Source organism: Nelumbo nucifera, chromosome 6, assembly GCF_055504915.1.
Source record: "Nelumbo nucifera cultivar China Antique chromosome 6, China Antique-T2T, whole genome shotgun sequence".
Classification (NCBI taxonomy): Eukaryota; Viridiplantae; Streptophyta; class Magnoliopsida; order Proteales; family Nelumbonaceae; genus Nelumbo; species Nelumbo nucifera.
Window position 1 is genome coordinate 31,912,169 of NC_142654.1, and position 71,599 is coordinate 31,983,767.

At 36.4% G+C, this 71,599-nt stretch overlaps 4 protein-coding genes, 1 long non-coding RNA gene and 3 other non-coding genes across 13 annotated transcripts; 2 read left to right on the top strand and 6 right to left on the bottom strand.

The window, feature by feature from the left end:
* The first annotated feature begins 2,279 nt into the window (after nucleotides 1–2,279).
* LOC148790728 (uncharacterized) lies at nucleotides 2,280–4,475 on the top strand. 4 transcript variants are annotated; one of them, XR_016077560.1, is made up of 5 exons: nucleotides 2,280–3,151; nucleotides 3,324–3,378; nucleotides 3,508–3,563; nucleotides 3,659–3,819; nucleotides 3,922–4,475. It is a non-coding gene; the product is annotated as an uncharacterized LOC148790728 (long non-coding RNA). The 4 variants fall into 4 exon arrangements; XR_016077557.1 differs by lacking the exon at nucleotides 3,508–3,563; XR_016077558.1 differs by lacking the exon at nucleotides 3,508–3,563 and having other exon boundaries at nucleotides 3,930–4,475.
* A 3,718-nt stretch (nucleotides 4,476–8,193) lies between these two features.
* Nucleotides 8,194–9,144, bottom strand: LOC104598394 (uncharacterized). The gene has a single exon (XM_010260430.3). The coding sequence runs from the start codon at nucleotides 8,966–8,968 to the stop codon at nucleotides 8,456–8,458; it is 513 nt and encodes a 170-aa protein (XP_010258732.1). The 5' UTR covers nucleotides 8,969–9,144; the 3' UTR covers nucleotides 8,194–8,455.
* A 7,371-nt stretch (nucleotides 9,145–16,515) lies between these two features.
* LOC148790729 (small nucleolar RNA snoR31/Z110/Z27) lies at nucleotides 16,516–16,618 on the bottom strand. The gene has a single exon (XR_016078192.1). It is a non-coding gene; the product is annotated as a small nucleolar RNA snoR31/Z110/Z27 (small nucleolar RNA).
* Nucleotides 16,619–16,818: 200 nt separating this feature from the next.
* LOC148790730 (small nucleolar RNA R30/Z108) lies at nucleotides 16,819–16,918 on the bottom strand. The gene has a single exon (XR_016078195.1). It is a non-coding gene; the product is annotated as a small nucleolar RNA R30/Z108 (small nucleolar RNA).
* Nucleotides 16,919–17,074: 156 nt separating this feature from the next.
* On the bottom strand, nucleotides 17,075–17,179 carry LOC148790731 (small nucleolar RNA Z107/R87). Its single transcript, XR_016078199.1, has one exon. It is a non-coding gene; the product is annotated as a small nucleolar RNA Z107/R87 (small nucleolar RNA).
* A 3,535-nt stretch (nucleotides 17,180–20,714) lies between these two features.
* LOC104598393 (protein ORANGE, chloroplastic-like) lies at nucleotides 20,715–33,419 on the top strand. Of its 3 annotated transcripts, XM_088890141.1 has the most exons (9): nucleotides 20,715–21,087; nucleotides 21,454–21,568; nucleotides 22,857–22,973; nucleotides 23,120–23,206; nucleotides 24,258–24,334; nucleotides 24,764–24,891; nucleotides 25,531–25,667; nucleotides 32,104–32,231; nucleotides 32,342–32,481. In XM_088890141.1, exons 1-8 carry the CDS (start codon nucleotides 20,885–20,887, stop codon nucleotides 32,179–32,181), a joined length of 942 nt encoding a protein of 313 aa, XP_088746267.1. In that variant the 5' UTR covers nucleotides 20,715–20,884; the 3' UTR covers nucleotides 32,182–32,231; nucleotides 32,342–32,481. The 3 variants fall into 3 exon arrangements, with proteins under 3 accessions (XP_088746267.1, XP_088746269.1, XP_088746268.1); XM_088890143.1 differs by lacking the exons at nucleotides 32,104–32,231; nucleotides 32,342–32,481 and adding an exon at nucleotides 33,270–33,419; XM_088890142.1 differs by lacking the exons at nucleotides 32,104–32,231; nucleotides 32,342–32,481 and adding an exon at nucleotides 33,232–33,413.
* Nucleotides 33,420–36,477: 3,058 nt separating this feature from the next.
* CLPR4 (CLP protease R subunit 4) lies at nucleotides 36,478–45,518 on the bottom strand. Its single transcript, XM_010260428.3, has 7 exons — nucleotides 45,089–45,518; nucleotides 44,026–44,229; nucleotides 43,385–43,440; nucleotides 38,675–38,801; nucleotides 38,423–38,500; nucleotides 36,870–36,983; nucleotides 36,478–36,787 (listed from the first exon to the last, which is right to left on the bottom strand). The coding sequence occupies exons 1-7, from the start codon at nucleotides 45,356–45,358 to the stop codon at nucleotides 36,716–36,718; spliced, it is 921 nt and encodes a 306-aa protein (XP_010258730.1). The 5' UTR covers nucleotides 45,359–45,518; the 3' UTR covers nucleotides 36,478–36,715.
* Nucleotides 45,519–60,674: 15,156 nt separating this feature from the next.
* On the bottom strand, nucleotides 60,675–64,557 carry LOC104598391 (WAT1-related protein At5g64700-like). The gene is made up of 7 exons (XM_010260425.3): nucleotides 64,128–64,557; nucleotides 63,942–64,004; nucleotides 62,573–62,689; nucleotides 61,773–62,019; nucleotides 61,522–61,680; nucleotides 61,265–61,416; nucleotides 60,675–61,148 (listed from the first exon to the last, which is right to left on the bottom strand). Exons 1-7 carry the CDS (start codon nucleotides 64,319–64,321, stop codon nucleotides 60,959–60,961), a joined length of 1,122 nt encoding a protein of 373 aa, XP_010258727.1. The 5' UTR covers nucleotides 64,322–64,557; the 3' UTR covers nucleotides 60,675–60,958.
* Between the last annotated feature and the right edge of the window lie 7,042 nt (nucleotides 64,558–71,599).

Sequence of the window (71,599 nt, forward strand, 5' to 3'; positions counted from 1 at the left end):
AGACATACAACAAAGAGTTGTGGGCACAAAACAAAGCCCAAACAGAAACTATTCACCATTTACAGAATTGCCCAGAACAAAGATTATCTTTGAATTCATTGCTTTGCAAGACCATCAGCCAAACTGTTTGCAGATCTCCTAATCCACCTTATTTGGATCATGTCTTTAGAAATCTGCTTGAATCTCCTGAATTCATTCCTTAACTTCCATATGATTCCTTCCCCCTTTTTCAGCCAGCCCACAACTACTTTTGAATCACCTTCAATAATCAGCTTAGTAATCCCCATTTCTTTAGCTTTCTCTACTCCATAGACTGCTGCAGATAATTTTGATCTCACTCACCACTAGACCTGTTCATGGGCCGGGCTCGGGCTTGGCTTTTGTCAAAATTCTAATGAACCCGGCCCGAAGCCCGAGTCCGAGATGGTGTAAAATCGGGCCCGAAGCCCAGCCCGTGAACAGGTCTGCTCACCACATCTCCACGCCGAATAGGACCTGAGTACAAAGCTAGAATGTTTCCATTTTCTTCCCTAATTACCCCACCAATACTTGATGGTCCAGGATTTCCCATACAACTACCATCAAAGTTTAACCTCTTCCACCCAACACATGGAGGTGACCAGGCCTCATGAACTATTTGTCTTCTGGACGAAGAACCTGCAATTATTCCCACGATCTGAAGAAGTCTTCAACCTTAAAGTCAGCAAAGAGCTTTAAAGTGCTCACCCAATGCGCTACTCATAGAGTAATCACCTCAATCACAACTTCCTTAATTCTTTCCTTGTCTTCAAAGATTCTTAGATTCCTTTCCTCCTAAATTGTCCAGATCAAGGATTGAAATATCGATACGATACGTTCGATATGAGGCGTATCGTATTGGTATCATTAGTGCTCGGCATGGGATACACTACAACTGGAGATGTATCTTGTCAATCGTGTATATCGGGTCGATATGCGTGTGTATCAGTCCGTATCGCACTGTATCGGACGATACATATTGATATGGGCCAATTTAGAACGATACGCTACCCGTGGGACGTGAATGCACATGCACATATTCTTCTACTGAAAAAGAAAGTTGCAAGGATTCAAACTCGAATCAAGAGTTAAGGGAGAGCTTAACGTCCGCACTTGTAAACCAATATGCCACTCCATCTTTTGTGTTTATGAGTAAATGATTATAGCTTTTATTTCTTTATTACTTAAATGCAATTCAAATAAATAATACATATTACAGTTAACTCAAACTAAAAAGAAAAAAAGTAATATTTAAAATCAGTATTTCATAAAATAATAGAAATAAATAATATATCAAAATATTATTTGAATATAAAAAATTTATAAAAATATAATATTAATAAGTGAATAATTATTTTAGTACTTAAGATTTATAAATTTGCACATGATATATAATTTAGATCACATAAAATCATATTTATTATTTAGAAAATAAAAAAATTGTTTACAAAATACTCAAGAATATAATCTTAAATTAAATCTATCAAATCTATTAATCTACATTTATACCAAAAAAGATTTTTAATTAGAAAATTATAGGAATAAAAATATAATAATGGAATAATCATTTTAAAAGTTAAAAATTATGAATTTGCATATGATATGTATCTTAGAAGTTTTAATAGATTTGATATATTTTAAGCTGAGATTATACATTTTATAAATTATTAATGGATACTTTAATTTACATAGAGAATTTAATATTTGGTTGACCTCTTTGTTAATGTCAAAAAGTAAAAATAGTAAAATTGAAAATAATTGATATAATAATTAAAATATAATAGTAAAATATGTTTTGCATTTTGGACTCTTGATTGATACATTATCAATAAAATTGTATGATATCTATGCCTCATATTATATTAATTGTAATATATTTTTTTCCTATACACCATTGAAATATACATTTTCTATGTATTTATACATTATTTATGATTATTTGACCTTAGACTTAATATTATTAATGTATTATGAAATTTTTATGTATTACCCTAGTGTCCATATTTTTCATCCGTATCGATGCGTTTCCAAAGTGTATTTATATCCAAGTTGTCCGTTACGATACTCAATAATGATATTTTAATCCTTGGTCCAGATCACTGCTGCTCTAGTGCATCTCCACATAATTCTGTCTCTTCTTTTAGGGCAGTGGAAAAGGTGAGAGGCTGAGAGCTAAATACACCTTCCAGACAATCAGGGGGAAGCCAATACTGTTGCCTGTTTATTTTAAGGTTCTCTACACCACAGACAATCAGGTTGGAAACATATCATCCCAGTACTGTTCATTGAAACAGATGCTTTAGTGCTGCACATGTTAAAAGGGAAAACAACAGTTCTAATGAATCTGGAGGGTTAATTTTTAAGAGATTAATAAAAGAGTTGGACTGATTGGGGAAATAAAAGCATGTCGACAAAAAAATGGAAGCATGGATTAGAATTTAGAGAAAATGGATTGAAAGAATCAAGAAAGCCTTAAAATAAACAGGCAAGAGAGATAAAAAAGGAAAAAAATTCTATCGTAGGAACAGTTGGACAGATATTAGGAATGTTTAGAGATGAAAATTAATATGACTGATATAGAATTATGAGGGTTCAAAGAGGAAATTTTGGGTAACTTTCATAAACCTTCCCTGTGTTTTCTGACGGATGTTTTAACCTTTCTTTACTATAACTTCCCCAAATATCTCCCTCGGCATTTTGGAAAAAATTAAACAAATAGCAGCCAAGCTAGGGAAGATGGAATTCCCAAGACTGAGTTGCATGGGAGGATAGGAGGTTGGGCAGAGATCCCTTCCGTTAGTTTGATGTTAAGAACATAACTGAAAATGATAATGTCATACTTTTAAACACTTTAAAATTCCCAGTTTTCCCATAGATATTACAATATTTGGAGTGTCTTCAAGCATTTACCAGAAAACACAAGGGAGGTTTAAATAATTTATCCTGAATAATTACTGAACCAACCAATAGTACACAACCACTTTTGGTTTTCTTCTCCCTGGCTTTGCTTGTCATCTCCTCTCCCTGTGACAACCAAACCAGTTATTGAGGACTCTCTGAACTATTGCCGTTTCTTCAATTCATGGTTACTTCACTTCCAGAAGATGGGTTTGGAGCTCAAGTGTGCTCTGTGGTATGATTTCAATTTCTATTTTGTTTTCTTATACATGGGTTTCTTTGAGCAAGTATGCCAACTGCTTAGTAGTTCATGTTTACATATCTAAATATATTAATTTATTGTTTTGCTTGTGTTTGTTTTCTGTTCCTCCTGTTGACATAACCTAAGATACATGTTTCTGTTGCAGCTTAAATTTGCTGAACCGGTTGGTATTAATGCCCTGCAATCAACTTATTCTGCAGGTATCTCCTCTATGCAAAATCTCCTTGTAAACCCAAGTGGGTTTCCGCTAAACGGGTGTTAATTTTCATTTTTGTTTAATTTCAATATTCTGCTCTGGGTAATGGTACTTTTGTGGTCCGCATTTCAAGATCCACAGTGGCTGGTTTGCAATACCCCATTTACAAATTGCCATATGCTGATCAAGGTGGAGTTACAGAGCATTTCGTTGAACTCAGAAAGTTCTGAAACCACGTTTGTTTGAACTTTGCTTACTGAAGAAGTGAATTTCTGGGTTTTCAGGTTTAAGACCAGCTTCTCAATTAGAAAATATAGCAAGCCATTATCCAATATTGGTCCCAGCTATCTGGGATCTTGGAAGAGGTAGATTGGGAATAGCCCTAACCATTGTATGCATTTAGGGGCTAGACTCTCCAATTGGTCATCTCAAGTTGTTCAGCTGGGTACTAAAGCCTTCGCTTTTATTTGGAAACTCTTGTTTAGAAATTAGAACTATTCTGCATCTAAGTTGATTTCTTTATCGTTTTACATCTCAATCTCTGTAGATACGCAGAAAACCTGCCGATGGATGTCTGACTTCAAACACAAAGGGACGAAAATTTGAGGGACCAGCTAAAAACCATCCGAAGGGGAATTCTATGCAATCGTCTAAAGCCTCATTATCACCTAATAATCAATCTCAATGCGTCTCCACATCATTTGGTCAAAGCTGAAAAGTCTTGTGGTTGTTATTGGGAACTTTAGTAGGAAAGATGCATCTTTGACCCACGAAGACGGTGCTGAATTGTTACGGTTCTGTCAGTTGAAAAGCAAGCAACGGAAGGACAAACTCAAGAAATGGATTTGAATCAGGTTTCACCGACAACACCGGAAAGCCCTCTATCCTTTGGCGATGCAAAGGATTCTGATGATGACAATTCTACATGCATGTAAGTTTTCATTGAATCGAAGCTTTTGGGTTGTTGGGATTAATGCTTGCTCAGCATAAAACTCCTATATACCACGGGTGAGTTGGTAATATATGTAGAAATTTAACAATGATTAATGCTTTATGAACTGGTTTATTTTTTTAGGGTAAATTAATTAAACCTCCTCTGTATTTTCTGTCAAATGCTTTAATATCATTGGGCAAACTCCAAACTCCAAGGGAAGGGGTCTGTTTGTACAAGTTAACAGAAATATCAAGAGATATTTTGGGGGGTGAATTGTCATAGCAAAAGGGAGGTTAGGAAGATGAGAACAACTTGAGCACAGCTTTAAATACTTAATCATTTTTAAGTCCTTGGATTGTAGTGATAATCACGTATTTTGTTCACATTCTATGTGCAAATTCGATAACCAATTCAATCATTTGGCTGGGCTTTCGATCCGCCAGCAACCTGGTTTTTGGACTTCGGCTAGTTAATTTTTGAGGGATGACCATCAAGGTTAAAATATCATGACATATTATTGTGTGTTGTTCTTGATATTATATATATATATATATATTGTGGCAATAATGAAAATAAATTTTGAACCTTTTTGTCACAAATTTCATTTTCTTTCAATTTTTTATCAACCAAAATAATAATATCATTAATTATTATACATACAATACTCATTAGTAGATGTATAATGGAAACATGCAAGACCCATACCACACCAATAAAACATAAATCAACATGTGAACCCACATCAATAACATGCTGAAATTTGGCTTGACTCGGTTTTGTTGCACTCCTACATATTCAATATCGGCCTTTTGATTTACAAATATGACTCGAGTTAGCCATTTATGATTGTGATGATTTTAACAAACCAAGAAATCACGGATACATGTTTGATTCTAAGGACATGGCATCTTCCAAAATTAGTAATGCCTCAGTTGCCAAAGGCCATAGTGATACAGGATTAAGGTTTTCGAGGAAACTGTACTAGCAATTATTTATGCCAACTGTGAGGTTTAACTTGAATTGGGATATGCTCCTCAAAAAGTGCACTTCACACCTAACTTACAACTACATCCCATCCTCTATTAGAAATATTTTCCCATAAATAATAAATACAAGTACAGGAGATGTCCCTGATGTGCGGTTAGGACATGCTGTGAGACGCATTTTGTAAAGAGAAGATCTGAACTCGTTCAACTTTTGAGATGCATTTATGACAAAGAATAGATAAAAGTTCCTTGAATTATGGGCTTAAATCCAACCAAGACAAAAAGGTCTCAGTTTTTATGTCTCTTCCAGTCTGATTGGTTGGTATAGCAGTCAACCTGAGCTATTCGGTTCTGTTGACAAAATTATATGCAACTGAATCAAACTGACTGGTGTACAGACCCTACGGCTAGGCAACCTATCAAGGATGAACAAGCCAATATGGAACCCGTAAGTCCATGTGTATGAAACATTGGCATGTTCAGTCTTGCCTAGCCCACTTTATTAACAGCTAGGGGTGGAAACGAATTGAGCTTTTCATGAGTTATTGGAGTCCGGCTCGTGAATAGCTAGAATTATCTTGGTTTAAATCGAGCTTCAAGATGAGTTCGAGCCTGATACATAGAATCATTTTCTAATCGAGCCAAGCTCGAATTTAGTAAAGCTTGGCTCATGAGGCTGATGGGCCTAATCTAGCCCATCTGGACTCGGTCAAGAAAAGTTTCTATGAGAAACCTACTAAGTACTAACTAGGACTAGGGGTAGATTCGAGCCGAGTTTAACCAAATAGTTAGATATTCGAGCTCGACTTACCAAGGCAGTACAAGGCTCAAGCTCGGTTCGAGCTAGAACCTTGAGCTTGAGCTCGGCTCGAGTCAAAAGCTCGTAAGCTCAAGATCAGCTCGACTTGAGAAAAATGTTTTATAAAAAAGAAAAATTATATATAAAAAATATTTTTTATTTAATATTTAAAAAATTAAGAATTATAATAATTAGTTATTATTATATATAAAAATAAAAATACTATATATAATATTTTTATTATGTATTATTTTCTATAATTTTATATTATTATTATTATCATTATTATTATTATTATTATTATTATTATTATTATTATTATTATTATTATTATTATTATTATTATTATTATTATTATTATTATATGTATGTATGTATGTAGCTATTCGAGCTTGGCACACGAGCCTCACGAGCCAAGCTTTATTAGGCTCGAGCTCGGCTCGGAGCTCGTTTGAAACCGAGCTGAGCCGAGCTCGAATAGCTCATAATGAACTCGGCTCGTGGCCACCCCTACCCAGGACTAACTTTTGGATCCTTTGGTCCACGTATTCATGGGTACAACACCTGTTCTTATGAGTTTGTCATTGTATAGGTGGGCTGTGAGGCATACTAGGCTGTTTGCGCACTGATTGTGTGCTTACTTGGGGGGTATTTTACAATGTGAAGGCTTTTACTTTCATTTGTTTCTGAATTTGTCACATCAGCAAGGAAATTAAATTTGTTTTGAGAAAAACAAAAACAAGGTGGTTTTGTTTTAGAAAAGGGATTCAGGTTTTTGAAACTATTAAGATTATGGTTTTAAAAAGGGCAAGTTCTGGAGTACAGATATTATATGCTTTATGAGATGATGAGATATCATTTTGATATCAAATTAACCAAAAAAAGCAAGAATGTGTTTTGGTTAGTTGTGAATAAAAATGCAACATTTTTCATATTTTTGTTTTAAGAAAAAATTTGTTTTCAAGATAGATGATTTTATTTGTTTTTGGAACTCAAAACAAGAGAAACAGTTCACATTGAAGAACACTCCCTTAGTGTGCTTGTCATACCCAGACTCAATTTGAAGCTGCTACTAGAAATTTGTAGTGTGCACCCTTGCATGTGAGACCCATTTTGATTAATTTTATACGCAAGCCACTAGTATTTTATTGATCCTTCGATATGACATTTATCCATCCGTTCCTTAGGTTCAGTTTGGAAGGAGTATACAATATAAATACATACAAAATAATAGGTTTGGAAGGAGTACAAATACAAATATGTACAGTATAAATATATACAAAACAATACAAAATACAGATTTTGCACTCTACATATTTGTATTTATACTCCTTCCAAGCCTTAGTTTGGAAAGAGTACAAATGTAAATATATACAGTGCAAATACAGGTTTAAAAATAGAAAATACAAGACTTTGCATTATATGTATTTCTATTTGTACTTTTCCAAACTGAGCCTTAAGAGTCAAGCAAGCCTTCAAAAGAGAGAAAAGCATAAATGACAAAGCAACTCTGGTACTGTTGCTCAGACCCAAAAACAGGCCCTTAGTGGATTGAGTGCAGGCGAATCAATGGATGATTCAGGGTATGTTTGGATGGACCACGAAACGTGGTTGACGCAATTTTCCAATTTGTCATTACTGCGTCTTTTGAGCATCTGTTTGTTTGGATAAGCTTCGCACAAAGCAGCATCCAAATGGTGGTGGCACCCAATCTGCTAAAATATGCTCTTTCCCCTTTTCCTTTCTTTGGAGCTACAGTCTTAGGTAAATCTTATTTTCCCATATTCCAAAACTACCTGAAGACAGTGATCACTCTGTTAATGAAAATATCACTTTCTGGTCTGGATTCAACAGGATCTCTTATTTTTGTGGGGTCTTCGTTTTCATTGGATCATGGTTTATGAGGTTTTCGGCTTGAAGATGACCAACCCAAATCTAGCTTCTCATTCAAAACGGGTTGTTAGCATTTAGCACAAGTCTTAAATGATAAGCAAAAAAACATTCCAGTTCGGATGCATTCATGTCGAAGTGGACCCATTTGCAAAATGCAAAAACAGAAACAAGGAGAAAGAAAGCTTTTGTGTGAGAGAGAGAGAGAGAGAGAGAGAGGAGGCCTTAGTATTATTCAGTTTCAGGGTTCTCCTGAAAAAAGTAGAAACAAAAGCCTCTATATAGTGGAATTCAAACTTGAAAGAAAAATCATCTCTATATAATACACTTACAGTCTGCAGATGCTATATATATCAATGTTTATAGCATGCATTACAATCTGTTTACTACTCATACGCTTACTATATATATCTGTTATACTAGCTAAGAAGCTGTCATACTACGACTGTCACGCAAGTAACGAACCGGCTCATCAGTTTCCTTGATTGTTTGTAGCCCCAGAAACCGACGGGGAACGACCGTTTTGGCTGCCTAGGCCGCCTGAACCACCGGCACCACCACCTGACGCACCTCGACCACTTCCAGAGCCGTAACCGACGCCACGAGCCCAACCACCACCATCACCACCATAACCAGAACCATACCCAGAGCCAGACCCAGAGCCAGAGCCAGACCCAGTACCATAACCATAGCCAAAGCCCCTCCCATTCCCACTTGGAGACCGGGCAGACCCAGAACCATACCCCCATCCACTTCCAGGACTGGACCCCCAACCCCAACTGTAGTCCCAGTTGCTACCATGACCGGACCCAGAGCCACTACCCCCAGTTGGGGCTCCGGTTCCACCGCCGGGAGTCCCCGGCATCTCCCTAGAGAATGCTTTTCTTCCAAAAGTGCCAGTGTTGTATGCCTCAGAAGGGTAGGCAAGCAAAAAGAGGAAGAGGAGGAGATGGAGGGTGAATGGATTCTTCTTGTTGGGCTTCATCTTCTTCTTCTTGCTTCCTTTTCTCTCTACTAAACTTGACTACAAACTACGAAGTGTCTCGTCTCCGACTCTCCGATAGGAATTCGGAATTAAAATGTTGGTATCACACAATGGGCTTGCTTGGACCCTCCATTTATTAGTATCAGCTAGGTCCTGGGTGATGATATTGGGCTCCTCCTCCCGTGACAACTGACACCAGTCCACTCCTATATAATATTCAATTGGGTAAATGGAATTACAAAACTACCACTAGCAAGTGGTTTTTGGTCATTTACTTGAAGTAGGACTGTAGGAATATTTTAGGAAATCAGGGGAAACATTTCAATTGGGTATTTCATGATTTTTTTTTTTTTTACCTTGTTACAGTGATGATGGAAGGATGAGTGATTGAGTGGGGTCGATATATCACGTTTAGAGGTCGTCACTTTAACCGCCCATGCCACAAAGAGACACGTGTCAAGAAAAGCACGTGTTCGTGGATATTGCTTTTGGTTGGTAATTGATAGCTATAGTTGGGTGGGACCTGAGTATAAAGTTGTGGATGAATTCGATTTCCACATAGCACATACCCTTGGTTCGGACTTCGGAGTTCCTCATGAAATCATTTTCACCTTTCCGACGTGTCCAAATCCAAACTCTTCATCTCCTACTTTGGGCCTGTAGGGCAGGTCCCATATTTACTGCTTGGTGTAAGAGCAAGAGCATACATTCTTATAAGTCATCATATATAGCGTGGAATCTCATGGAACTTCACATGTGATTCCAATAAAATCATCCAAGTTGCTTGAACCAGAGAGAGAGAGAGATTGGAACTGTCCCAACAACAAGGGATCTCGGTGGGTTTTCCAATATCCATTTATGATTTACCTGACAGACAGACAGACTACACAAAAGGATCTGTTCGAAAGTGAATGGTGGCTTGCCAATTTGCCATGGTTCATGAGAGTCTAGTCTAGTCCCATTCTAACGCAGTCGGTGCTCACCAAATATCTAGATTTGGTAAATATCTTTCTTGTGGGGAGCTACAGCCTACAGGAGCAGCAGAATGGCTGTCAGATTCATCACTAAAGAACCACCACAGTGATTCTACCCTTCCAAAATTAAAACCTGTACGTTGTTAGAAGAATAAAAATTTGCTGAGAACAGAAGCAATTGAAGCTGCTTACTTACCCATTTGTTGGTTTGGTTTAAGTCAGCAACATATAGTGATGAGGAGGGAATAAATGGCATAACAGAGCTCCTCGGCCCAAAAGACAATTATATTGCCAAATGGAGGAAGCAGATTCATTAATCAATGAATCAGTGTGGTTTGGACATTGGAGTGTTGCTTTAGCTAACTACATTGTGGAGTAGTGATCAGTTTTACTCAAAGGGGTTTCCATTTACTGAACTAAGAAACCATATTGGCTATTTGTAATTGCAGAAGGGCAAGAAACAATACTAGAATGGTGTGATAAAGGTCTAATTAGGGGCATGTTCCGAGATATTTGGCATTGTCTAATTAATTGATTCCTCTTAACTCTACAAGCAAATTACACATACACGTGCCTAAATTCAAGTTGCCTAGAGAAAAAATCTAGATATTCAGTCTTCATTCTTTAGTTATTGGGGTGAAAGGAACCATATATATCTATGTAGAATTGTAGATTGTGGAACAAGGACACCATAACTCACCCACAAATGAATCATGGGTTTGAGGACCGCCACAATGGAGTAGTAGTAGAGGCCTCTAGTTCAATGACTTTCACTTCACCACCACCAATTGTGGTTCTCTTCCCTCTGGTAGAGCAGAGTACGACGGATGGCATTGGCATGGGCATGGGCATGGGCATGGGCATGGGCATAGGTCAGGTGCTGAGTTAGTTCTATCTGCATCTGCACAATACAAGTTTGTATTCCATCCTTGGCTTGGCCTACAAAACAATGGGCTGGACCTAAGTCTCTTTGAGCAATTCTTCACATGTTCGATCATGTCCTACCTTAATGACAACTTTGTGTTGTGCTCCTTCCATTTCCAGCTAAGTTGTGTCAGCCCAAAGTCCTGCTTGGGCCCAAGTCCTCCTTAAGTTCAAAATCGCACTCCAGCTGATACCAACCCAACCCCATGTGCGGAGGAAGCTTCTCTTGGGAGTTGGGTCCCCTTCCCTTCCCTTCCCTTCAGAACAAAATGAATAACATGGAAATCAAATTAAGAATCATCAATCCCAAAATCCCAAAGTATATATGAGCAAGAGCAACCACGAACAAAGTGATTAATTGAAGAATTCAGCCTCGTTTGTTGCGTAATGCCAGAGTCATCAATCACCACCAAACCACTTGGTCGAGAAGCCTTGAGCGCTCAATCTGGGGACTGGGGTAGGTGCTTCTGGCCTTCTTCTGTTTTTAGGGAGAAAGCAAACCTAGAGGCATTCGTCTCGTTCCATGCATGCTTAATGCTGTTGCGCATTAGCTTGCTAGGTTTATACAGATTACAGTGGACAGAGGGTCCATGACTCCATCTCCAACGGCAAGACAATGAGACCCTTCATTAATTCATTTGTGCACGCGTTAATTGATTTGACACGCATGAATGAATTAATGAATGGCATCCATTTTCATGCTCATGCGACACTTTGAGATAATGCCAGATTGAAGGATTCAAATCTCGTACATATATATAACTGGATATTTTCTATTCCTGGTGGGAGATTCCATCAATTATTCTCCTTCTCTTATTCAAGCTTTGGGTCTTATCATTACTTCTTCATAAAGGCTTTGTCATTTGTCAAAGTTTGAAGCAGGAAAACAGGAAGCACACCCATCCGAGTCCGGCTTGGGTCAGGACAAAGCCCGTTCCAACAAGCTTTACAGTCTTGGGTTATGTTGGGAATGTTTCCTTAATTATGTGATTTATTTCAGAGGAGATATTCCAATGCAAGGTTATAAGGGGTTGCTCGAACGGTGCAAGCACCGAATTGCTTTGACAGAAGCCAAACTCCACCCATCAGATGGAATGCCATATGGTGATATAGAAAATATATGATATCCGAAAAACATCTTATAAATCAACTGGAATCATAAACTTGGTAGCAAATCAAGTATTATTTATCAAAATTCATGGGTGGGTTTTGATTGGTCAAAACTCTTTCCATATAAGAATTCGTTTTTGTTTTTTTTTCCCTGTATACCTTAGTTATTTTAGTTTTTCTGTATTTTTCATCTATTTTGTAATTATTGTCTATGTCTCACACAATTGTATTTTATTGATGTGTATTTAACTTCATTTATTTATGTATTTTATTGATGCTTCTCTTTCCTCCATTACCCCACCCTAATTCTCCCTCTCTCTCTCCCCTCCCCTTTCTACCACTGCTAATCTACCATGTCATCACCCATTCACTCACTCTCAATTCCATAACCATTGTGCTATACATGGAAAAAGTATAATCAGTTGCCTTGATTGAAGTAACGTAGGTGGAAAGGAGTTCTTGGAGATACCCACGCACTTTTTGGTAAGTTACAATTACTTGGGTAAATACATTTACCTAGGAAACACTTATCCAGGTAAGTGCATTTACCCATATTCTTTTATTTTCCGTGCAAGCAAGACAATAACCATTTTAGCCATAAAAATCCATTATTACAAGGGGCATTTTTGTCCCTTTTAAGTGTTGGCAATTTTCCCCCAAGGTGGAAAAGTTATTTATTCACCTAGGATTAGGAGATGGGTGTCACTTACCTGGGTAAGTGATACTTAGGAAAATAAACTTTCTCTTGTCCCCACATAAATCTGGAAAAAGAAAATGAGATTCTTGGACAATAAGAATCAAAATCTTATTGACCAATTTTTCCCCTCCTAAAATCCAGAAAAAGAACCCGTTAAATTTTAAAACTTAACGTAAATGGTAATGAGGTGGTTTATTCAAGTTGTAGATGTAATGAAGGTGGTTTATACTACTAAATTTTCGTATTATATTGCTATCAGGTCGGGTTAGTGAATATTTTGTGTTGACGATGGTTTGCAACTCAGCAACTAGGATCCCATGATTTGGGTCACCCTGGCAGTAGAGGATTGTTTTCAATCATCTTGATCTAGTTCTGGGACGGTTGCACAATTATTGACGGATTAAGAAGATGATAATAGAAGCTCAGATCCAAACAAGATTCGACCCTCACCCATCTAACACCCGATTCCCAAAATGTTTATAATTAATTAATATATAAATTACTAAATAATCGGATTATTATTCATTCAATTTTGGTAGATTAATTAACTAAACATGGATTAGGAATTATTGTTAACATTAAATAATAACCGAATTATTGCAATTAAATTAAAATTACTGTATAAATTTTTATAAATTATTAGTGATTATTAATTACCATTTCAAAAAATTATTATTTTTTAAATTATTATTTATTAATAATCACTACATTAAATATTTGTAATTTTTAAAAACAATTTTGGTAATTATTAAATTAATTAGTTTAATTTGGATAATTAAATTCATTTGTGAAATATTTTTATAATTCCAATAATTACTGATATTATTGAATATTATTCAGTAAATATCAACACTTAGATGATAACTTTCTGTAATTTTGGTAATTGGAAAATTTAATTACTGATAATTACTTGCTGAAACTTATTGATTTTGATAATTTAGTTTCAAATGTTTTGGTAGTTTAATTCCAGAAACTTTTGAAAATTAATTATTGAAATAAATAATTATAAAAATGAAGAATGAATTAAAATATTAATAAATATCAATTTAATAATTAAAAATATATGAGTATTTTTCATTGGAAAATTTATTTAAATAAATATAAATTTTATTTTACATTTTCAATCATTTTGGTCAATTTATTAGTATTTAATGATATTATCAAATAATAATTAAAAATTTTCAATAATTTTTTAGTGGAATATTAATTTCAATAAATATCAATTTATTTTTTACATTTTCTGAAATTTTGATATTTATTATAATTTTTGAGTAGTAATTAGTGATTTTGGTAATTTAATTTCTGACTATTACTAGTTTTGGTAATTTAATTTAGTGAAAGTTAAATCATAAAATTTTCAATTATTAAATATGATGATGCACAATCCGGTCATTCTTAGCTGCTGGTAACCTTGCCTCTGGCGGAGTCGAAGGTGCCTGAAACAAGGAAGAAATTAGAGATTTTCGGGGAGGAACCCGGTAGGAATACTCCGAAGCTCAAGTTAATACTCTGGAGAGGGCAAGGAAAATAAGAGATTTCAAGACCAGAAAGCACAAATATCACATACCTCTTTCTCTAGGGAAGGAAGGTCTTTTATAACCACCTGGTGCACTCACTCCCAAGTTTCCGCCACGTCAGGTATAACCGCCTCTGCGGGGGCAAACACAACCGCCACTGTCCTCTCTGCCAGGGCCGTCTCTGCCATAACTGAGATGGCGGTAGCAGGTGGCCGTTACGGCGTGGTTGCCATCTGTCAGATCCAGACCAGTTTGGCGTGCTGCCTCAGAGTACGGACCTGTCAGGTACTGTTTCACAGTTGCGCGACCTGGAGCCGAGGTGCCGGAGTGGTGTGCGAGGTGAAGTCTTGAGTTCGAATGGGAGTCCTATTGTCCCAAGGTGCCGTCATATAGTCTGGACCGACCCGAGGTGGGTTAGTCCAGGCTTTGCCCCTCACGGGCTTCTTTGTCAACCTCGGGTTTCTTAGGGAGAGCGCGGGTTTCACCTCCCAGGAAATGTGGGTTCCTTTTGGGGAGCTTGGGCCTCTTCTTGGGGAATTTGGGAGCTCGGGCCTCTTATTGGAGAGCTCGGGAAGCTCGGGCCTCTTCTTGGGATGGTCGTGCTATGTCGTCGTGCTGAGCTGACATTCCTGCCAGGTCACCCTGGTTTCTTCCACGTGTCACACAGCCAAGGGGTCGGGTCAAATCTACCTCCATCAAAATACATAATTGGAAAGTTTTAATAATTGTCATAATTATTGGATATTACATTTATAATTATGATGATTATTAGAACTATATTTATGGGTTTGGGGGATGACTCCCCTATAGGAATTGTAACAACTGGGTCTGGGGCGAGAATCATACTCTTCATCCCGATTGCTATCAAGGAAAAATTTTCGGAGAAGTACGAATAGGCCCAATGCAAATTTCTGCTTTCCACTGCAGAGCTATAAACATTCAAAATGTCAAAAAACCCTCATTCTATACACCAATGTCCACCCATAAATTGACATCAATTCCGAGTTGGCACTGTACTTTGGGCCTAAAAATTCTGACCCTGGACTGAATCATCATTCTCCCAAACATTTTAGCCTCCACCCCTGGTTCCCAAAGACAAGTTCCCCATTGGGGATCCAAACCCTTGTTTTTTAATTAAAAATTTGCTTTTAAACGAACATTTATTTAAAATAGAAAAAAAAATAAAATTCAAATAATATTTTAGGTATATTTTGATATAACATAAATAATATTATATACTTAATATAATACACACATATATATAACCTGGTTGGGGAGGCCAGGTACCAGTAATGAACGGGGAAATTTTCCATCCCTACCCGCAGGTTATATAACCCAATAGATCAATAATTTTTAATTTTCATCCCAGGACCGCTAATATTTCACATATATATATTTTAACTTTTTAATTTTTTCTTAACTTTATAAAATGAAGTTAGATAAAATTTGAATTCCATTCAAAATAAATTTTTGTTATAATTATAAAAAGATTTTTCTTAAGACATTAAGTTTTGAACTTTTAAGCAATCCACGAATTGGGAATTTGAGATTACCTAGAATGTATATAATACCCATATATTTTTTAAATTTTATACCCACTGCCACTGGTACTGAAACAAGTAACAGGGAATTGTGTTGGATAGTTTCAAGCTTTTGACAGGGATTCACTTCAATTCCGATCTTTTCGTATTACACGTTACAAACAATTTTACGGGTAAGATACCCCGCCTGTGAGGCTGTGACCCATCTCAGCTATTGGGTCATCGGCTGATTCAGTGCAATTTTGATCGAGATTCACTCTGATTTCAACAAACAAGGTTCTGGCCATCTACATATAGCATACAAACCAAATTGTTTTTGGCTTGGTTTTGTTTGCAGTAAAGAAAATAAAAGCATTCTGATTTACTTTGTTTTGGATTTTAATTTGTTTTGTTCGAACTCGAAGCAAGTCTGAAGCATAAATAAACCAAAATTTGAATTCTTCATTTGCAGTTCCACACACGTATGCAATTCAACCACAGTTTCAGAAATGTGTAGACGCAGGGTCACTTCAACCCAAATTTCTTAATAACAAGACGAAGAAAGAATTTCCACCTCCGAAAACCATTGTTTTTTTTCTTCTGAAATTTCTTAATCTGTCATTTTCGGTCAAACCAAAGATTAGCCTTGGTGAAAAAAATCCATTTTCATTTTGTGTTCTCTTTTCACATACAACTCCTGTAATCACCAGGATGTAGCGAAAATGGATTTTGATTCGAAGTTGTTGGATTAACCTCGTACAATTAACGAAGAGATGATAAGTAAATAAATAAAAAAAAAGTATGGTTCATCATCAGAGTAGAAATGTCTTTCTCATCCACAGCTAGAGCTTTCTAGCTGTGTAGGAAGGTGTCCTAAGATTTATTTCCAGATTTCATCACCTGATGAACGCAAACCCTTATTTTCCCAGGACAAAAAGAATGCAGAAAAGATATTTGTATACATTAAAATTATATAAAAGAAGATGAGGACACTACAAAAAAAAGCTCGGATTGAGCAGGAGATAAACCACTCGGATCCTCATCTACCGTCAAATTAATTCGAAAGAAAAGATGAATGCAAAACGAGGGGGTCTGGGGAAGAAACAGATTACTCAGTGGTGGCTTATGATTAATTGGTTCGATTCTGCCAGCGTTTGACCTCAACTTGATTTCAGAAGAGGGAGCTTGTTATCCTCATCGCAACCTCCTCATTCCCCTCTCCCCCAATTAAAAACAATAAAAATAAACAAAAGAAAAGTCAGAAAAATTGAATGAATCGGATAAAGAGACCCATAAGCGAAAACCCTAAATCTAAGACGTTTCAGTGAAGAGAAAGAGCAAAAATAAAAAAAGAAGGATTAGAAGATCGCTCAGTTCAGCGGGGTAGTCGACACGCAAGCTTCTTCTGAAAGAGAGAAGCCTGCATTCCGGTCTGTTGAGCTTGAAATTTCTGAGTCATCACTGCAATCTTCTTTCAATTAACCCATAAACATCTCACAAATACATGCCACTTCCAAAACCCTAACTACAGTGAAAAAACGTCTGAATTCAGGACTCTGGCAGTTCAGCCCTCCCCAATTCCTCCCATAATACTCAGATTGCTCGAGATTGCTTGAGATAGGTATTAGGTATTGTATTTATAGTGATTGATTTTAGGGTTTGTTTGATGAGTGATTGATTTTAGGGTCGAGGACTTTGGTTCCGGGCTTTTTATTTTAGGGTTTCAAGAGGCGTGGGCGGTGGGCTCACGCGTGACGTTAAAATGTGGAGATTGTGCAGAAAGAAAAGATTCTGATCCAACGGGTTCTTATCGTTCATGTACAATCTTGATTCATGTTGTGGTCGGGTTTAACTTAATATTGTATCTTATCACTAAGACAAGCTCAATTCTGATAGAAGCCAATGCAACATTGCAACTTGAACCAAGTTTGGGTAGACGAGGAGTGAGGACAAACACATCCAACATGGGCTGGGCTGACACTCACTAGAGCCCAATCTATAAGCTATCAACCCCACGCCCAAGGCCCAAACAAACAGCTAACAGTCTTGTCAGTTGTCACATGGCTCATATTATTGCTCGTAGTCCTTTCCAAAATCTATAATATCTATATATTAATATATAAAAGTGTGAATGCATTGTAAAACTTCTTTTGGATTAAAATTACCTTCTATGTTCTTGTTAGAGAAAGGTTATAAAAGTCATTTTATTATAGCATTAATGCTAGTTTTGATATCAATTCAAATGGCCATATTTGTGTATTTAATCCATCTCTAATTGTAAGGGTTGAAAATGTAACTTCAATTATTACTTTCTACTTTATTTAATTTTCTCTCATTAAGTCTTATACTTGAGGTATTAAATCCCATTTTATCTTATTAAATCCGGTGTTTTTAAGTTATTTTTCACTATTAAATGCTATTAATTAGATTTATATCAATATTTTTAACAATATAAACCCATATATTTTAAAATTGACTAAAAAATAAAACCATTCTTTATTCAAGTGGTGGTTAAGCAATTCTACCATCAGAATCAAATTGAAACCTATGAAGTCATAGTTAGATAATAAAAAATTTAAAATATAAATAAATATAGAAAATTAAAAAAAATGTAGAAAATTAGACATATTTATAATATTTTCATTAATCAAATTGAAAAAAAAAATAAGCGTAATGAACAAGAATTATTTTTATTGATAATAAAAATGAAATACATAATTTAGAATTGACTAAAAATGAAATATAAATATTAATAATAAATAGTTCAACTTTTGGGTTAAATGTGTTAACCTTTAATATCATAAATAAATAATAAAAAATTAATAAAATATAAAAACTAAAAATTAAAAAAAAATGCATTGCAAAAAAAGCATTTAGGCACATGAATAATGTCATATATTTATCATATTAAACAAAAAGTAAATGTCACATATCATAATTATTTTTACAAAAAAAGATAGAAAAATTAAACACATATAATTTTATATTTATATAACTATTAAAAATATGAATAAGATTGTGGAATTTTCTTTTGACTATAATTAAGATTTTAAAAACTGACCCAGAAACGGAATCACTTTGGCTTTTAGTTTTCGGGTCAATGGTTCAATTGTTCAGTTTGAGTGGGTCAAATTGATAAGATGTAAAATACAACGTAACTTTTAATTTTGAATGTTATATTAGGATTAGGTTAAAATCCACATTATGAGAGGGGAGTGTTGAGACTTTGAGAATGAGGCAACTTGTTAAAATTGAAAAGTGAGGAAAAAGAAGAAGAAGGGAACTTATGTCAACGGCTATCTCCGTGTTCATCGTCATTGTTGCTACAACATCGTTTTCCCTCTTCTTACATCTCTCTATATCTCTCTTAGATCCCAGATTGTTTGCTTCATTGGTGTATCTCAAAATTTTAATACAAGATCGATGCTTAATTTCTCATCTCTTGAATCGAGTTTTTTGATTTCTTCATAACAGTTGCATTTTTGTTTGATGATACTACTTAAAAAGAATCACAAAAATGAGAAAACTCAAAATCAAAATGGAAAACTAAAACCTTTTTTTTTATGTTACAACTTATAACTTAAAAAGAATCACAAAAATGAGAAAACTCATAATCAAAATAGAAAAACTAAAAAACTTTTTTTTTTTTGCTATTACAACTTAAAAAGAATTGCAAAAATGAGAAAACTCAAAATCAAAATGGAAGAATTAAAAACCCTAATTAATTTTGGCCATTGGGAATAACCAAACAAGACTATGAGATATGAAAGTTTCTTTTTCAATGTTTTTATTTTATCATTTCTATTTTAAAATAAATAAAGAATTTATAATTAGTTTAAAAGCAACCCGAGAATTGTTAAATGGGTCAAAAAATTTTAACAGTTAAAACGTCTAGGTCAGCAACTCTCTAACATTTCGATGGTTTTTTTTTTTTTTTTTGTAAAATAGTGGTTCAAGACCGAAACAAAACTGGTGACCTGACCGATTCCTGGGCCAAACGGTTCAATCATCTAGTCTGATCTAGTTTTTAAAACAGTGACTAAAATACTCATTTTTTATTTAGTCTCCTTATTTGATTATAAGGTTTAAATTGTAAATTGAACTACTACCTTTCACCTCATTCAATTCCGTCTATTTAAATCTAAATATTTGATACTTTATAATTTGATCTGATTAACACATATTTGGATGAGATGTTTATATAATTAAATTTGGATTTTGCAATCTACATTTGATTAATAATAAAAAACAAAAAACATAAAAAATAAAAATTCATAAAATTATAAAAAAATTTAGATATATTATTATTATTATAATTATCATCATCTAGAATTGTCATGTGCAAGCATATACACTTACTAGTGAAAGAAACATTGAAAACCATGGTTTTCAAAACCGGACCTGATCAGAAAAATTGGGAACCGATCAGGTGATCGGTTTTGGTTTTCCCCAAAACTAGAACTTCTTAAAAAACGTTGATTTTGGTTAGCAAACTGTTGACTCGAGTGATTAACCGTTCGAACAGTTTTGGTCATTTTTTTTATTTTTATTGTCAAAACGGGCCAGCCGTTTGAACGATTGAACCATTCAACCCGGTAACCAGACCCCTGACCGGTTCGGTTTTAAAAACCATGTTGAAAACCATCCACAAAGAAAGGAGTGAATCCGCAGTTGCGTGAGATCTGTGGGCCGGGCCACCTACAAAAAACGGGCACGGCCCGGCACGATCCGGTCACTGTAGCAAGTAGGCCGTGCCAGGCCCGGCCTGAACTCCGTGCCCGATGCCATTTCTGGTCAACGTGTCTGTACTTGAAAGAAAAAGATTGCTATTATGGTGCTGGACTGCTGGTGGTATCTCACTTCCCACGACGATAACGTCTTCTGACTCTCCACTCAAAATTCTCTACGGTTTTCTTTTATCCTTTGAAGTTAAAAATTCTGTTGCAGTGACACGTAGCAAATGTCGTCGTCATAGCTGCAAAAACAAACGAGGCCTTAACTAATAATCTTCACCCTTGTGAGTTGTGACATACCATGATGATACTCCTTTAACAGAACAGAGCACCGCAGAGCAGAGTTACACTGCGAGAGAGAGAGAGGGGGGGGGGGGACTCTCTGTCTCTACATTTTTGCTTATTAACGAGCATATATAATTCTAGGGTTTTGAAACAAATATGCTCTGCACGGGGAGAGTTCTGGCGCTTTCGCCTCCTCTCACCCCTTTCGTCATTCCTCACAATTCACCATTTTCTAACTCCAGATTTCATTCTGTAGAGCTTAAATCCGACCTCAAACGGAGATTAATGGCAACTGACCCTCAGTCCTCTTCTTCTGCTACGTCCATCGATGCCAATTCCGCGGACAAAAATGCAGCTGGGTATTATTTCTCATGCCTCTAATTTTATACCTTGATTGGGCAATATGTTACTCGACTGCTCGATTATGCTCTTCTTTCCTCTAATTTCAACTAAACTTCATTATTGGCTCTCTTTATTTTCCCCCTCTATATTTTATTATTCTATCTCCTTTTTGGCATGATATATTTCCTTAGGCACAATATTCCGTGTCTTTTCGATTAACCTGTGATGCGCAATTTTAGGAGTTGCTCATTTATGAAACTTTGGTTCTACTTTGAAATTGAAAAAGAGGGTCAACCTTATTAATATGCAGATGTGATTTTAGATACACTCGAACTTAGATCTCATAGACTAAATTTTCTCATGTTATGTGCTTCTAAATGCAGCTTTTGTATCATAGAAGGACCCGAGACGGTGCAAGACTTCGCTAAATTGCAACTGGAAGAACTTCAGGACAATATTCGAAATCGAAGAAACAAAATTTTCCTGCACATGGAGGAGGTGCTCTTCATTATACACTAATTTGTGTTAGAAGTTTTAGACCATTATTATGAAATCTGTGAAATCACTGAAAACTAAATGAACAGGGAACATGGAATATACTGACTACAAGAGGTCTAAAGGAAAGAGAGGAATAAAGAAGAAATGGTATGCGCAAGGGAATACAGCAAACAACTAGTAGGGGATGAAATTACAACAAGTAAACAAATATCAAATATAGAGAATAATATATGCAATATGGGATAAAACAGCAAATGAGACTACAGAAAAGGGAACCAAAGAAATCTAAACATGTATAGCTAAATAAATACATGGAATGACAGGGAATCAGGTCTAAGGAAGACTGAAGAAAATAGAGGAAATAATAGAAAGCTAGAGGAAAATAAATCAGCATCAATAACATGCTCAATGATTCAGATAATAAGGGCATTAGATCATAAACGATAAGTAATGAACAACTCAGGAAAGAGTAACAGATAAATCTGATTTGGAGAATTGTGTTTCAAAAATGAAGCGGTGGACCAAACATATTAAATAGGATTATAGGAAGATATAATCATTGAATTCAGAATTGAGATAAATGGCCACCAGAAGTTTAAAACTTTAAATTTCTGCTATCTTGAATATCAAAATCATTCAGGTGAAATAGAATATTACTTAGTTAATTATGATATAGATGATAGGGACATCTGATATGCAAGAAGATCCTGAAGTCCCCCCCCCCCACAAATAAAAAAAAAGATCCCTCAATATGCTGATATACAATTTACAGGTCCAAAGCAGTGAGAGGATGAATTCTAACATTTGTATTTCAAATAACAGATGAGTTCTAACTACATGGTTTTGGAGATAGTTCTAATCTTGACTCAGGTCCAACTCTCAAACATATTCTCTATTTTGTTCATGATTAGACAAGTTTGGTTAGAAAATATGTTATAGTCCAAACCAATAAAGGATGTTTATGGCCCAGGGTTAGGTAACTAATAGTAGTAGCAGAACCTCTATCTGTTTGTATTTAGTTGAAATGTTCTGGAATATGGATCCTCTCCTTCATAATTCATATGCCCTTAATCTTATTTTGGTATGTCTTCAAAAATTTATCAGGCATTGTAAACCTAAAGGTCTTAATAGACTTCTCTAGGCTAAAGAATTGATAGATATTCATAACCCTGTGACCAAATTGTTGTCAAATGACCATCAATGCATTCATTGCTTGTGTGACTTTTATTCATTTTCACTTTTCTTGCATCTTATTCTTGATATTCATTTAATTGGTATCTTTTAATAGGTTCGTAGGCTAAGGATACAGCAGAGGATTAAAAGTGCTGAACTAGGAATTCTAAAGGAGGAACAAGAAAATGAGCTTCCTAATTTTCCCTCATTCATCCCATTTTTGCCTCCATTGGTAAGCCTTATAGTAATGAACTAATCTTCTTGTTAGGACTACAATGTATCAATGGAAGGCATCTATTTCATTTGCTGATTTGTATCATGTGAAATCAAAACTTTTCTTTTCTCTAAATAACTCTTAAATCATTATGTTGCATGCAGGGCTCAGCAAACTTAAAACAGTATTATGCTACTTGTTTCTCTCTCATTGGTGGGATAATGATTTTTGGTGGCTTTCTTGCACCTACTGTAAGGTTTCTTACTCCAAATCACTAGTTAATTAAGACACCGGGCAGTTGGAATTTTTTCCTAGCTCTATTTTCTTTCTTTTCTTTGTATTTTTCTTTTTGTTTTAAATATTTTACAGTGTTCTATAAATTGTCTTCTTTGTTTTGAGGCAATTTTATGATGTCTCACTTTCATTTTACTTGCACATGAAGAATTAGTATATTTTTCATTATTTCCATATAAATATGCTTCTGGAGTCATATTTCATAGCAAAATGGCATCTTCATTGTTCCTTTTATATAGAATACATTTCTGGTATAAAGAAAGGAAACCAAAAAAAAGGAAAAATAATGCAAGAATGAATTAGATATTAAGATGATTCTTCATGTTAATACCTAGGCTGTTATTATTAGGTACCTATTTCGTTAATTCATGCTTGATTACATTTTATTGTACAGATATGTAAAAGTCTTCAAATAGATAGAGTCACTATAGATGGTAAAACTAACGAGTCTTATATGTGCTTGTATCTGATCAAGCTTATTTCATAATGTGGTGTATCTCAATTCATTACTACTCTCCCATTTGTACCATGTAGGACACATGCATGGGGAAGGGACTGATAGATGCCAACTGATTAGAGGTGCAAGTTGGGTTGCCTGATTTGAAGAATTGTAACTGCATCGGGCTAAGGTCCATTGAAAACTTGTTAGGTTCTCAACCTAAGGCAATTCAAATTGCACTTGCACCCATATAGCTAGGCTCCTATTTGAATGTTCAATATTTTCACCCGCTTTTCCATTTAATAGTTGGAAGAAGTCAGAATTATCAAAAATAAAATAAAATATTGAAGTCTGTTAGTTTCTTCTCTAGTGGAGTAGTTCTAGAGATCACAAGGAATCATTTTTTTTGGGTAGTCAAGATCACAAGGAATCAAGTTATTAGGTCATCTCGTAAAGATTGAGGAACAAACTGCAAGATTGTGGAATAACTTATTTATTGGATATAGTCCTTTCTTTTTGAGACATGAACATCATCTTATTTTATACTTGTTCTCTGTCCTCAATCTCAGCTAGAGCTTAAATTGGGACTAGGTGGTACATCATATGAAGATTTCATTCGTAGTTTGCATCTGCCCATACAGTTGAGGTATAATGTTATCTTGGTCTATACTTGCTAAATGTCATTCCTTTTGTCATTCTATTAATGATACTCACTAATCCATTTATCTTCTTGTTGCATGAAATATATCTTGGACAGCCAAAAAAATAACATCTTGGATAACAAATGTATTCTTGGAAACAATTCACTGTGAAAATTACAAAACATGATATTTCACTACTCTCCTGCTCTGAAATAAATCTGGAGTCTATGTTCAAAGAAATAATTAATATCATGGAATAACTGCTGAACTAGTCCAGAAGCAACTTCAAGTTGGGTTGCTTATCCCAGAAAAAAAAATGTTTTGCTTTCTCTTTTTGTTTTCCATCATATCAAGCGGTTGATATTGCTGTTAGTTTTTGCCATTTAATTGATATAATATACCATGTTACCGCTTTCTATGTTTCAAATGTGCAGTGAAGTTGATCCTATAGTGGCATCATTCTCAGGAGGAGCAGTTGGAGTCATCTCGGCTCTGATGGTGGTTGAAATAAACAATGTCAAACAACAGGAGCATAAAAGATGCAAATATTGCCTTGGAACTGGTATTATTAGGCATGCAACCCATTTTTGCAGCATGTTTGAAATGCTTTAGTCTATTTGGGAAGAGTGCAAATACAAATATGTATAGTGCAAAACCATGTATTGTATTTCTAAACCTTGTATTTGCACTGTACATATTGTTGTCCCAAACTGAGCCTTAGTTTCAATATCTGTTTATGTTGCATTTGCTTGGGTTTGGTCAGAAGTGGAGGAGACTTTTGGCATGGAGGGGGGGGGGACTTTATTAGGTGGTATTAAGTGCACCACATCAGCTCTGCATGTATAACAAGAAAATATTCACTTTGAGAAAAGAAGGATTTTCCCCCGAGTGGAGATAATCTCAAGGGCATTAAATGCTTTGGTGCCCCAAACTGCATACATCTTCCTGCTTCCAGTCACATGTTTCTCTTGATCCATTATTCTCTAGAACACTTCATTTCATTCTTCAGCATGTCATTGTAATTATAGTTCTGGAAAGTGATGTTAATAAATTGTTGAAACCATAGTGGTCTTGCCTATTTTCAAGTTCTGGACGCAAAAACAAACATAGATGAGCTTAACTGTAGAGTTTTATTTATCAGTTTTAATTAGAGAAGAGCAGACTTTAGTTTTATTTAGAACTGGTTAACTTGTTGATGTAGGCTATCTTGCTTGTGCTCGCTGCTCAAGTACAGGGTCTCTTGTTCTTATTCAGCCAGTTGCAACAGTAAATGGGGGAGATCAGCCTCTACTCCCACCTAGAACTGAACGCTGTTCAAACTGTTCAGGTGCAAGAAAGGTAGGAAACCTGCAAATGCATTTTCTTTTCTTTCCTTTTTATTTCAAATGTCTTATATGAGGAAGTCTTACATCAAAATGGGAAGGTAAATCTTTTTTCTTCCTCTTCCATTCGTATGGTAGACATGTGTTAGGTAGGATGAGACTAATTGATGCAAGATGGTAGGCTGTCTTATATTTCTGTCCCTAATGGGCCATGGAATTCAAGGCACTATTCCCAACAAGTTTTTATATGGTGGATCTTTGGGTCTTCCTATACATGGGCAGTGTGAGGAGATAAATGAAAGAATTTTTTATTTTATTTTTTGTTTCTTCCAAGAAGATCCAGTTAGAGACAATCAATGTCATCATAGTTGGGCTTGTCAATTGGCATCATAGAAAATGCAAGTTTAGAGATTTATCAGTTTATGATATTGTTAGAAACTGGTTCTGTGTCCAAAATTTTGAGAAAGAAAGAGCAATCGAGCTAACTTTTGATGCTTGTTGATGGTGTGCAATCTAAATACTCCTAGTTGGAAGATGATCCGAACTTTGGTTGGGTGGCGAGCTGGACCAATCTGCAGAATAATAGATTAGAGAACCCGGGATAGCTGACTCGGAGAGGTCGCTCCGATGCTTAAGTCAGTACTTATAATATAAATGCGAGCTGAATCTTGAATGCTTGAATGCTAGTGAGTAAAATAATCACGCGTACCTTTGCCTTGAGGTTTCTTGTCCTTTATATAATGGAGTAGTCGTGGGCCTTACGAAAGAGCTCCGGGATCTCCGGGCTATGCAGATAAGGTTTGTTCCATTCTTGAAGGAAAGCAGTATGTTGATAAGGTTTATCGTTTACCTCTGATTCAGGTGGAGCTAGGACGAGTCTCATCGTGATCTTGAGAAATTTAGGGTATGTTGGGGAGGCCTTTGGAGTCGGTTATGTGGCGTTTCGGCTCATTAGCTCCGAACTGGCACTTCGGTTCTTTATTCTCGAACTGTATTGGGTGTCGAGGTGTCTCTACGCCGAGGTGGTTTTTTAGGACAAGGTGGCTGGATACTCGAGCTCCGAATGTTGCGAAATGGGTTTATTTGACTGGGTTGTCACTCCTCGAGCAGATCGCGTCTACGTGTCCCCTTCTTACTAGGTTGTGCCAAATCACCCTTCATCAACTTGGGGGTCGCTGTGTTGAACATGCACTCTGCTACAAAATCGACCAAGACCTGAGCTTTGACTGCTGGCCGAGGCTCATACCGGATATCATATTCACTCAGCTCGATGGACCACTTCGTTAATCTCCTAGACACCTCAGGCTTGAGCAGAATCTGCCTCAGGGGTTTGTTGGTGAGAACGACAATAGTATGGGCCTGGAAGCACGGGCGAAGTTTTCGGGTTGCTATGATTAGTGCACATGCTAGTTTCTCGATCTCCGGATATCTAGTTTCTGCATCCTGCAAAATTTTGCTAACATAGTACAAGGGTCGTTGGACCCGATCTACTTCTTTGATCAGTACCGAACTAACCACTTAGTCGCTCGCAGAGAGGTATAGCTTTAACACGTCCCCTTCTTCGGGTCGAGTTAAAATTGGGGCGGTACCTAAGTATCTTTTCAGCTCGTCAAAAGCGAGCTGACATTCTTCAGTCCATTCGAAGTCCTTACTCTTTTTTATAGCTTTAAAAAAGGGTATGCATCGGTCCGCCGATTTAGACATGAAGCGGCTCAGGGTGGCTATCTGGCTCGTCAGCCTCTGGACCTCTTTTATTTTTCGGGGTGGTCTCATATCTAAAATCACTTTTATTTTGTCCAGGTTGGCCTTTATGCCGCGTCGATTGACTATATAGCCTAGAAATTTACCCGAAGTGACTTCGAAGACGCATTTATTCGGATTCAACTTCATGTTATATCTTCATAAAATTTGAAAAACATCTTTTAAATCATTCAACAAAGAATTTGAAAGCTGGGTCTTCACAACCATGTCATCAACATAACATTCTACTTTGTTGCCGATTAACGGCTCAAAAATCTTATTTACAAGGCATTAGAATGTTGCCCCTGCATTTTTCAATCCGAAGGGCATGACCTTGTAACAATATAACCCGAGCTCAGTTATGAAAGCGGTCTTCTCTTTGTCGGCATGATCCATCCTAATCTGGTTGTAACCGGAATAGGTGTCCAAGAAACTCAGCAATTCATGCCCTGAGGTCGCGTCCACTAGGCGGTCGATCTTGGGTAGCGGGAAACATTCTGCCGTGAGGACTTCCTTGATGATCTTGGGTAGCGACCTCTGTTCAGGTCGGTGTAGTCGACGCACATGCGCCACTTGCCATTGGCTTTTTTCACTAGAACCGAGTTAGCCACCCAGCTCGGGTAGTGGACTTCCTTGATGAAGTCTGCCGTGAGGAACTTCTCAACCTCTTCATCGACTACCCTCCAATGTTCTGGGGCGAGGTTGCGTTTCTTCTGCCTTACTGGCCTAAGTAAAGGGTCTGTATTAAGTTTGTGAGTTATAATTTTTGGATCAATCATGGGCATCTCTGCCGCCGACCAAGCAAAAATATCTAAATTTTCAAGTAAAAAACTTACTAGCTGGGTTTGGAGTGGTTCGCTGATCGAGGCACTGGTTTGAAGGGTCTTGACTGGTTCGACGACAGAGACTGGTATGTGGACTGTCTCTTCTTTCGGGGCAGCTTGTTCGTCAGGATACTCCACTGGTCGCTCGAGCTTGACATCCTCTGCTAGCTTTGCTTTCCCTTTCAAGGCAACCACGTAGCACTTGCGGGATTCGAGCTGGTCACCTCGCACGACTCCCACTTCGTAATCAGTTGGGAATTTCATCACTAAATAGTAAGTGGATACTATCGCACATAAAATATGCGTGATAGAGGGAGGGAGTCGCGACTACCAGGAACGTGTGCTCGAATTGCACGATGTTTGGCCATGTGCCAACTTCCACGGGTACTGTGATTTGACCAAGAGGTCTGACCTCCTCGCCGCTGAACCCTATTAGAAGCATATCTGCTGGTTTTAGGTTGCTCTGTTGTAACCGTAGTTTGTCAAGGGTCTCCTTGAAGAGTATATCTGCTGAGCTGCCTGAGTTCACCAAGATGCGTTTTACCTCGAATTCGTTAATTCTTAACTTCACCACTAGGGAATCATCGTGAGGGTACTGGATCCCGCGCGCATCGTCCTCAGTGAAGTATATCGGTTTTTCAAGCCGAGGTCGCTTTGGCGGTTTTTCCTCTTCGTTCTCCAATTCGTGGACCAAGGTCTTCCCAGCTGCTGATGTATATCTAGCGATGATGGACCTGTCGGTGATCATGTTAATTACCCTGCGGACTGGTATTTCCTCTGGCAACTTTTGCGGTGATTGCTCATTCTACCTGCTGACCTCGGGGCCATTCCTCCTCTGGTACCCTTGTCGATCTACCTGTTGGTCTACTTGTCCCCTCTCTTCTCGCAATATGAAGTTCTTCAGGTACCCGCGGCGGATAAGTTCTTCGATCTTGTCGTGGAGATTCTTGCAATTCTCCGTGTTGTGTCCATGATCTCGGTGGAAATGGCAGTAGACATTCGGGTTTCTTGTTGCCGAGTCTCCCCTTAACCAAGGAGGCCATTTGACAGAGGAATCCTTAATAGCCATTAAGATCTCCCCTCGCTTAGCATTCAAAGGCATACAGCTCATTCTCTCCATAGGTGGGGTCCTAGAACGCCGACCTGACTTGCAGGTGTGCGAGGGGGATCGGCTTCTTGACTTGCTTCTTCCCCTGCTCGAGGACTTGCTTTTCCTTCTTTTCTGCCCACCATTGCTTGTTCCTTCATTCTCTCTCTTCCTCTTTTCCGATGGTAGATTGTCGATCTTTTGGTTGATCTCCTCCTCGGTATCGATGAACTGATATGCCAACCTAAGGAATTCAGTGATATCTTTCGGTTTGTTAGCTATCACGTGCCACTTGAACTTTTTATGGGTGATTCCTTTCTTTGCTGCATTGAGTCGCACCGCTGGATCGAGGTCTGGTATCTGCAAGCAAATATCGTTGAAGCGCTTTATATAGTTTCAAATTGATTCTCCTTCCCTCTAAACCACGTTTAGAAGGCTTTCTTGCGACTTCGGGCACTTCTTACTAGTAATGAAGTGCATAGTAAACATGTCGGAAAATTGGGACTAGCTTTTGATGGAGCCTAGCACAAGGTTCCGATACCAAGTTCGGACTACCCCCCTAAATGTAGTGGAGAAAGCCACACACATGCAGGACTCATCAGCCTCAGCTAGGTGCCTTTGAGATTGGAAAGGATCCATATGGTCATTGGGGTCGAATGACCCGTCATATTTGTCTAACGGGGGCACCTTGAAATCTTTCGGCATTTAGTTGCCAAGAGTTCGGGAGACAGTGGGGATGACCGGCAAAGTAGTGGAGGCACAATCTTCATGGCCACCGAGCTCACTTCTTCCTTTTCTTTAGCTTGCTCTGCTTGTTGTCCTGGCTTCGCTGGCGGGCTGTTCCTGGCCGAGGGGCGGCGTGTCTTGCGACGTCGTCGCTGCTGCTTCTTCACCAGCTTGGCGTTGGTGTTGCTGACTTCAATCTGGTTTGGTATTTCGGCATTATTGCGAGGTGGATCCTGGTTCCTTCTCGCTAAGTTCTCTTGGTTGTGGGGTTCGTACTGTCTATCGCGAGGGACAGGGGGTCCTGCCTCGAGTTCGTGCCCCGAACTCTGAGCTGGTTATTATCTCCTCGCGAACCATCATTTTCTTGCTGGGAGTTCCAAGGTGGATTGGCCTTGTTGAGCTGGCTATCCTTGGACCTGCTCCTAAAATTTCCCTGCGAGACTAGAGGAGTGCGCTGACCGTTTCTCCTCCTACGGGGCGAAACCTGACCCCTGGGAGGAAGTGGTACTTGCGAGGTCCCCTCACCCCGATGAGGGGATCGGTTGACGTTCTGGCTAGTTCCAGGTCGATTCGGATTCTGGCCCTGGCGCAGTCCTATGTGCCGAGGTGGAATCGGCTGCTACTGCAGTGGTGGAAACTGGTGCTGATACTGCTGGTACAGATAGTATTGCTGAAATTGTTGGACCTGCTACATCTGGATTTGTATTGCCCGAACGCACTGGACGAGGTCATGGAATTGGGAGTGCCCGATTCCAAGAGGGACCACAGATGGCTCAGAGAAAGCCACACCCACTAGGGGAAGCGGGATGCTCACTTGCGTAGCGCTCTGCGGCACGGACAGTGACGGGACTCCGGACACGGTAAGAGGAATAATGAATTGGCTAATGCATACTGTAGGGCCTTGGGGGAAGGTTGATTGCTGATCCTGCTCCCCGGTAGTGTTCATCTCGATACTTTTTTCGGTGTTGCTGGAAGAGTCCATTGAGATAGATAAAACTGCGACTAAAGCTGGGATGACCTTTCGATCGTTTCCCACAAACGGCGCCAATTGATGGTGTGCAATCTAAATACTCCTAGCTGGAAGACGATCCGAACTCTGGTTGGGCGGCGAGCTGGACCGATCTACAGAATAGTAGATCAGAGAACCCGGCCAGGGTAGCTGACCCGGCGAGGTTGCTCCGATGCTTAAGTCAGTACTTATACTATAAATGCGAGCTGAATCTTGAATGCTTGAATGCTAGTGAGTAAAATAATCATGCGTACCTTTTCCTTAAGGTTTCTTGTCCTCATATAATGTAGTCGTGGGCCTGACAAAAGAGCTCTGGGATCTCTAGGCTGTGCAGATAAGGTTTGTTCTGTTTTTGAAGGAGAGCAATATGTTGATAAGGTTTATCGTTTACCTCCGATTCAGGCGGAGCTAGGACGAGTCTCATCGTGATCTCGAGAAATTCAGGGTCTGTTGGGGAGGCCTTTGGAGTTGGTTATGTGGCGTTTCGGCTAATTAGCTCCGAATTGGCACTTCGATTCTTTATTCCCGAACTGTATTAGGTGTCAAGGTGTCTCTATGCCGATGTGGTTTTTTAGGACGAGGTGGCTGAATACTCGAGCTCTGAGTGTTGTGAAATGGGTTCATTTGGCTGAGTTGTCACTCCTCGAGCATATCATGTCTACGTGTCCCCTTCTTACTAGGTTGTGCCAAATCACCCTTCATCACCTGCTATTTGGGAAATCTAGCTTGTTCAGGAATAGAGGATGCTTTCTTAGATCCCGAGAAAGAGATTGTAGTAGTACATTCATGCAATTTACCCATAGGGCTTGTGATAGGGGGGAGATTCACAGGTTGTCATTGGATGGTATGTGACTTCTGCCATATCACTCACATTAGAAAGGCTGTATTTGGTGGCTGACGTAAAATCTGTCCGTGTACATAAGATTGCCCAATTCTTTAATTGATAGCATTTTTGCTAGAACTGAAGGTGATGATAAAACACGGTTACCGGAGAGTAGGGAGTAGCTATCCCCTAATTATTAAATAGAAATAATATTATAAAACTACCTTTAACTTCATTTTGCAGGTCATGTGTCCTACATGCTTCTGTACAGGGATGGCAATGGCAAGTGAGCATGATCCTCGGATCGATCCATTTGACTAGAGATATATTTTTTATTCCCATTTAGCCTATAATCCTAAAGAAGTGGGTTGGTAAGTGGTTGTTGCATATTTCTTCAAACTACGACTGGAGCATTCCTGTACATATAACCTTAACCAGACAAAAGACACCTAAAAGCTAATTCTTTGTGTGCATATTGCAGCTTTTTTCTGTATGGGTTACCACTACAGCATCTACATTCTAATTATCTTAGAGTTCCTCATCTTGTTATATTTCCTGATATTGTTGCAACAATCTTGTGGATGATACTTGGATAGCCAAATTTGGTTTTTGGTTGGAAAACGAAGTATTGTTGTTTCATAGTCCCTAAGGGGTTCCCACCCAAAAACCCCATTTTACTGAGTTAGCACCTACTAGAAGCAGTAAGACTACTATGAAGGTAGTTTTCTTCAAAGCTCAGACTTCAAATCACTTTCAAAGGATTGGGAATGCCTATTTAACTGTTGTAACAGAAAGCAAAAATAGCTAATCGATAAGAAAGGAAGTGTCAATCTAAACCATTGATGCTTACATAGCATATCAATTACAATGATTCGATGATTTTATGGTGGCTAAAAGACAATATTAATCATTTATGCAAGCATATATGTTGTTTGGGCTTTTTATTGGGTTAAGTCTAATAGGATGACCCAAAGCATATTCTAAACCACACCAAACTATAGTAAAATGGTTTGGTTTGGTCTTAGAAATTCTCGAGGTGTACTTTGCCAGTTAAGTCTGAGATCTACTTTAAACCACACCAAACACACCCCTATGATTGGTCAAAGTCTTTCTAGTATCATATCAATCCGGCATTATAGATTTTGTTTCTTATAAAAAGATATAATATATAAATATAAGCCTAAACGTATCATCTTTCTGGCATCATATATATTTTCCTTATAAAAAGACATAATGTAAATCAAAAGTTAAACAGCTCTTTTAACGGATCCTACCTTATGCGGCATAGAGCCATGAACTCGTTTAGGACCCTCCTTTTACCTTTTCGTACGTATTTGCTTTAGCATTGTTTGCAAGGTTAGTTGTCATCAGGTAAGCAAGTTTCTCAGAGATGGAATGAAATATGCTAGGTTGAAGTGGAGCTCAGCATTAGGAACGAATTAATGTACTGAAGAGTTATGAATTCTGATGCTATTGCACATCTGCCTCATGGATACTACTGTATCACGCAACAAATGGAATGCGTGCACTCCAATTGGCACTTCTGCCTATCAACCAACCGATTTTGGGATTCAGTCCTCGCACAACTGTTCTCACAATGTACGCATATGTTTATTTTCATGAGAAGATATTTTTAATGCACGCTGTAAATGACTGTGCATATGGTGTGAGCAGAGTCTTGTGAGGACTAAATCTAATTTCTGGTTGTTTCTTGGAATACGGGTAGATGGAGTTTTTCATGAGTTATTCAAATTCGACTCGTGAGTATAATCGAGCATAATTTTTTATATTGTATACAGGAAGCTTGGCTCAAGCTCATAGTTGAATTCAAGTCAAGCTTTTGAGTCAACCTTCCGAATTCTAATTCTAAGTCTCTAGTTCAAATCTATCTCGAGCTCGAGTACAGTTTCATAGTTTTTTGGTGAGTTAAGCTTGAATAGTTAGATATTTAGCTTGACTCGAATTCACCCCTGCCTTAGTATAGCATATAGAAGCTGAAGATCTATTTTCATTTTCAAGTTTTTCTTTAAAAATTATATTGGGATGTTCAAATCAGGCCGGCAGATCATTCAGTCCATCTCCTTCTACTCTTTCTCTTTCTATCGCTCTCTTTCTCCCTCTTTAATCCCAATCAAGCAGAAACAGAAACAAAGGTCAACCAGGATTTGTTAGTTTGAAATGTAAGTTGGGTTCAATTGGATTGAGCTAGCATCTGATGGGAGGAAAAATATTAGTCATCTAGCATGGATTCATGGAAAGGGATGGAAAATTCAGGATTAAGTTCTCGATGAAGGAACACCTTCACACGGGATGATTCAAGCTTCCAAGCAGGACCACATGATACTTCTCCAATGTTGTCTAATGGCAATTTATTGACGAGGAATGAAAACACACTAGACTGGTTTGTATACAGAAGATCAAGGGAGAAACGGGTTACAAGTAGGTGTAGTGGGGAGAGAGAGAGAGAGAGAAGGATGGTGTAGCAGCGATTTCTGGTTCAGGTGTGGTGAAGACGATGACTAGTGGCTAGTGGAAGAAAAGGAAAGAAAGAAAAGGGGAGAAAGAAGAAAAAGAGAAGGGGGAAGAAGAGGTTACTGTTGCTGCTCTACATTGGCATCGAAACCGCCCTTCACCATCTATATTTCCAAGGGTCTTAACTGCTATTAAGTTTCACTCTAAGTTTATAATCGACATGGAAAAATATGATTGGATGGTCCATGTTAGTCATGGACCGAACGGTCCACCTGATGCAAGTGCGGTAGGCTCTTTTAATGTGGACACAACAAAATCAGTTCACCACCTGTACTTCTGCTCAAGCTGTGTGGCTGGCTTTACATGTACATTTCGAGACTAATGTTCACTCTTCTCACTTAATTCTTCAGGATTGGCAACAACGAAAATTGCCCTATTATCAAAGTTGGAGACAAAAATGAGTTGAGAGGGGGTGGGGGGAGTTGCAATTGTTTTTCAATCTTCTTTCGCATGCTCGACATGGAAAATTATTTGAGGGACAACCAAGGTTTAAAATTTCGATATGATACACCCTATATCATATCTTTGAAAAACAGATACGAGACATGCATAGAAATCGGGTGTTTCATTTTTTTATGCATATTGGACCCGTATCAGGAGTGTATCAGGGTGTATCGGTAGCATATCGATGAAAAAGATACAACCAAAAATTGAAAAAAAAATGAAGAAAATCAAGCTTCTTTTTCCCAAAATAATGTTTCTTTCACCCCCAAATGACTCTAAAACTCCAAATCTCATTCCTAGAGTGTTAGATTTGCAAAAATTTGCAAAACACAAGTGTGAATCGTTAATTTTTTTAAAGTTTTTTCAAATTTTGAAAAAATATGGAAAAAATAAGTAAATTGTTTCAAAATTTTATAATATTTTGTGAGTTCTTTTTTTCTTGAATGTTTAAATTTATGTTGATTTACATTTCTTACATTCAAAATCACAATTTTTTTTTGTGTTATCAATAGATTTACGGAAATTTCATGGAGATATTTGGGGAAAATATAAATTAACAAAAAATTTGAAAATATAATTTTTTCTCTACCTATAAAAAATAAATATGTTTTAGGACTATGGATTTATCTATCATATTCATAGAGCAATTGAAATTTCTTCTTTAATATTTTTTATTTTTTATATTTTTAGAATTAAAAAATAAATAATAATTAATTATATTTTAACATTTGATTACAACAATTGAATATATTATAATTCTATGGATGATCTATCATATCCATAGACCAATTGAAATTTCTTGTTTAATAATTATTTTTTTATTTTATATTGAGTTAAAAAATAATTAATTAATTATATTTTATCATTTGATCACAATGATTGAATATATTATAATTCTATAGATGATCTATGATATCCACAAGGCAATTGACATTTCTTCTTTAATAACTATTTTTTGAATATATTATACAATATTTATTTATTTTTTTTATAATTTTTAGAAATAAATAATAAATAATTATTAATTATATTTTCACTTAGAAATTGTGACAATGCATGTTTTATGATTGAATAAGAGAGTTGGATTTTTTTCCATCCCGTAAAACACTAAAACTTAAGAATTATAATTTATAATATATAGTTATGCATAACATTTTTAATGAAATCATAATTAGCTACAATATATTTTTTTATAAAACCAATAAAATATATTAATATAATATATATACACCTCATTGAAGTCTTATATTTAGTATTGTTGATGTATTTTTATAATTTATTAAAATATTTATAATGTTTTTATGCATATTTATGCACATCTTAGTTTTCTCTGATACACGTGTATCCAAGACGTATCTCCCTACGTCTCTTAAAATTATCTTTCCGATACACTTAGTGTTTCCGATACTTTGAACCTTGTGGACGACCGGACAATTTCCTCAAGGAAAACTGATGCCATTGATTGTTGGAGGAAAACAACTTGTTGAAGTCCCACATCGAGGAAAGAAGGAACCACAATAGATAGTTATGATCATTCTACAATCACTAGTGAGAGATAAAACTGGTTGGTGAGATCATTTGGTCCCAATTATCTAAACCAGATAGCTTAGTGGTGTGGGCTCTCAAATCTGTTCAACAGTATTAACGGTATAATGCCAACTATTCATAAACCCTGTAAAGGAGTTCTGACAAAATTTGCAGACTATTTTCAACAGAATTCCAGTAATGACGCTAATTATTGGACAGTTAAGCTAACCTGATTTATCATACATGAATGCAGTTCTTTTCCAAATCATTCAACAATCAGACAACGACCTCAACCTTATTGTTGCATTAATGCTTGTATAAATACAATTTCCCACCTGATTTTGAGATTTGCTTAAATAAGGTTTGCTTTTTTCAGGTCAGAAACAACACCACGATCTTCACTTGCCCGTTCATTATATAATACCTACAGAGAAACATTATGTTAGAAAATGTTGATGCGACAAAAAGACCAAATAGAAAACATTTCTAAGTTCTTCATGGAATACCTTGTCAATAATACCATATTCAACCGCTTCACTAGGGCTGAAATATTTCGGACGCCTGATATCTTCTTCTATTTGCTCTGGTGATTTCCCTATATGCCTTGAGTAGAGATTAACCTTGAAATAGACAAATAAATAGGATAATGTTAAGTTACCAAAAAAAAAGGATAGTGTTATGTTAAACTTCATTCTTGGAGGTGTTCTTGAAATATCCAAAATTTATTTCAAAACTCATCAATTAACTGCTCACTCAAGCAAAGCCATTTTTTATGGCCTAAGTGATCATAGAATTTCTGCATATAAATAAATTCTTGATTGAAAACCTTTGGAAGGAAAAAAAAATGGGGTTTTATAGTTTAGTCCACCCCTAGGGTGGAGCTAGGATTTCTAGGGGTTGACTGAATCCTGCCTGTGGATTGATGCCAAATTCACGGGCAGGATGCGGTTTATAGGGGGGTGGGGGGCTACTAGTAGACTAGGAGGAGGCTGCAATTCAGATTTCTGAGGTGGATTACAGTCCACTTATCCCAAAAAAAATTTGTTTCCAAGTACGGTAAATAAAATGTCAGCCAACTTCACTAACAGGCAAGTACTTACAGCCAATGATACAATTTCAAACCAGAGTTAAAACTTGAAAGATATGTCAAATTCAAATAAGAAGCTTGCACAAAGGTTTAGCAGAACTACAGATTTAAATCCTTGTTGTTTGGATAAGTAAATGCTAAAGTGGCTTTTCACAAATCCCACCTGTATCTACAATAATAGATCAATAAAGACATTGGTCAAACAGAAAATCTATGTTTGCAAAAACCAGGTTCAATAGAAGGATTCAAGTTGTCAGCCTGGTTGGTAATACAACAGATATGGTTTCAAGACCATATCTGAAACCATAAATCAAAATCTCTGATAGGCAGGATGGATAAGTAACACAATTTGTAGACTATAGAAGAAATTAAGTGAATGGTTGAGAATTGATTTTATTGGTTTTAGTACTGTTTAGGGAGGATATTGGTGGGTTTAGGACAAAGGAAAAATGAAGTTTTTGAAGATTTATTACCTTTATCAGGATAAGGTTTAGAGTATTAGTGAATTTAGATTGGAGACATAAAACCAGTTGAGTATATAACCTTTAGCGACAAAAGGTGCAACCTGTGTGCTAAATTGATTCTAATGGGCAACCTGATGTAAGCGGTTGTAACACAATGCTAATTATAATTGTTAGACGATGGGATTTTTTTTTAAGTTGGATAACTTAAACAAGGAATTTTTTTTTATAAAAATTATATCAGATCTACCTCAGGTAATTTCAACAAGGTACCATTAAGCAATGGTAAAATACAAGTTATCATACGTTATGCTGTGAGAAAGAAAATAAATAACCAGAAGGATTTTAAATCATAAATAAACTTTTTATCCTTTTTCCAATAGAAAATATTAACTAAAGCCAAATCATAGCAACTCTTTCTTCATATTCATGTCAATATATTACTAATAAGAAAAAGTAGATACAAAGGGAAGAATTGCATAATGTAGTTGGAGTGATGTTCAAAACTTACCAACTCCTCCTTCACATTCTTTACTTCTTTTCTTGCAAGATCAATATCTGTTGCCTGACCTTGAAATCTTGCAATTGGCTGCAGATTGGTTGAGGAAAAATAAATTGTTTCATGCTAATATCCAATCAACTTAGCTAGATCAACCAGATAGAAACAAATGCATAGTCAAAGTGGAAAGCCAAGCTATAGAACAATACATACATGACACAACAAAGTTTAAAACGTTAGCACCCACTAGTAGTGAGGACGGACCTGCTTAATCATTATTGTAGAAGAGGGCAAAGCCGAACGGTTTCCCTTTGCTCCAGCAGCCAGAAGCAAAGCTGCTTCTCCCCAAGCATTACCAACACACAGTGTAAAAATGGGTGGCTTAACATACCTGGAATGGGAAATGAAGCTCGGCTTTTATCAACCCACAAGTCAACAAGGTTAATCCTTCACAAATATAAAAATAACATATGAATTGATATAATGATATTTTAATATATGTAACAAAGAAGTGATCTGTTGCAAGTTGAAGGGGCTAGAAGGGCTGGAGGCAGACTAGAAAGGACATGGATTGAAGTAGAGAAATGATTTAAGCACTCATAATTTGACAATGGATATGGCACTAAACAGAATGGAATGACAAAATAGGATTCAGGTATCTGACCCCATATATTTGGGATAAGGCTTAGATGATGATGACGATTTTCCAGGCTTCCAATAAAGCTTTATGCCCCCACCTCCTGACAAGTTATACACTTATAACCCGAAGTAAAACACTAATATTTCTCAGCAACCAATATACAAAAGAATATCCTCATCTAGGCTTTAGACTTTGTGGATAAGCAACTCCTATTATCAGTAAACTATTGTGCAAAGAAGTATATTGACATTATTCTTATTTATTTATTTGTTCTAGAAGTCTTCATGTGGCAGTTTCTGTCTCTTTTTGTAAGGGTATCGATTCTTCCAACTTCTGATATGTAGATCAATGTCAACAGGCCTTGCCCATCACACAACCCTAAAATCACAAAAGGACAAAGCACAGACATGATTTCATTCAAACTCAAGGAGGTTTTGGAGTGTTACATCTTTCCTTTTCTGATTTAAGGGCTATGTTAACCAAACTCAGGACACTAGCATTTTCTGAAATATGTAAGGGCAACCCTCCTGCACAAAAGTTACATATTCTATAAATTTTAGGGTAAATTTTTAAAACCTCCCCTGAACTTTCTGATACAGTTGCAAGTAGACACCCTCTATTTGAATCCTCTAACAATAGGCACAAAATGTCCAAAATACCCATGTAATTACTATTGAGGCTGGTTTCTATAGAAAAAAGAATAATACAAATTTTATGAACAAAAAAAGAGAGTTTGAAGTTGCAGCTTTACCTTTGAGTGATTGATATGAAGGGAAAATTTGGAAAATAGATCAATTTTGGAAAAGAGATTGGAAGGGTTTTGGGTAGTGATTGATATGAAGAGAAAATATGGAAAATAAACATTTTGGTCAAAAGTAACTGCATGGGTATTTTGGGCATTTTCATGCCCCTTTTGCTAGAGGATATTAACAGAAGGGATCTATTTGCAACTGTGTTAGAAAGTTCAGGGGAGGTGATTGCAATTACCAAACTTTGGGGGAGGTTTCAGCAACAGTCAGAAACTTCGGCAGAGGTTTCAGCAATTTACCCTAGATTTTATATACATATATGGTTGTGCACTCTATAATCTATATATCATCAAAAGACAAGTCAGAATGCCTAAAAAGGATCATATGCTTATTTGGCAGGTAGTTTTTGAAAGCAAGAGATGATTTTGGCTTGAGCAAAGTTCAAAATAGAAAAGTTGCTCTGCCAAGAAAGTGGCTTTATTGTTTCCCCCAACAAAACAGAGTTTATGGTATTCAATTATCATGAACAAGGGTCTGTTTGGTTTGCAGGAATAGGGGTCTGGAACCGGAACTGGAATGGTCCAGTCTGATTCCAACCATTTGGTTGGGCGGAATTGGAATCCTATCTCCCATTTGAGGGAATGGCCATTCCCTCCCCCTCCCTAGGGAGTAGGGAGTGAGGATCCATTCCAGCCAATTCCGATTCCAATTGCAAACCAATCGGACCCTAAGTTTGTATCTAAAAGACTGGGATTCTAAGCACACAAAGTTACTAGAACTTGTCCTTGTAAAATTATAGCCAGCATCATTCCACTATTTTTGAAACATTAGGTTCAATGTGACATTTAGGACCTCAAGGTATTGGTTTAAGATTTGAGAGCAAGGTAGTTTATGGTATTCTAATGATCTTGACAAGATCTTCCTATGTCTTGATGTGCAGTACTCCTTAATTTGGATATTGATACCCAGGTACTTGCTTTTTTTCTTTTTTGATAAATAACTGAAAAGCATCCCCAAGTACCTGCTTGTCATCAATAAGCTCCTCTAGGCATTAACATTGTCCCTTCTAATTTTCCATTCAGGGTTTCTAATTTCAATTGGCAAGATTTCAATCCTTGAAAAGCAAAAAAATGGGGGGAAAACTTGTCAGAAATTTCAAAATGGGTAAAGCTTTCTAATTTGCAGAAAGCAATTGAAAGAGAAATTTCCCATACAACTACATATAGTTACAAGTATGACAAGTTCAAGACACAAAAAACAATGATTAATAACCATATAGTGTTATGCTTGATATATTAAAATAAATTTATTTAAAATGTCATTTTGCAATGATTTTCTATGTTTTAAGAGGAAAATCAATGTTATTAAGAAAGTGTATTGCTGTTTTTTTTTTTTTTAATTTATATGCATGTTATTGGTATGTAAAATTAGGGAACTGACCTGGAATTTAGTTATTTTTCTTTATAAATTTCGATGGCATAGGCACTTGCCTAGGTGACTAGGCGCTCCACTATCACATAGAATCACCAAGTTGCCTTGACAACTATGTGCAACCAAGGATTAAAGTATCAATACAATACTCCTGATACGGGGCATATTGTATCCGTATCCATGGCCACAGATACAGGATATGCTATGATTGGGTACATATCCTAGAAGTTGTGTGTATTGACATGATACACCTCTATATCAGGCCATATCGCGTTGTATCAGTGGATACGATCTGATATGCACCGATATGGAAGTGTATTGGTGCTAAGTTTTCCGAATTTGAAATATTGGCCACTTTTGAGCTGTTTTTGAACTTTAATAAAAATTGAAAATTATAATTATAAAAACTGAAATAAATAATTTAAGATTTATTTTTCCCAAAAATTTAATAAAAACTAAAAACTATAAAAATAATTTGTTTATATATCTTAAATTATCTATAAGTTTTATTTTACATATAAATTATATGTTAAAAATGAAAAATATTTTTTTCTGAAAGAAGGTAAAGTATGATTATATTAATAACTGGTCCTTTGTACAATGAAAAAATGAAAACATATTTATTATTTGAAAAATAGAATTATTATTTATATGAAAATACTAAATAAACAAATTTTACAAACAAAATTAGTAAAAATGAAAATTATAATTATAAAAACTGAAACAAATAATTTAAGATTTAATTTTCCCCAAAAATTAAAAAAAAAACTAAAAATCATAAACACAATTTATTTTATCTACCTTAAATGATTTATATGATTTATTTTACAATAATTATATGTTACAAATGAAAACATATTTATTATTTGAAATAAATAGAGTTATTATTTGTATAAAATACTAAATAAATAAAATTTCCCCAAAAAATTAATATAATTAAAAATTATAATTTTAAAAACCAAATAGAGTGGCAATCATTGTATGATGTTTGCATGTTCTAGAGTGTTTGTATTGTTGATTGTAATGTTTCTCTTCATATAACTTTGTTTTTATGAATAATAAAGCATTTCATTAAAAATTTTTAAGATGGGTTTACAACTGATACAGCATTTAGTTTTCCCAAGAGCCGCGAGATGCAGCCTCAAAAACCATATAAATTACAGTGTAGCCCAGAATAATTGACCCCTATACACCCCTTATTTAGCTAGTAGGTCTGCCAGCCTATTTGCCGATCTTCTCTCCCACTGAACTCTTACTGTTATATTAGAAGTTAGCCATTTGAATCTTCACTCCCCTTAAAGGCCAAGCTGCTGTCTCCGGTTCTTTCAGCCACCCTATTACCACTTTAGAGTCACCTTCTATGATCAGATCTATGATGTTCACCTCTTTAGCGATTTGAGCCCCTTGTAAAACAGCTTGGACCTCTGCACTAACCGCATCTCCCACTCCAATTGGACTGGATAATAAAGCCACTATCTGGCCCTCTGCATTCCTAAATACTCCCCCAGAGGGCCCAGGATTACCAAGGCTACTTCCATCAAAGTTTAGTTTTGTCAAGCTTTTTTCCAGAGGCTTCCAGGTTATAACAGGTTTGCCCTTGACCAAAGAAGCTTTAGCAACTAATTCCCAATTTCTCCGTATGTCATCAAAGGAGAAAAGTGAAAAAAGGTCCAAAGCTTTAGCCTAGCTAATAGCCAACAGCAAACATTCCCACACAGAATCCTCATGCCTCTCTATATCATTAAAAATTCTGTTATTCCTTTCCTCCCAAACTGTCCAAAGTAAAGCAGCCCTAACACACCTCCATAAGACCCTCCCTCTTTTCTTAGGCCACCTGAAAGTTGTAGGGTCGAAAAAACCCCTGATTTGCTAAGGCCTTCTCTTCATATAACCTATTAAAGTGTGCATTTCTAATGTGTTTATACTGTATGTATAGATAATTCAGCTCTAGATTTGGTGTTATTAATAAATTTATGTGACTTGTATGCATTTCCCTAGTGTATCCAAGGGCTTCCATATCTTATGTTTGTATCCATGCATTACCAAAGCTTATCTGTATGACTGTATCCAAGCTATCTGATACGAAACCCGATAGTGATACTTTGATCCTTGTGTCCAACATCATAATTTAGAGAAAAGGTAAAGATTTATGACCTCATTACATCATAGACTGCAAATGCCTCTGTCTCATAACCCAACTTCTCCCCACCCTGGAAAAATAGGAAAAAAATATCAAAGGTAAGAAATATATTGACAAGCTTAGGGAATCCCATATGCATAAGGAAGAAATGATGTCCTAATAATTGGAGAAAAAAATATAAAAGAAAGGACTCTAATAAATATAACAGCACCATATGGAGAAAAGTTATATGCAAGCTATGATGATTGATGAAGTTGAGGTAGACTTTGTATTAAAAGCTTTTGAGAAAAAACCGCCACCACAACAACCCATGTGGTAAGGTGTAATAATATGAATGACTCAAGGATAAAAAGCATCATATGATTGTTGCACGTGAAATATATCTGCATCTTGAACCTTTATGGATGGAAATATTATGTAGTTAAAATAACTCAAGGAAGGCCACCTAATGCAGCCAATGAAATTTCATGGTCTATATGCCTAGTCATGCTATTTGTATTTAAATAATTGCTCCAACATCCTACACCCTAAGCATCCTTCTTTGGGTATGTGAGTAGATGACATTTAGTAGATTATAAATTTTTAAATATTTTGAATTAGATATGAAGAGAAAATTTTGATTTATCTGAATAAAGACCACTATGGCACCACCTACCTTGGTTGTCCCAGTGGAGTTAATGTAGAGGTAAATTGGCTTCTGATCATCTTCATACTGAAGGTATAAGAATTCTGCTAGGATCAATTCTGTGACAGAAGGAACAAGAGACATGCCCAAATATACAATTCGATTCTTATACAAGTAAGATGCTAAATCTGGAGGAGGTTGCTCCCATGCACTTCCTCTTAAGAAAGGAATGACCTGTTTCAGACAAAAACATTCGGAAAACCTAAAAAAGGATTGTAACTACAAATAAAACAACATGATATATAATTACATGCAACAGGAACCAACAAGAAAATGAAGCAGAAAAGACAAGCTGCCTTCCACAACTCAGTGAGAATCAAAAAGGCAAAGTAATATAACATCTGAACAGTATAACTGGTACAATAGATGTAAATGTAAACTTTGAATGTGAACCATTCCAAATAAATATTAAGAAAGAATTTCTATAAATGTAAGGAACCAACAACAATCGAAAAGATGTGGTTTGTTCCTCAATAAGTCAAGACAGGTAAACAGAACTCTTCAGATTCCAATAAGAAAATTCCAGTCAAATGCCACATCAAGTTCAAACAACCAACAACAGAAATAGATTTTATTGTTTACAAAGAAGAAAAATACATGGATAATAAGGAAAGCTGGGAGAAATTTTATTATCATATGCAGCTACATTCTAGTATAGAATTGAAAACAACCAGAAAGTCTGAAGTGAAACTCTTTAATTACATCTATGAGAAAGAACACCGAGTAGATATTGCACCTCCCATGGGAGGCAATCCAATTTGCTAGTAAATTAAGAAAATACAAATTACCACCCAGGTACAATGTGAGGCACCATTCCAAAAGCCAAAGAAAACGTTCAATCATTTAAACAATACAATTGAAATGAACGAATGGAAAGACAACCTTTTGGGTATCCATATCATTGTTCAGTTCAGAATTGAGCAAATTCTATGCAGGGAAACAATTAGCATGGACTCTCGGTAACAACGAATCCCATCATAACAGCTTCGAAACCCTAGATGATAAATACAAAGGCATGTGCTCAACGAATTACCATGGTGACGACCCCTCTTTTGCCGCGAGAACCAGAAGAGAAAGTTAACGACGGGTTGAGGGACGCAGGACGGATTTTCTGACCACAAAAATCAGCGGAAACGCTCCCACCGATGAAAGGGGCAATGAGATTGCTGGTTAGAGATGCTTTGACGGAAACCCCAGCCGAAGAAGCTAGGGTTCGTTTCGAATTTGTACTTGTTGTTGATTGGGGAGTCGACACCATTCGGAAGTCGAGTGGAAAGCGTGAAGACACGGTGGCAACTGCCATGGCGTGCAACAGAGAAAGAAAAAAGAAGGAGATGGTTACCACCGCATCAGTTAAAAAAGAAGACGAAGAAAGAAGAAAGAGCGGGAGGAAGTGAAGGATAAGGGAGGTTTGCAATTGCAGACGCCCAGGGCCAGGGGTGTGCAGTGGACACTCTTTGCTTCTCGGTCTATCTTTGTAATTTTACCAATAATAAATAAGAAAATAAAAAATCAGACACGTTTGTTTGTCTAAACTCTAAAGAGTTCGACTATGATACGTGTAGTTTAACCATATAAAAGTGGTAAGGTTTATCAAAGAACCAGATATGATATTGAGCCAAAAAGTCCGACCGGGTTAAAAGGTTTATTTTATTTTTTATTTTTAAGACAAAATACCTCCTGCAGCTGCTGCAGGGTGCTGACTGCTGAGGCGAAAATTCATTCAATTAATTCTCTGAGTTAAAGAAAAAGATCTAAAAGGGTTTTTGCGACAGGAACCCTGGTTAATGAATGGGTATCCGATATTACTGCAAAAATGGAACCCAACATACCCTTCAACAAAGTGGAGCTAGAGAAGCTGTGTATCACAATACGGATATTAGGGAGTGTTATTTTTTGGGACTTTGAGAGGGGGGAAATCTGGTCAATGGGATTTTGGTTTTTATTGATCAGGAATTCCATGTTCTTTTTTCTGATAATTTTTTTAGGTAAGTGATACCCATCTTCTAGGTGAATAAATAACTTTTTCGCTTGGGGGAAAGTTTCCAACACATGAATGGGACAAAAATGCCCCTTTTAATAATGAATTATTATGGTTAAAATGGTCATTTCCTTTTTTTACTTGGGAAATAAAAGAACATGGGTAAACATACTTACCTGGGTAAGTGTTTCACAAGAAAAACTTACCCAAGTAATTGTATTTCCCTGGATAAGTAACTCATGGAAAAACGAATGGGGCCTAAAAGCAACAGTTGAAAAAAGATGTTGGGAATGGGGTGCAAAAATGGTGGTTGTTGCAGGAGAAGCAATTAAAGATGAAGTTATTGAGGAAAAAGAAGAGGAAGAAACTGAGGATGAAGAACCTCTTTTGGAGAGATATTTTCGGATAAGAGTAAGGTTGGACATAAGTAAACCTTTGGCAATTGGAAACTTTGATGACAATGAGAACGGAGGAAAGGAATGGTATGGTTTTCAATATTTAAAATTACCAAAATTTTGTTATCGATGTGGAATCATTGGTCATAAAGAATTGAATTGCCAAAAGGTTTCAAACATTCAGGTGATGGAGGAGTTAGCCAATATGATGGCTTGCCAGAACTTAAACTCAGGGGATGGTATGGGAATCTATGGTCCATTGCTCAAGGCTTCCTCGGAGAGAAATGACTTCAAGTTCATCGACTTGTCCAGAGGAGAGGAAAGAACGAGAAAGGCCACATGGTGGACAGCACAATCAAATGAAGGAGAGATGAGGGACAATGAGCAAGAGAGATTGTCAACGGCCTTCGAAGAGGAAGGAAACCTAGATACAATGGGGGTTGCAGAAACTGAAGAGGCCTCACCCAAGCATGTGCAAAATCGCAATGAGCTTCCCAGATTGATTGGATCTTGTAGAAGGAAATTGTTCCAAAATGCATCTAGTTTTAATCCTGGTTTCCAAAGCTTCTTCCCACTAGAGGGCACTTTTTCGTTTGATCATCTCGCTAGAGAAATCTTGTCGGCAGGCTGAGGTTGGGGAAGATGACAGTACGGAGGCGGATTTGATGCTTGCTAAAGGAGGGTGCTCAAAAAGAGAAATGATGATGATGAGGGCACATCAGTCAAGGAGTGGGTGTCAGCAGAACCAGTTGGAGTCGATAGAAAATATTGACATGGCGGTAGGGGAGGCTACAACAGATCAATTCGGATATGAGGATTTGGACCAAATAAATTTGAAGGAAAGAAAAAAGGCGAAGGGGAAAGATGCCATAGGAGAATCTGAGCTAATGTAGGGTGTGTACTATTTCAGTACCCAAAAGAAAAGGAGAGTGGATGGGGTGATTATTAGAGAATTAGAAGCTTCGTACCCTAATTCAGAAGACCAAGTTGGTAAGTCTACCAAAAAATCAAGGGGTGACCAATTGGGCGAACCATACTGGTTTGGGCCAAATTGGGAGGGTTAGAGAGAAATTGAAAACTAGGAAGATGAGACGGTTAGTGACATAGATGATTTAATGGAAGATAACACTGAAGACCTAGTGGGTATAGGAGTAGGAGACAAAGGGGATGACTTTGTCTCAACGATATGGAGTTCGACACAACAGAATTGGCTACGAGGAACTGTCACAATGAGTTGCGTAATGAGGAGGTAAGACAAAATTCTTCAGTTTTTTCTATCTCACTGTTATTTATTTAAATTTACTAATGTTGCTTTGAGTAGCAATGAGTTTTTAAATATTTAGATTTTGAATTGCTTTAGAACAGGGAATATAAGGGAAAAATTTGTTTATAATATTGAGCAAGGAAAAAAGTCTGCAGAAGAGTGTTTTTATGAAGGATTCTATTCTAGAAGGTTGTAGATAGGGATTCATTAAATTCAAACTAAAGTATTTGGGGATAAGAAGTACATATACAAAATTCAAAAAAAAAAGAAGAAAAAAAAAGAAAAAATTACCCAATACATGATGAGACTCATATACCTAAAAAAGAGCCCCTAGGTCCTGCTTATATAGCTATTAAGGATTGTATCAATAAAAAAGTGGGTTTAGGAAACTTAGTGTGTATTGGTTTGGGTGACCCGGTTAATAAGTGGGTTTGGGGTCCTGTCCCGAAACAAGCCCTAGGTGAAAAATGAGGATTCTGAGTTGGAATTGTCAGGGATTGGAGTTATCCCTGACAATTCGATCTTTGAGAGAGACCTATTTAAGCTTGCAGGTGGATTGTGTGTTTTTAATGGAGACAAAAACTTCACTGCTAAACTGTAAGAAAAACTAAAAATAATTAAGGACTGGAATTGCTAGGGAGTAGATGCAATTGGGCTTAGTGGGGGTTAACTCTTTTTTGGAAAAAGGAATTTGAGGTGAATGTCTACTATGTTGATAGAAATCTAATCCATGTTAGTTTTGCTAATCAATGGAGTGGTGATTGGCACTGCTCCTTCATTTATGGTGAACCAAAGAAAGCCAAAAGAAGAATCTTCCTACAAAGTTGGAAAAAATTGGAAAGTCTGATTAAGGGCCCATGGGTTTGTTTGGGTGACCTAAATTTCATTCTGCATGGGTAAGACTTGTAATGAAATCCAATTACAAAACTATAGATCCTTTATTGATAGTTGTGGATTGTAGGAATTGCAAAGTGAGGAACCTGTCTTTACTTGGTCAAACAAATGGGAAGAGAATAATTTAATTAGAGCAAAATTGGACAGAGTGGTATGCAATGCTCAATGGCAAAATCTGTTTAACAACTTCCAAGTAAGAGCTCTTTTCTCTTTGGGGTCTGATCACTTGCTAATTCTTCTGGAAACTAATGCTAAGAGAGTTAAAAATAGGAAGCCATTTAGATTTGAAGGGATGTGGAGCGATCATGAGGAGTTTCAAGACCTGTTGGAGAAATCATGGAGAACAGAAAGGAAGGGGTCCAGTCAAATTAAATTGGGGACCAAATGCAGGGAGCTGAAGGAAAGTCTTAGGGCCTAGAACAAGTGTAGATTTGGAAATGTTCAGCAGAGGATCACGGATCTAAAAGCTCAAATGAGTAGGGAGTCAAGCAAGAAAGGATACGATTTTAACCAAAACATAGTGAGGAATTTGGAGTCAGAATTAAATGTTTGGCTTAAGAGGGAGGAAATGTTTTGGCTCCAGAAATCAAGAGTGAATTGGTTGCAATATGGTGATAGAAATACTAAGTTCTTCCACTCAATAGTAAAAGGTAGGAAAAGTTGAAATAAAATTGTGCACATTAAAAAAGTCAATGGAGAGTGGGCGACTTTAAAAGAGTTGGAAGACCATTTCAAAAGTATCTTCAAAACCTCCCACCCATCATGAAGACATCCTATCCAGTGTAGAACTCAAATTGAGTGAGATGGATAGAGAAGATTTAGAAAAAGACATATCTGAGGAAGAGAAAAAGGAGGCTCTGTTTCAAATGGCCTCAAGGAAGGCTCCTAGTCCGAATGGGTATACAAATTTATTTTTCCAAAAATTTTGGGGGTTAGTAGGTAGTGATGTGATTAAAGCAATCAAACATTTTTTATAACTGGTAAAATGCTTAGGGAATTCAATGAAACATTCATAGCTCTGATACCCAAGCAAAGGAATCTAGACTCTGCCTCTCATTATAGACCTATAAGCCTATGTAACATAGTGTACAAGATCATTGCAAAAGTCATGGTAAATGAAGTCAAACATCTATTAGGAAAATTGATCAGTGAGAATCAAAGTGCTTTCACTCCACGTAGATACATCTAGGACAAATATAGGGTAGAATGGATCTTTCTTGAGAAGGTGTTGCTAAAGATGGGGTTTGGTGATAAATGGGTTAATTGGGTTCTGCATTGTGTAACCATAGTCTCATATAGAATGTTGGTAAGTGGAAACCGTAGTAATAAATTCTATCCTAAAAGGGGTCTTAGGCAAGGAGATCCACTGTCCCCTTACCTATTTTGACTTTGTTTAGAAGCTTTGTCTGCTAAACTTACTGAGCTTGTTACCTAAAAGAAGATTATTGGCATTTCAATCACCAGAAACTATCCAACTGTCTCTCACTTATTTTTTGTAGATGATAGTTACATATTTACTAAAGCAAACTTTAGGGGGGGGGGGGGGAGGGGCAGTTTCTCTTGGATACTCTCAAGCACTATGAAGAGGCCTTTGGACAATAGGTAGATTTCTCAAAAATTGAGATCTTTTTCAGCAGAAACTTGCATCCTAAAATCCAAAGAATGATGGCCAGATTTCTTAAAGTGAAAAAAGTGGTGTCCCCATCTATCTATTTGCGACTGTCTACAAAAATTGGTAAATAAAAAAAAAACCTTATTCAATTTTCTAATTGAAAGAGTAGGAAAATTATTGTCCAAGTAGCATGAATCTTTACTCTCCTAAGCAAGAAAGGAAATACTTTTAAAGGCTATTGCTAGTGCTATCCCCAATTATACCATGTCCTGTTTTTTTCTTTCTAAAGATGTTTGTAATGAATTGAGAAGAATCCAAACTAGATTCAGGTGGGGAGGTTCAAAAGAGTTAAGGAAAACTCATTGGGTTAGTTAGGATGCTCTCAATAAAAACAAACTGGCATGGGGTTTGGGTTTTAGGGACCCATACAAATTTAACCTAGCCTTATTAGCAAAACAAGCATGGAGGATCTACAATGAGGGGGACAACCTATGGGCAAAACTCATTAAGGCTAGATATCTAAAAGGTAAAAATTTTCTAGCTGCTAAGCTCCCAAATCAGGGCTCTTGGGGCTAGCAAAGCCTTTTAGCAGCAAGAGAAGTCCTCTAGAAAGGGGCTTGTTAGGCAGTAAACTCTAGAACAAAAGTCAAGATTTGGTAGGATCATTGGCTTCAACAGGTCGAGTCTTTTAGAATAATTGGATCCATGCCAAATTCTCTAGGATTAAGCTGGGTAAGAGACCTCATGGATGAAAATGGGATAAGATGGAATGTTAGACTAATAGAGGAAAAATTTGGGGAGACTATAACAAGAAATATCCTAAATATAAACCTGGTTGTGGGTTCTTGGGAAAATAAGCTTAGATGGACTCTTCATTCAAGTGGATAGTACACTGTGAAGTCTGGATGGGCTGAAATCTGGAAATCAAAAATTGACCCTAAGATAAAAATCTTCATTTGGAAATGCTGCTTAAATGCTGTTGCAATTAAAGAAAATATCTTTAAAATAAGTCTTGCTTATGATGATTCATGCCCCATATGCCACCAACAAACTAAGTCTATTATGCATTGCTTATTCGAGTTTGATCGTTCTCAAGCAGCATGGTTCGGTTATCATTACAATTTTGTGTTTGTAAGAGGATGCAATTTTGTATCTTTTAAGCATTGGTTATCTTCGTGACTTGATCTTTGCATGAAAGAAAGGAAGACATGATTGCCTTCTCTTTTTTATTAATTTGGAATATTTGGAAGTCTAGAAATCTAAAGGTCTTTGAAAATACTGATCCAAATCCAAGCTCTACCCTTGTGGTGACTTGCAGGAAGTTGAGAGAGAGAAAGAGAGCGAAGATTTTCCAAGCAGAATCATAAAGTTCTTCTCTTCAACCTCGAAATTCTAGACAAATTACTAGTGTGTTTTGGGAAGCCCCAGAACCAGGCCAGTTGAAGCTTAATGTTGATGGCAGTTTTTTATATACATGATGTTCAGGGTTTGGTGCAGTGTTGAGAAATTCTTCAGGAATTATAGTAGTGTTAGCTTTTGGTAAATCCTCAATATCTTCCCCCATCCAAGCCGAAGGAATGGAAATTCTCAATAGTTTGGAGGTTATGATTATGTTTAAGAAAAAAGCTATAATAGTGAAATCAGATTGCCTGGCCCTTGTGTGCAAGCGCTGAATTCTAGAAACTTGGATTGGCGTTGGATACAAACTTGTTATGCATGGATATAATTTTGCTTACTGAAGGATTGTCAGTTTCTTTTGTACATGTAAAGCAGCCGTTGTTACATTCACAAGATACCCATCTCATTGTCATTGAGCAAATGAGTAGTGCAGGAGACGGGACGAGACAAAATGAGTTTGCAATAAGAATTTACATATTCTTATTGGGCCAACACGTGGCTGCCCTTGGAATTTATCATTGTCCGTTCAAATCGTCGGGCATTAAGTGTTGATTTTGCATTTTATTTTTACTTTTCTCTTTGTCCCAAAACCTTTCTTTACTCTCCCCAGCCTTTCTCATTCCATCCCCTGTTGGTCCGTATTAACTCCCACCACCGGCAGATGGCGGTTCTCTCTCTCTCTCTCTCATTGCAACTCCAGTCCAGTTTGCCACTATTTATACGAGTCACCTCTCGAGCTCTTTTTTTTTTATTTTTTTTCCTTCCCTATAAATTTAATGAGATGTGAACGGATGTGAATAGTTACCTCTCGAGCTTCGATGATGGTGGTGGTTGTTGCCTCGGTTGATTGTGCTATGTTTTTGCCCTTTTTTATTTCCTAAACTTGTGGTGAGAGGCAGTGAAGGTTGTTGGTGACGATGGTGGTGAGCGGTGGTCATGGGAGGCAGTGGTAGTTGACCGGCGGCGATGGGAGTGGTGGTTTCTGGGTCGGCAGTGTTGTATTTTCTTCCCTTTTTATTGTAACTTGTATAATGAAGACAAGGAGAAATTTTGGAATTAAAAATCTCAGAAATAATGGAGACTTTTTTCTTTTTTGATAATAAAGAGATATATATCAAAAAGAGAAAATCAAACAACATGCCTTCCCAACAAGTTACAATCCACAAAGAAACCCGGTTCACTCAGACCTCTCTTAGCAAGATAATGGGCTGAATGATTCATCTGTCTTTTAACAAAATTAAAGTGAACATTTAAACCTTGGATTTCCTCTGAAATGTCTTTGAACAAGAAAAGAAAAGGATGTTGACTGGAACACTGCTACTCGCCCCGGTGAAAAGGTTTAGGAGAGGAGAGGGAGACAATCCCCTTCCACACAAAAGGATGAAAACCCACAACTTTTGATTAGATCAATACCTTTCAAAATAGTTCTAGTTTCATCGATTAAGGGGGAAGTAGCATTATAAGGACCAAAACACACTGCTAAATGTGCCACATTTACTGTTCATGTGAACAACTCTTTCATCACCCTCATTTAAATCCAGCTAAATGTCTCACCACATAGGAAACTGATCTAACAGTAAAATTTCCACTAGAGGTTAGAGTCCAGTAAAGCTTGTCCTCCCACCGGCCTCTAGCAAGATTAATTTTTAGAATGAGGTTTACAAAGGCCGGAGGAAAAATTGATTGTATGGGAGGAGCATTCCACACTCTTCCCCCTTCTACCATGAGGTTCTTGACCCAAACAATGTTTGAATTAACTAGCCTTGGTCCCATTATTTTAAACCCATCCACACTCGGAAGCCAAGGATCGTCCTAAATCCTAACTTTAGCCAGAGCAGACACTCCAGCAAATGCCTTTCAGGAGGACTTCCCTCCTCGCTAACAAACTCTGCCAACCCCAAGAGACTTTGTTAGAGAGCCTTGGAAAGAGAAACTTGGAGAGTAGGTTTTGACGTGTGAGTGTTTGATCATGCTTGGTTTTGAAACATGGAACGTTTTGATTTTTGTCTCTTAGGTTTGCAATCTTATCATCGTTGGTTATAATCTCCTTTTACTACCAAAGAAGGGCAATCATTAAATTAAATTAAAATGAAAAATAATTATTATTTAATAATAAAGTAATAATGTTGAAAAATAATTATTTTATAATTAAAACCACTAAATTAAATTATTTAATTTGAATGACCAAATTAATTAATTGTTCAAAATTAGTTACTTAATTATTAAAATTATGGTAACTATTTAAATAATTACAACAATTATTTAATAATAACAAAAAACTAAATAACAATTACTTAAACTTTTAAAAATGATAAAATAAGCTATTTACTTTATAATAATAATAATAATAATTACAACTTATTTTAATATTAATTAAGTTGTAATGCAGTTAGAGTTGTGAGGTCTAATTTACATTATCACTTCTTTTGCTTTACTATTATTTTAGCGAGGTCTAATTTGATGTTTGGCAATTATATACTTTTGTTTATAATTAAATATGACTAGCCCTTGCAACGAAGAGGCAGCCCGTTAGTAAAAGAACTAAAGCACCAAGGACGATCAAGGCTATGCTTTGGTTTGAAGGAAAGAAAAGTAGGGAACGGAAGGAAAAGGTGTTCGGTGCCTCCAATCTCTTAGCGCTGAAGTGCTTTCGTACCACTTTCAGCGCTAAAGAGGTGTTCAGTGCCTCTTAACTCTGAAGCAACTATATTATTAATTATCGTTTTATAGTGCCATTAATAACTATTTATATTAATTATGTAGAATATTATTTGCCAATTATAATAATATTATAATGAAACCAATAATTATTTATTATAAATAATAACTATATAATTAATTATATTAAATAGTATTATAAATTATGGATAGTAAGAAAATGCATGGTTTTCGAACTGCCGTTGACCTAGATGGTTGGACTGTTCGGCCCTGGAACTGGTTGGCAACCAGTTCCATTTTACCCCAAACCCAATCCCTGGCCAAAAACTGTTGAATTGGTCAATGACCCGTTGACCCAGACAATCAAATTATCGACTCGTTCAATAGTTTTTAACCGTTTTTTATTTTATTTTTTTGTCAAAACTGGCCATCTGTTCCAACCGTCAACCTAGCATGTCCATTAATTTTGTCATAATCCCATTTTTATCCATCAACAGCCTACCATTTTCTTCCATGCTTCTTTTTCTCTCTCTCCATGTGTGTGCCCGCATAAGTACTCCTGTTATTTCTCTCTCCATTGGTGAGATATCAATTTTGATTAAGTTTTACAAGGGACACACCTAAAAGAACAAGTTGATGGAAAATTTTATAGAAATTTTTACAAGGGGCAAAATGAAGAGTGTTTTGACTTCAACGAATAAAAGTAAGCGTTGTCATTCTATAGATAACGACATGGCTCATCTCTTTGATAACCACATCCTTAAAAGCAAAACTCTCTTTGTTCTAGTTTCAAAGGAGGGCATCCATTACTGCTTTAAAAACACTACCATCATTGTTCCATGGTGTATCCAAGAGCAAAGAAGAGGGAGAGAGAAAGAAGAAGAAAAAGAGGAAGTACAAGACGTCCATCACTGCTCTGAAACACCATCATCGTTCATTCGTTCCTTGGTGTTGAAACACCACTGTTGTCACTCAATAGTGTTTGTAGTAGGGGAGAAGAGAATAAGGGAGAAAGGAGAAAAGAAGAAGAATATGACATGTTCTAAAAATTTAATGAACAATTAATGGCATTTTGGTCCTTTAAATTTTATTTGTTATACTTTGTTAGATTTAACGTTTGAAAGGTCAATAAGGTATATACAAGTAGTTTATATAAGTGACATATATTACATATTATGCATAAAGTTTTATATTATAATATATATATATATATATAAGTTTATGTTTCAGGCCTAGAACTCCAGCTGGGTTGTGCCCCGGCCCAAGCTATAGCCCTTGTCAGTTGTGAAAAGCCCAACCCATGATCATCCCTAATTCTTCGTTAGGTGTTTGATAACAATTGTATTAAGAGAGATGATAGAATACATGGGAAATTTTGACTGTATGATATGAAAACAACCAATCATTACCCATGATTTTGACAAGTCATCCACTTGATACCGTGACTCACCCTTATTATATATAAAGGGATAAGTAGACTATAGTTCACCTCAGAAATCTGAAATTACAGCCCCCTCCTAGCCTACTAGTAGCCCCCCCCTCCCCCCGATTATCCTGTCAATAGGATTCATTCCAACTATACGGTGGGGCTAAGATTTCTAAGGTGGACTGAACTATAAAAAACCCTATTATAAATGCTGTTCAATTTTGGCATTAAGGTGTAACAATTTTTTAACACCTTAATATTCTTTTTTTTTTGGTAAAGAAAAGATTCATTTGAATAGAAAACCAACACCAACCACAAGAAGCAAAGCAAAAAAAGACAAGAAAAGAAAAAAAAAAACTATAGCAAATTTATATCGATACTACTTTAAAAGTGTAAATAGTCTCAATAATATTTTTGAAATTTTTTAAGGAAAAAATTTACCCCTCCAAATTTAAATTTATTGATAAAATGAGGAAAAATAGGGTAATTGGTTATTGATATTAAATGACTTGAAAAGATGTAATTTTAAGAGATGTAATTTTAAGAGATATTCAATGCATTCAATACCCTCTCATAAAATCCAACATTTAAGGTATTAACTTGCATTCACCTTCATTGAATCATATATTTTGGACATTTTGTTTCTTCTCATCATTAAATTCTATTAATTAAATCCATATATAATAAATTAATAATTTCAATAACATAAAACTTATACTTTTAAAATATACCTTGAAAAAGTGTTTTGATCTAAGTGGTGGTAAGAAATTAAATCATTTTGGTTCAAATGGGAAAATCCATGTTGTCACAATTAAATAATAAAATTCAAAAATAGATAAAATGCAAAAAATATGGAAATTAAAAAAATGAGAACATTTTTAACATCATATATTTGGCACATTAAACAAGAATAAGTATGATAAATAAGAAATGGCTTTATTAATGATAGAAATGGAATGTAAAATCTAAAACTAATTGGAAATAAACATTTTCCTATTTTCACTCATTAAATTTCATATCTAAGGTATATTCTTTCATTAAATCCTATATTTAAGATATATTTTTCTCATCATTAAATTCTACTAATTAAATCTATAACATTAATTTTAATAGTATAAAATCAATACTTTAAAAAAGGAATTTAAAAACAAAACCATTTTCTTCCCTCCCGGTGGTGGGTAAGCAATTCTACCACATGGGGTTAAATGGGTTAATAAATAATGTCATAATTAAATAATAAATAAATGAAATGTATAATACAAATAAAAATAAAAAAGAATTGGACATATATCTAATATTGTATATTCATTATACTAAACAAAATAAGTATGAAATGTAAGAAGTAATCTTATTAATGTTGAAAATGGAATGCCAAATTTAAAATCAACCAAGAAATGAAATGATGTCATAGTCAAATAATACAATTTTTAAAAATAAAAATACAAAGAATCGCAAAAATAAAAAATAGAGAAACATTTGGGCACATATCTAATGTTATATATTTATAAAAAATAAAATATTGGATAATATCTAATATTGTACATTCATTATATTGAAAAAAATAAGTATTATAGATAAGAAATTATTTTATCAATGATGGCAATGTAATACAAAATTTAATGTCAACATAGAAATCAAACAATTTTTTTTTTGGTGGTGGGTTAGTGGTTTGGGTCAAATGGACTAATCGATGATACGATAGCTAAATAGTTAAATCTTTAAAAATAAAAAATACAAGTACTCAAAAGAATATATAAAAATTATATATTAATTATGTCAAATAAAAACTAAGTATCATAAGTAGAAAATATTTACATAATGTAGATGAAATATATAACTTAAAACTAATCTGAAAGAAAAGCTATTTTCTTATTTAGATAGTGGGTCAATGGTCCAACTTTTGAAAGAAACTCATGATTTCATAATTGAATAATAAACATTTAAAAAAATGGATAAAACATAAAAAAATAAAAAAGTGCAGAATTTTGTTAAAAACATTTGGAAACATTTCTAATGTTCTATATTCATCATATTAAATAAAAATAATTGTTAAAATAAAAATTATTTTTATTTATGATAGAAATGGAATACAAAAATTTAATAATAATAATAATAATAATAATGTGTTATTATAATTTAAAATTTCCATGTACAATGCACATGCACATTTACAACAAGCATTTAAGTTTAGTTTTAATTATATTGTTACTTATGTTAATTTTCAATTTCTATCTTAATTGTGATGTATCTAAAATTCAAGTAAATATGAAGAAAAAATTCTCACATGCAACGCATGTACTTAATTACTAGTAAAACCAAAAGGAGCAACCTAAAGAACTAAACAACTAAAAACAAACAAACCAACAACTCTTAAGGAGGTTAGAGGCTGCTGCTAATAAAAAAATTTGATTAATCCTTTTCTAGGGGTGATAAAAGTCACTCAAGAGTATGAGCACTCCTAACTATCAACACCCCTTCTTGTTGATTCATGGACTTAGAGGTGTAAAACGGGTCGTGCTAGGTCAGAACGACACGACCTGCGCAAAGTGTGGGTTGGGTCGTTGGGTTGGCTTGGCATGACCTATGGCTCAAGCCCATGCAGGCCCCTGTCGGGCCGAGCTGTGGACCAGACCAAAGTTTTTTATTTAAAAGAAAAACTTAAAATTTTAAATTTATATGAATTTTGATGTATACAATTGCTTATATATACAATAATTAAATAAAATTCATGCCAGCCTGTAGGCCACAGGCGGAATGACACAACAATGCGGGCCCTGCTGGCCCGATCCATTGACCTGAAACCCCAAGCCCGATACAACCCATTGGCCCATACAATCCTGTCGGGCTGCAGCACTGCCCGTGGACTATCAAGCAGGCTGGCTCAAAATCGTGTTGGGCGGCACATCCCAATTTACACCTCTACATGGGCTACACAGTTGCCCTCCCTTCTCATGAAAGAAAAACTCAAATTCAGACCTGAACAATTGAAAACATCCAACAAAGGATGCCCTCTCTTCTCATGAAAGGGAAACTCAAATTCAGACCTGAACAGTTTAAAACATCCAACAAGATAGGCTAGTCACATGTATCCATATCAAAGGATCTGTTTACTAGAGAGTTTACCATAGATTTAACATTAAATTCTTTGAGCAAGTTAGTGAACTCATAATCTTTTGCCAAACAATCATTCCCTAATTGCAAAAAGCTCAGCATATTCAAGAGAGGGAGCAAAACATGGACCATTCTTTTCAAGCAAAAGAGACCACAAAGCATCTCTAAGTACTAAACCAAATCCTCCATAATTCTTCTTGACAAAACTAGCATCCATATTTTCTTTGACTAAACCAACTACTGGAGGAAACCACAAGACTTGACCTTTAGGAGGAATTTTCATTTGGACAAATTCTTTGCGTCGTTGATGGGAAGCTCTCCACACTACTGCCATCATCTTGTTAGAGAACAAAATTGCGGTATAAGGATTGGAATGCACTTGATTAAAAATAAAATCATTCCTTGCTTTCCAAATATTCCAAAGCAATAGGGCCATGTAATCAAGAATTGTAAGATGATTTGTATCTAAATCAGGTTTATAAGCCACCCTTTCCACCAAACTGCAAGACGTATTTGAAGAAGGAAAGTTTGACCCCAAACTCAACTGACAGCCAAACCAGAAAGCTTTTGCATGATCACAGTTTAATACAGTATGAATAGGGGTGGATTCGAGCTGAGCTGAGTTGAAAATTTGGCTATTCGAGCTCGGTTTGCAGGAATAGTATCAGGCTTGAGTTTGAGCTTGAGCTTGGCTCGGTTCATAGTTCGCAAGTTCAAATTTGACTCGACTTAAGCTTAACTAGAAGCCAAGTTTTTTTTTGAAAAATAAAATTTATATGTATAAAATTATTTTTTATTTTTAGACAAAAATTAAGAATTATAAATTATTTAGTATTATACATGAAAAATGAAAATGTTATATTAATTAAAATATTATTAAATATAATAAAATTATATATATATATATATATATGTGTGTGTGTGTATGTATATATAATAAAAATTATTTATTTAATACTAAACTCATGAACCTCACGAACCGAGCTTTACTAAGCTTGAACTAGGCTCAATTAATAAATGAACCTATATATCAGACTCGAAGTTTGATTTAAACCGAGCCGAACCAAAGTCGAATAACTTGTAAAAGAATCGGCTCGTGGACACCCCTAAGCATGAACAATAGATTCCCGCTCTTTATTGCAAATTGGACAAGATACATCTATAACAATACCTCTATGAGCCAAATTTTCCTTTACTGCTATGCTCTTGAGACAACATTTCTAGATAAAAGTGCAAATTTTGGGGGGAAGATTTTTTTGGTAAAAGGGAGGAACATTTAAAGCTCAAACAAAATTCCAATTCTTTTTTGACATGCAAGATGGATGTTCCACATTTGCCGACTGTAAGGTCAGATGATAGGCCACCATGTACGCTAATTTTACTGAAGATTTGCCTTTTGGATCATGAGTCCACAATAACTTGTCAACACCACCACCAAACCTTGGCAATTCTAAGTTGCAAACTGACTTATTGTTACATGGTGGAAAAAAAATTAAGGAATTTTCTCTATCCTATCCAGCTGAAATGGGATTTTATAAGATCCTTAACCCACCTTAACTGAGAGGGATTTACCCTAGGGCCCAAGAGTTTGAAATCAGGTCACTTGTCCAACCAAGGGTCATCCTAGATGCTAATGGATGAACTATTTGCAATTTTTCCAACAAGCCCCATTTTTGAGAATGTCTCAACCTCCTATAACAAACTCCTATATAAAATCCCAAGAGCATCTCCTAGGAGCTTGGACAGACCAAAAACTCTTTCCACCAATGCATTTACCTTGTATTGGCTTTCACAAAACCTCCAAGCAAGGCTTTGTTAAAGACCTGAGGATGTCTGAAGCCAAGCCCATTATTGAATTTATTTTTATAAAGAATTTTCCATTTTACCCAATTTATTTATTTATTTATTTTTCTTATTTTCCTCCTCCCTCCAAAGAAATTTCCTCTGGGCTCTAACAATTAAAAAACAAGAACTTGTTCTGTGCCGTTCCAAATTCCAATGAATCCCAAGATTTCCAAGAAAATTAAAAGAGAGACAAGAATGAGAGCAAAACAATTTTTTGAGGCATGCAGTTCTAAATTCTAACCCAAGTTAAAGATTTCGAATTCTAACCCGAATGCAGATAATGAAATGTTCCTAGGCAGTAATAGTAATAGAGGTGAACTTAAGTGGGATTCGTAACAGGTGTGGACTGCACATGTACATCAGTTGATAATGAAATGTTGGTCACGGTCACGGTCACGGTCTGTCCTCCTCCGTTGATGGTTTTTGGCATCGACAACTCTTTAGACTCCCTTCTCTTTCCCCATACAAATGCATAGAGACCAACGACAATCATAAACATGCCAATTAACCTTCAAATTGAAATTAGATGTGTTAGACACTCACTCTGTCACTCGGCTATATTACTTAAGAATGGACGTTACGTGGTAGTGATTAGTGAATGAAGAAGAGAGTACTGAGTACTGACGTTCCAAGAGCAATTGGGTCGCCCAAAAACAGGAACTCAGAGATGGCTACGAACACGAGGCTAAGTGGAATGAACATTGGGGGATACGTGGGTCCTTGATTCACAGCCACCCAGCTAACTAGGCAAAACTTTGCACCTGTCGCTAATGATCCCTGTATGCACGTAACATACCATTCAATTATCCTTAATTATTAACATTAGTTGTGATTTGTGATTGCATTGCATAATTAATTAATTAGTTCATTTAGCAATCATACCGAGTAAATGATGGTCGCTAATTCCAAATCCCATCTTAACTCCCATGCAGCCTTGCTTCTATTTATCAATACCCCTACCACCGTTGATTGCATTGACCCCACAATGCAGGTATACATTGTTGTCCAATATTTTGAGGGGTACACTTTGTACAGCTTAACCTGTGCAAAAAAATGAAGATGCTAAAGAGTCACGGGATGTACAAGGAAAGGGCATGATTGGAAAAGACTAATAAAGATCGGCAGGGTAATACCTGTAGTAAGTACCAAATGGACATGCTCAACAAGCTACCCACGAGCATGAGTGTGCCACGTGTCCAATTATGCTGCCTGGCCACTTTTGCAGCTGTTGAGGTGATGAGGTGAGTGTGTGAATGAGAGTGGGGTGGGTTGAATGTCTTGCCCTTGTAAAGACCAGCAATTAATGCTCCTGCAACACACAGCACTACTCCTGCACTCTTCAACTTTCCTTCCCACCTTCCCATTCCCAATTTCTCAATCCTTTTTTTCTTCCAATTAAACAATTCACATTAATTATTAATTCTAATAATAATTCAAGTTGATATAATCAAAATTCTGTTTAGTGTTAGACAAAGTTCTAAATATTAATATGCGCGATATGCTAGTAGGGGTGTCCGGTTCAGAGGTGTTGATTTAAGGTTCTTCCACCCTTGAATCGGTGAAAATCCTGATACACCCTCTGTAAAAACGTATCAATCGATACGTACTGAATTTTTGAACCTTGGTGTCAAAGAATTTTCAGGCCTCGGGCTAGGCCTGTAAGATAATTCAAAAGTCAAAACCATAATTGAGAAACAATAGAATTTAGGTTGCTTGTACGGAGTAAATCTTAATGACCATCAAGATTTGAAAATGGTTCGTCTTAGGCTGTGTTTGATTTGAAGGAAAAGGTAGAGAAAGTTTTGTATAGGATTCTGTAGGCCATAGTCTTTTTTTTTTTTTAAAGAGGTAGAATATAAAAAAAAGAAAGAAAGATATGTGGCAGAAATTATGAAAAAGGAAAAAAAAAAAAGAATTGAGGTAAATTAAATACCTGGCTAATATGGAGAAGGCGAAGGTAACAATAGGAATCAAATTAAGGAAACTAACGCCATACGTAGCGGAGGTGGCTGATAGACCATAATAGTACAACCCCATTCCAATTGTCACCCTGAACCACAACTAATTAAATTAACACAATTTCATATGGGTATTACAACCATTAACAACTAATCACTCTAATCTAAATCATCTCTATCTTGCCTCCATAGATGTGGGTCCATCTTCGCAGTTAAAATAAGGTGTGATGTGGGTCCATATTCAGAGCAGACTACATCTCATGATATCATGATCTTAGCTCCATAATCATATATAGGCCATGCATAAATATGATCATTGGCTATTACCAAAAAAAAAAATTTATGATCATTGGAAGATCACAACCCTCCGATAGACCAACTTTTTTTTTTCATCTCCGTTTTTGCCTCTGTAATTTGGGCCCAAATAGACCGAAGTAAATAAAGCTCATGATGTGTTATGGCGGTATGATTTGAGCCTTCTAATTAACTATAATTAATCATAGACCAAGGTGACATCATAACCGTCCAATAGAACAAACTTCTTTTTTTTTCTTGGATATAGATAGAGGTGTAAATTTGGTCATGCCGTCTGCGGTCCGACATGTTTTTGAGCCGGCTTGGCCTGATGGTTTATGGCCATGGTGCGGCCCAGCATGATTGTATGGGCCGATGGGCCGTGCCGGGTTTGGGGTTTTAGGTTAGTAGCCCAGGTTGGGCCCAACACAGCCCATATATTATATATAATATTTATATAAATTATAATTATATAATAATATATAGTATATAATATATTAATAAAATAAATATTTTTTTTAAATTTTATTATACTATTTTATTTAATTACTATAATATAAACAATTATATACATCAAAATTCATATAAAATTAAAATTTTAAGTTTTTTTTAATCTTTAAATTAATAACTTTAGCCCGACCTGGCTCAAGGCTCGGGCCATAAACTATACCAAACTGAACACCAAAATATCTCAACGGAAGAAGACACAGTCCGCGAGCCATAAAATATCCCAAGAGAAGGAGGCACAGCCGACAGGCCATACCGTGCCACCCCAGCATGGCCCATTTTACACCACTAACTATAGATATCCACAACCTTAGTAGTTAGCACATCCTTGGTGGATGATCCCTTATGACTCAGACCGGACCGGACATGGCAGGCCTCAACTCCTCAAGGCCGTAAATGACCAGCAAAAACCCGCCCGGGTCCGGCCCTTGAGTTTACGGTAACTGATCAACCATAAAATACGGCCCATTTTGCCAGAATCCCGTACAAATATCAAAAAGATCAAAACAAACAAAGGAAGAGTGATTTTTTTATTTCAGTTACCCGAATAAAGCGTTCATGAAAATCCAGAATGAAGCTACCCAGCTGAGCCTCCTTTCTATGTCTCTGTAAAAATGGAAAACAATAATAATAATAATAATATTATTATTATTATTATGAAAATAATAAGAGGAGTTGAAAGATAATTAGAACAGAGTCACAGTGATGAAAGAAATGAGGAAAGAGAACCTGTCGAAGAAGAAAGCAAATGGAGCAACAAATAGAGCTGCCACTAGATGCCTGTAAGTCAATACAGCGAAAACGAAAGATCCTTGATCCAATATGATCCGAGACAACAGCTGCAGCCCTGCGAGCACCACCTGGATAAAGATCATGCTTAGTGCCCATTTTGATTTCTGAAACCAACCCTTGATGCTCATCATCTTCACTGAACTCTTTCGAGTCTCTACCTAAATAGTGAAGCTTTCAGATAGCAGGGAAGAAGAAGAATTGGGATTCGGTATTAAGATAAGAGGAATTGGGCTTGGTTATTTTCTTGTTGTATCAAAGGAAAGCTTGGCTTAGGATTCGGTATTAATGTCGTAGAGGTTGTTTTCTATTTGGATTCCAGAGAGACAGATTAATGTAAAATTAAATAGTTACGCTAGCGACCATGAATGCAAAACGGTGCAGTCGGTGCTTGGCTTTAATAAAAAAGAAAAGAAAAAAGAAGTAAAAAAAGTATTAAACAGCTTATGTGGCGGCTCGGTCAAACTCGTTGCAGTTAACACGCAGCAGTTACCGTCTGGCACGAAGTTGAAACGTATATATGATTAGTGGCGACGGAAATGCATATACAGGAAATATTCCTAATGTGCGAGCGGATGAATGTAGTGCGCAGAATTTTTTATTACAGGTGAATAGGAATGGCAAAGGGGCTGTTGTCGGGTTTTGTCTGTCTGTCCCAATCCCGTTTACAAGTTCGGCGGGGCTAGAAATCTTAACCCATCCTCATGTGAACGGGGATTCTCAAAATTGCTCCACCCGCCCCTTAGGGTGGATTCGAGTCGAGTCGATACGAATAGTATTAGGTTCGAGTTTGATTTGTTTAGGAAATACAAAACTTGAGTTCGAGTTCGAGTTCGAGTTTGATTTGAGGTAGAACTTTGAGCGTGAGTTTGGCTCGAGTCAAAAACTTATAAGCTTAAACTCAGCTTACCTAGGAAATACAAGGGTCGAGCTCGGTTTGAGCTAGAACCTTGAGCTCGAGTTCAGTTCGGCTTGAGCTTGACTTGAGAAAAAAATGTTTTATAAAAATAAAAAATTATATATAAAAATATTTATATTTTATATTTTAAAATTTAAGAATTATAATATTTTTTATTGTATATATTATTTTCTATATATATATATATATATTCGAGCTTGGCTCGCGAGCCTTACGAGCCGATCTCGAGTAGCTCGTGAAGAGCTCAACTCGTGGCCACCCCTACCATCCCTGGTGATTTTTATTTGTATACTTATAAATTTGTTTTATATTTTTTGAAATCTATCTACAACTATTTTATATTATCTAATATAACATAATATAATATATATATATATATATATATATATATTATATTATATAATATAGTTAGGGCAGATTCAGGGCTGGGGTCGAAGTAGGGTGGACAAATACCATTTTGCCCTGTCTCCGATTCTTAGAGTTTCAGGTTTTCCCAAACTTGCCTTGAATCCCAATTAGTGATAAAAAAACCCATCTCGATTAGGGTGGGACCCACGAAGACGGGTCTGCAAGAGAGTGAGGCTCTGCTTAGTGATTACTAATGCAGAACTCTAATTAATGATTACTACTAGTGGAGGGGCCCTACTTCGCAGGGTTTGGAATGGAATCATTGACCCGTTAACCTAGTCCCTGGCCCAAAACTGTTGAATCGGTCAATGATCCATTGACCCGAGTGGTTGAACCATTGACCCGTTCAATGGTTTTTTGCCGGTTTTTTTTTCATTTTTATAATTGGGAACCATCCAAGAAACCGGTTTCGTTTTATCCTAATTCTCAGTTCCTGGCAAAAAATCATTGAATTAGTCAACGACCCATTGACCCAGGCGATCGAACCGTTGACCCATTTAATGGTTTTTGGTCATTTTTTTTATTTTATTTTTAATTTTTGTCGTCAGAACGAGTCATCCGTTCGAACCGAACAATTGAAGCATTGACCCGAAAACCGGTGGCCAAAACAGTTCCATCTTTAGGTCTTGTGAGTCACACGCTCGAATGACATAACACATATGGTACTGCTTAATGGACTTTACACACTCAATTTATTGCTTGTAATTTTTTTGTTAGAACGGGTTATCTGTTTTTTTATTTTTTTTAATTGGGAACCGTCCAGACAACCAGTTCTGTTTTACCCCAAACCCGGTCCCTAGCCAAAAACTATTGAATCGGTCAACGACCCATTGACCCAAGTGGTCGAACCGTTAACCCATTCAATGGTTTTTGGCCTTATTTTTATTTTTGTTGTTAAAACAGTCCGTTTGTTCGAACTGGACTGTCAAACCGTCAACCTGAATATTGGTGGCCAAAACGGTTCCATTTTTGGGTCATATTAGTCACACACTCGAATGACATAACATGTATGATATTGCTTAATGGACCTCACACTCAATTTTTTGCATATAATTTTTGTTGTCAGAATGGGCTTTCCGTTCGAATTGGACGATCAAACCGTTGACCTGAAAACCGGTGGCCAAAATGGTTTCATAATTTTTTGCTTGTAATTTTTTATTGTCAAAACGGGTCGTCCGTTCGAACCAAATGGTCCACCCAAAAACCAGTGGTCATAACGGTTATGTTTTCGGGTCATATGAGTCACACGCTTGAATGACATAACACATATGATACTACTTAATGAACCTCACAAACTCAATTTTTTGCCTATAATTTTTGTTGTCAGAATGGGCTATCTGTTCAAACTAGACAATCGAATCGTAGGTTGTCAAAACATTATTAACAATATTTATCAATAATATTAAGTAATATACTATTTAATTAAATAATCATTAATGATAGTTTTAATAATATTATTTAGTTATTTTTAATATAACAGTAAATATTAAATTTATGAATAGGATTTATTAACAATAATCATTAAATTAATAATTACCAAAATTAAATTAAATTAAATTAACAGTATTTATCAGAAATAGTCAGTAATTATGATATTTTATTAAATAATCAATAACAATTTTAATTATTTTTAGTATAACAATAATTATTAAATTTATTAACAGTATTTATTAATAACAATATTTATAATTTTAATTTAAAGTAAAATAAAAGTAAATATCTATTTATTAACAACATTTATAATAACAGTAACTATTAATTATAATCACTAATTATATATTTATTAAATTACTATAATAATCAGTAATTAAGATATATTTATTAAATTAATTACTAGGTTTTTCTCACGTAGGAATCTACTGGTATATATATAAGGTATCAAATGGGCCTGACCTACCCAATTGGATTTGAGGCCTGGTCCGCATTCAGCCTTGACTAATGACTAGCCTAAAACCATAAACGAAGAAACTGATTTTGTGGGCAGTCGTCATATTTATATTGGAAGAATGGAAGGATCAAGAGCTAGTAGCCAGACGATAGAATCCCAACATTTAGGCCTTGTCCAAGCCCATTGAAACCATTTCCTCAACAAGAGCTAGAGGAGTAGAGGGGTAAAGCTTCTTCCATTCATGCACAAATACATTCAAAATTTCAATCGCCAATAAAACTTTCAAATTGTTTTTTAATGAAGCTTTTCTTTTTTGGTATTCGATGCTTTACACCATTAATAACTTCGTCCTGTTCCTTTTTTCCCAAAATGCTATTTACATATAAAACAAAGTAGCTAATACATCAACGAGCCATCTCTAAATGAAGCTTTTCAACGCCCAGAAGTTCTGCCAAATAAATTTTTTAACTGATTCAGTTCCTAGTTGCTAGTTGGATGTTTATTAAATTTTCTCTCAATTAATATTATGGTTTGGAACTTTGGATGGTTGGACTTTTTGGTGGTGTTTTGGTTACAACTGTTCTTAAAATCATCATATTAGGGAGATACCAGGTTTGTTCATTTATTCATTCTTCATTTCTTTTTCTCATAAAGATTACGGGCATTGATTCAGGAACTTGAACATGCTGTTAATCAGTTTGCAAGTTGTAAAGTAATTTATATAAAAAAAGACCTTATAATATTATAGGAGAACTTCTCCGGCCCTAGTTCAGAATGCTCTTTTCAGTTTTGACAAAAAAAAAAGTGAGATATGTTCTCATACAAAGTTAATAACAATAAAGTGGGTGTTGTGCAATGTATATTGTTTTCTTGTTGCTTGTTCGAAAAATAAATCAAAAGCACCTGATTTGAAAACAGATTATTTCTTAAAATAAAAACATAAAAAACATGTCCTTGTTTGTGTGTATTTTTTGTTTTCAAAATTGAAATAAAAAACTTGTTATTGAATCTATTTTTAAAAACATGATTTCATTAGATTATTTAACATCACATTCCATAAATCTATATTTCTATACCAAAGAAACTGTTTTTATTTTAAAAATCTTTATTTTATTGAATCCAAAAACATGTATTGTTTTTTAAAACAAAATCAACTTGTTTTTTTTTTTTTTTTCTAACGTGACAATTCTAAAAACAAATGAAAGCAAAAACATTTGAGGGTCCATTTGGTTTAATGGAATGGTCTATTCCCATAATTGGAACTAGCATGAATGGGATTTCATTCCCAAAGAAAGGGGAGGGAATGACCTAGGCTTGGCAATCTTGACCCCAACCCATTTGACCCACCCAATCAACCATCCTTGAAACCACCCATACTATTTAACGGGTGTAGGGGTCGAATAACCCATTAGGGTAAGGGTGGGTTGAGTCAAGGGTATCTGATGAGGGCGGATTTGGCCCTCCACTGGCATGGTGACACATGGCACCTCGGAACAATTAGGTGACACCCGGAACCACTTAGGCAACAACTTGCCTTAGCCAAGTTGGTGGTGTCCCACCTAGCAGCCTAGCGACCTAGCCCAGGCGTCGACCTGGCAGCCTGGCCCAGGCACGACCTGGCGGCCTGGCACGGGCGCCGACCTAGCAACCTGGCCCAGGCGCGAACTGGCGACTTGTGACACGTGCTCGGCGACGAATTCAGCATGCATATCCTAATACTCCCACGATCCTTGGAAGTTGGCCCACGTGCCGAACGATCCAAAGGGTGGTCAACGTACATGGTGGTTACCTCCGGGAATCTCGGACCACTTAGACGACCTTGCGGAAATCTCGGATGCGGTGCGTGAAGCCCATGCCAAACAATGCCTATATAAAGGCACCAACCCCAATAGCATTGGGGGGGGGGCAAGTAAGCATATTCTAAATCTCATACTTTGTGATTTTTAGCTCACAGTCTATTATGAGAGTACTGACTTAAGCATCGAAGCAACCTCGCCAGGTTAACATCCCGGAATTCTCTGATATCCTTGCAGGTTCAATGGGCCGTCTGTCTGAAGCTAAGTCACCTCGCGCTCAATCAATTGAGGTCAGTTAGATAAAAGAAGGGTAAAAAAATTAGGGAAAAAGGGTTAGGGATCTCGTTCTTCTCGGTAGCTGTCGAGTTTGGTTTTTACCCCATTGTCCTTATAGCCAACGATTGGAACCACCAGTTAACCAGCAATTTCTTCTTCGGTTTTCACTCCATTGTTGTTAGTAGCCAACGCCCGACGCTCAAAACCACTGACTATTTCTTCCAGATCTGGCTTCACATAGCAGATCTATCTGCTCTTTTCACCATGGTAGAACCCAGATCAAAGAGATCTAGGTTCGCAGACACAGATCGGAGAGGTTTCCCCATGGTAAAACCCATATCTGAGTTACAGACACAGATCCAAGAGGTTTCCGCCATAATAGAACCAAGATCGACGCAAACAGATCGGAGAGGCTTTCCGCCATTGTAGAATTCAGATCTGGAGTCGCAGACACAGATCGAAGAGGTGAAACCCAGATCGATAGACACAGATTGGAGAGGTTTCCACCATGGTGGAACCCAGATCTGGGTTTGTAGACATAGATCGATGAGATCAAACTAGATTAGTTTAAATCCAGATTTGTGTTCATCGTCACAGATCTGGGTTTGCAAAAGAAATCCGTCGCATGTAATATATTTTCTCAAAAAAATTCTTATATTTTTTGAAAATTTTTATTAATTAAAAAATGACAAATTTCTTAAATTACCTCTACTATTAAGCTAATTGACTAAAATATCAATTTTACCCTTCGTTAAATCTTCTTCCATAACTGAAATCACAACCAGTCAACCACCACCATAACAAGGCCATCACTACCACGTCCACGAACTTGACTACCATTGCCAAGAAAATCTGTTCACCACTACCACGAACTTAACGGCCATTGCCAAGAAATGAAAAGTCAGAAAACCATGTTCTCATTTTGAGTCCTCATGCATACTTCCCTCTTATCTTCGTTGCAATAAGAGCGTAGACGGTGGACAAACGAGTGGAGAATTAGCACATTTGAGACCGAGTGAAAAAACAACAGAGCACGAACATATGAACAGTAGTGGTCTCTATTTTCTAATGGCAAAGTGAAAAAATGAAAAATAAAAATGGGAACTCAATTCGTGGCTTCGAGAGTTTGGATTTCAAACCAAAGAGGGAAACTTTAACCAAACCCCAGAAATGGAAAGAAGCCATCGATGATTGCAAAAAGTTTGTTCTTCAAGCTTTAGCCATGGGCGGGAGAAATTTGCAAGTGATATTGTGTTTTGTAAAGAAAAGGGTGGAAGTTTTGCAAAGTGAAAGCCAGGATTCTGGAATTATCTTTCTTCTTCAAGCTTCAACCATTTACAAGTGAAATTGTCTTTCTTCTTCAAGCTAGCTTCATCTTAAGATTCTTGGGATTTCCATCAAACCTAAAAATGGCGGGCCATCAGCCTAGATGCTTTTTTCTTATCAATTGGTCCTTTAGAAAATGAACAAATATGGAGATGCTTGATCATTAAAATTTAAGAAAACAATAAAACAACAAATATTCTCCCTCTTTATTTGAATATTATGTGCATCAGAATTTCATTCTTTTAGTAATGCCACAGGACTTACGATGCTAATACCAAGGAACCAGGTCCCATAAGGTCTGGTCGGTTATTGCAGCAACAATATCGGACAATTAACCACCCTTTGTCCTAAAGGACCTTATACATGGCGACATGAGCTCTGGGTACCATAGCAAACTGGGATGGGAAGTTGTATTTGCATTTTATCCTTGTTACAGATGTGGTTCAGTTTGTTGTAGCAAAGTAAAGGCATGAAACCCGTAAGAAGATTGAAAAATGGAAAGAACCACCTCCGGCAAAGCAATCGAAACCGCTTCTAGTTCAAAATTCTGAACCTAAAAAGAAGAGAGGTGGTTGTCGGCTAAGGAAGATGAAGGAGAGGTATGCAATGACAGATTTGAGAAAACTGGCCAATAAGATGCAGTTCGAAGTTCCAGAAGAGAGCTCTTCAGGCGATGGTATGGGTTTCCAGATGTTGTTCCCAAAAACAGATCTTAAGCCCGTGGCTCTATCTCTTTGCCAGAAAGTCGAAGGGAAGAGAGAGAGAGGATAATATTGGATTTGAAAAAAATTTTATAACA

Coding starts and splice junctions, on each gene's coding strand:
- LOC104598391 (XM_010260425.3), bottom strand. CDS start 64,321: ATGATGAGCATCAAGGGTTGGTTTCAGAAATCAAAATGGGCACTAAGC. Junction 61,681..61,772: donor CCATTTGGTACTTACTACAG/GTATTACCCTGC, acceptor TTTTTTGCACAG/GTTAAGCTGTACAAAGTGTA. Junction 61,149..61,264: donor GACCCAATTGCTCTTGGAAC/GTCAGTACTCAG, acceptor TTCAATTTGAAG/GTTAATTGGCATGTTTATGA.
- LOC104598394 (XM_010260430.3), bottom strand. CDS start 8,968: ATGAAGCCCAACAAGAAGAATCCATTCACCCTCCATCTCCTCCTCTTC.
- LOC104598393 (XM_088890141.1), top strand. CDS start 20,885: ATGCTCTGCACGGGGAGAGTTCTGGCGCTTTCGCCTCCTCTCACCCCT. Junction 21,569..22,856: donor TTTTCCTGCACATGGAGGAG/GTGCTCTTCATT, acceptor ATCTTTTAATAG/GTTCGTAGGCTAAGGATACA. Junction 24,892..25,530: donor CAAATATTGCCTTGGAACTG/GTATTATTAGGC, acceptor TTGTTGATGTAG/GCTATCTTGCTTGTGCTCGC.
- CLPR4 (XM_010260428.3), bottom strand. CDS start 45,358: ATGGCAGTTGCCACCGTGTCTTCACGCTTTCCACTCGACTTCCGAATG. Junction 44,230..45,088: donor AAAGAGGGGTCGTCACCATG/GTAATTCGTTGA, acceptor TGTCTGAAACAG/GTCATTCCTTTCTTAAGAGG. Junction 38,802..43,384: donor GCAGTCTATGATGTAATGAG/GTCATAAATCTT, acceptor TTCCCATTCCAG/GTATGTTAAGCCACCCATTT.